Source organism: Grampus griseus (assembly GCF_964374135.1).
Source record: "Grampus griseus genome assembly, chromosome: 18".
Taxonomy (NCBI): domain Eukaryota; kingdom Metazoa; phylum Chordata; class Mammalia; order Artiodactyla; family Delphinidae; genus Grampus; species Grampus griseus.
The window spans coordinates 27,799,955-27,872,043 of NC_139012.1; the positions used below are offsets into that span (position 1 = coordinate 27,799,955).

At 39.4% G+C, this 72,089-nt stretch overlaps 1 protein-coding gene across 1 annotated transcript; it reads left to right on the forward strand.

Annotated features, from left to right (window-relative positions):
• The first annotated feature begins 27,909 nt into the window (after window positions 1-27,909).
• EDNRB (endothelin receptor type B) lies at window positions 27,910-53,102 on the forward strand. The gene is made up of 8 exons (XM_082675519.1): window positions 27,910-28,047; window positions 28,840-29,375; window positions 44,091-44,203; window positions 44,339-44,543; window positions 46,105-46,254; window positions 46,656-46,789; window positions 47,624-47,732; window positions 50,560-53,102. The coding sequence occupies exons 2-8, from the start codon at window positions 28,890-28,892 to the stop codon at window positions 50,692-50,694; spliced, it is 1,332 nt and encodes a 443-aa protein (XP_082531645.1). The 5' UTR covers window positions 27,910-28,047; window positions 28,840-28,889; the 3' UTR covers window positions 50,695-53,102.
• Window positions 53,103-72,089: the final 18,987 nt, after the last annotated feature.

The window sequence follows — 72,089 nt, forward strand, 5'->3', positions numbered from 1 at the left end:
TATATATATGTTAATTCCAATCTCCCACTTCATCCCACCCCACCCCACCCCACCCTTGGTATCCATACGTTTGTTCTCTACATCTGTGTCTCTATTTCTGCTTTGTAAATAAAATCGTCTATACCAATTTTTTCAGATTCCACATATATGCATTAATAAATGATATTTGTTTTTCTCTTTCTGACTTACTTCACTCTGTATGACAGTCTCTAGGTCCACCCATGTCTCTACAAATGACCCAATTTCGTTCGTTTTTATAGCTGAGTAATATTCCATTGTATATATGTACCACATCTTCTTTATCATTCCTCTGTTGATGGACATTTAGGTTGCTTCCATGTCCTGGCTATTGTAAATAGTGCTGCAGTGAATATTGGGATACATGTGTCTTTTTGAATTATGGTTTTCTCTGGGTATATGCCCAAGAGTGGGATTGCTGGGTCATATGGTAGTTCTATTTTTACTTTTTTGAGGAATCTCTGTACTGTTCTCCATAGGGGCTGTATCAATTTACATTCCCACCAACAATGCATGAGGGTTCCCTTTTCTCCACACCGTCTCCAGGATTTATTATTTGTAGATTTGTACATATGTATAATCTAGTGGCTAATGAGTAGGCACTGGACTCGGGTTTCTTCGGTTTTTGAAACCAGCTTTATCTCTGTCCAGCCTTGGGCAAGTTATTTAACCTCCTTTCCCCTGAACTTTCTCGTCTGGAATAAGCTATCTCTCAGAGTTGTTGTGAGGATTAAATGAGATAATACAGAACAACAGAAACAGGGCTTGGTTCATTATAAACACAGTAAACATAAGCTAGTATTATTATAGGCTTTTCCTGTTAATATTACCACACAGTAATGAAGCCCCTTTTACAGTAATCTTAAAATTGTGTCAAATTGTATCATAACATTGACAAAGTCTTTTATTTTTCAGTCTCTTTTCACAGATGTTCATGAAACCACAACTTAATACTTACCTGACCTTATAACTCTATACTCAAAATGGTATTGTACACAATGATGTTGTATTCCCAGCAAGGATTTTTGCTTTATTTGAGCATTAGTTCAACAAATATTGATTGAGCATTTACCATGTGCCAAATGGATTCCAGGGTGTAACACAATTGTCCCTGTCCCTACTGTACATACTTAGAAGGCTTCCAATAACCAACAACTCTTATCCCTTTAAAAAATTTTTAAACCATGATTCTTGTTGTGCACTGAATGTTTGTGCCCTCTCACCCCCAAAATTCATATTGAAGTCCCAACCCTCAGTGTGATGGCATTTGGAGATGGAGTCTTTGGTAGGTAATTAGGTTCAGATAAAGTCGTGAGGGTGAAGCCCCCATGATGGTATTAGTGCCCTTATAAGAAGAGGAGGAGACACCAGATCTCTCCCTCTCTCTCTCTCTCTCCTCTCTCCCCCCACCATGTGAGGATTTGGTAAGAAACTAGCCCTCTGCAAGCCAAAAAGAAAGCTCTTCTCTGAACCCAACCATGCTGGCACCCTGATCTCAGACTTCTAGGCTCTGAACTCTGAAAAACAAATGTCTGTGTTTAAGCCACCTGGCCTATGATATTTTGTTATAGCAGCCTGACCTGACTAAGACATTTCTGTTCCAGCTTTCCTAACCCAATTCTGGTAACTTTTGCACCCTCATTTAACCTGCTTAAGAGAAACATCCTCATCTATAAAATAGAAATGAGGTTGCTAGGAGAAAAATGAACTAGCAAATGTGAAAGAATCTTGTGAACATCATGCAAGTATTAGTTATTTGATATAACACTAAAAGAATTTTGACATTATATGAATTAAACATCAACCAATTAAGATAGTGCAATTCAAACAGTTGTGTCTCCTCATGAATGCTGGTCGTTTCTAAATATTTATTTTCCTCAGAGAGAATAGACAAACCCACCATGGCACCTCTCTCTCCTAAGAAGTTTTTCTTCCAGAAATAGTGAGTGTCTATAGAGGCTGAAAACAAACAAAATTTTCTCCAATGGACTTTTCAATTACCATTACACTGTGCCTCGGGGCTGCTTCTTCAATGTCTTCCTTCCCTGGTCTTCTCTGACTACTCTCCTTCCTCTTGGGCCATCCCTTCTCAGTCTTTTTGTGGGCTGGCTTCAGCACTCACTTCTCATAGCCACCCTGGATGAGAGCATCCAAATTAAATGCTGATAAGTCTCAAACATTTATCTGCACCTAAGATGTGAGCTCCAGACTCACACCTCCAATTTTCACCCAGACATCACACCTGGGTATCTCCCAGACAGCTTAAATTAAACTAGTCCAAACCTGAACTTACCATCTTTCCCCCCAAAATTCCTGGGCTTCGTCTCTTAATGAATAATACTAAACATGCACCCAAGCCAGAATTACCTCCAGACTCCTCATTCCCTTCAACTCACATACAGAGACCACATCTTGTGAATTCTGAGTCATAAATGACTTCCTCAATTTCCATCAATCTCCTCTCCAAATATTTGAAGACAGTCTCTTCATCTTGCTCAGGGACTGTGATAATTTTAGCCGAAGTGCTTTCTGTGCATCCTCACTTACCCCCTCACATACACACATCCAGTCCATCCTTTACTTGGCTTGGAATGAGATTTTCTGATACTAATATGCTCATGACACTAACTGTGAGTTCACATGCTCCCCAAGTCTAAAAGGTAAACCATAGTCTTCTTAGGTTGGTGTATTGGAGCCTCCATGATCCTTCAAATCTCACCCTTACTGCCCTGAATGCCCCTCTTCCATTCTCTATTCCAGCCATACTGACATTGAAGCTCCCCAGGTACCTTTGGAAATTTTATATCTCTGAGAATTTTATCAAGAGTCTCCATTTTTCTGAAATTTCCTATCTTTCTTTTCTGCCTGGAACTCAGCTCCATTATGATCGTCCCTATTAAGAAAATTCTTAAACTTCTTTCTGTTAGAATTAACCATTCTCCCTTTTCTGCCTTCTCTCTGACGTTTCACACCTTTATCACATGCCTACCATGAATCTTTTTTATGGCAATAATAACATCTGATCCCCCTCTGTATGTTCAACCTCTGGTGCCTAGCGTAGTACCCAGAACCTAGAGGTTAATCACTAAATGTTTGCTTATTCATTGCTGGAGTAAGTTAATGATGAGATAGCTGTAGTAATGGTGAATATCAACATGAAGTGCATTACATAAGAACATGAGTCTGTACACAATTTTAAGTCCAACGTGTTACCGTAATTTAAAAGAATGCCTAACAAAGAGAATCATGTATGTTTGCTGAGTGCTCACATTGTGCAAATCCTTTACCATCATCATCTCATTTAATTTGCACAGCAATCCTTTTTTTTTTTGCGATACGCGGACCTCTCACTGTTGTGGCCTCTCCCGTTGCGGAGCACAGGCTCCGGACGCGCAGGCTCAGCGGCCATGGCTTATGGGCCCAGCCGCTCTGCGGCATGTGGGATCTTCCCAGACCGGGGCACGAACCCGTGTCCCCTGCATCGGCAGGCGGACTCTCAACCACTGCACCACCAGGGAAGCCCTGCACAGCAATTCTTTAAGATAGACATTTTGGAGCACCTAAAATATACAAAGCATTTTTTCTCATTCATGACTTCATTTAATCCTCCCAACAAAGTTGTGAAGAAGGTATTATTTTGACAAATATACAAACGATAACATTAAAGCTCAGAGAAATTAGAAAATTTGCTGAAGGTCATAGAAGTTAAAAGTCCCCAATACAGTATTCCATCCTACTTTTCTACCCACCAAAATAAATGTTCCACAAATTAAATTTTGAAGTTTATCTATCCACGATATCCACGGGTGTTTTGAAATGGGCACAGGAGCTGTTAGCATCTTAAGATCACCGCAGAAAAAATATTTCCATGAAAGGACATTTGCAGAACATTTAAAACAGCCCTGTCACCAACACTTCTTAAATATATATAATGCCACTCAAGGGAAATTTGCATGTTTTAATACGTGGCAAAACGTCAAAGTTTGCTTCTTTAATGTGATGTGTTCTTTAGTTGGTCATGACAGATTTATTACAACTGGATGTTTTCCAGAAGTCATTATGCCTCCTGACTTATTCATTTGCTTTAATCTTGGAGAGATTTGAACTCTAAATTTGTGTTACTAAAACATTAAAGTTGAGTTCCACCTACAAAGGGATTAAAAGAAAAACTGCTTTGACCAACACCAATCATTGGAATGATTCGCTTAGTATTTTTGGTTTTGATTGTATATATTGTCTTTTTCTATAAGTATGTCCGTGGAATCTGTGAATAGACCTTAACATGCACTGTCAATATGAGCATGATCAAAACCTTTGGAGAAGAGTGTGGGATTGGAGTCAGATGGACTTAGTGTCAGATTCTCCATCCATCACTTACTTGCTCTATGTCCGTAGGCCCAGACTTACTTTCTCTTTGCATTAGTTTCCTCATTTTGAATGCTGGGAAATACCTACTTCACAAGGTTTTTAAATAAGATTTTAATAAAGTCATACACATAGAGAAATTAAGTAACTGATATGTCATTGAGATTTCACTCAATAAATGAAAACTATTGCTACTAGTATTGTTTTAAATAATAAACCTTGTTAAATAAGTAATAGAGATTGATGTTTCTCCTATCTTTTTCACATGTCACTATGTAGATATGTTCTGATAAATTAGATCCAAGGAGAGACACTGAAAAGATTAGGAAATAGCTGAAACTGTCTGTGATGTGCACTTTACTTCAGAGACTTTGAGCATCTTCAATCCTCGGAATCCTTGTTTCATCTGTTCATGTTTGTACTTTCTTCAGCCTTCCTTGCTGAGACAGTGTCAAAAATTCAGGACTTCTGTCTCCACCCTTGGGTCTATTCCTTCCCTGTTCTTAACTGACTCTTTCTTCACATTTTTCTGATAATCTACTTTGCCAAGATACTTATGTCTGTGTTATAACATTGGCATCTGATATTATTTTGTCTTGTTTTTATCTATACAAACAGAATTGAGTCTTTCAGGAAACAGTTGTATAAAAATTAGTCTGTGAGCTAATGCTTCTTATTAAAGAGAACTTTTATTGTATGATTTGACCTACTCTAGCCAATGTATTTAACCAGAGATAACTATTATTAGATGAAAGGATATTTAACTCCTATGTAATAATAACACAGAGACTACTTCACTTCAAGTAGACATAACTAATCATCTTATATTTTCAGAACAGACAAGCCCCATGTGGTCGATTCATTTTTTTCCTTCAGCTCTTAGGAGAGGAATGGGCAGATAAGATACTGAGAAAGTAGTACAGATTTCCTAAAGATCAGAAACCTGGAAGTGCAAACAGATATCATCCATTTAAATAACTCAGACAGTCCAAGAAGGAAAATAAGCTGCTTAGAGTAGCTAAGGGAAGTAGTCTGAAAGTTTGATGCTAACTTGCTCCAGAGACTTGGCAGCTAAATTCTAATCATGACAGAGTTGGCTCAAAGACATGTTTCAGGGTGAGTTAATAAACAAACATCCTGATGGACAGAAAAAACTAAGATTATGGTTAAGTCTTATTACTAAGCTAGGAATTAGTGACCAAGTTCTAAATATTGCCTACATACTTACTACTTTAAATATTTGTTTTATAAGATGGTATTCTATGCTCTTTATTATTTTCTCTGTTCAGATTTTTAAATAAGTTTATTTTTCAATTTTATAAGCAGAAGACAATTTACATTTGTATTTTGTATCTGGGAAAAATATCACACACCTTGTATTGTGGGTCACAGAACCTGTACAGTGTGTGTACTGAGAATTCAGAATAAAATTCTAAAATGATAAGGAAAATTTCCACCTGAAAATTACTTAATATAACCCTTTGTAGGAATTTTCGCAAGAGCTCCCTGACAGTGGAATTCTCAACATCTCCCACGCAGACCAGAATTTTCCAAATGTCATTTATATGTTAAAATTTTGTGACAGGTCAGGTCTCTGAACCCTCATCACACCCTAAGTATAGCTACCCACTCTTCAAGGTGGGCCCTGATCAAAGGCACCAAATTTGTGATTGGACAGAGTTTTCCACCACAAGTGAAAAGGAAAGATACAGATAGAACCTTCAAAATCAAAAAATCCAAAGGAAAATTTTCAAATATAGGACCTAACAAAGAAGCTCTCAAACACGAGGATATCTGGCATCACGTAAACTGATTACCTTGGAGATGAACTGACATTTTTCATCAGCATAGTTTAGTGAGTAATCAGAGAACACACAGAATTCAGGCCTGGAAGAAATTCTCATTTAACTCAACATGTACCCAAATTCCATAGCCAGCAGTAAGAGATAACTTGCAAGCTAGGTTTTCCCAGATAAGAAATGTTTACTCCAAATGACATGGCATATACTCTAACCTAGAGTAGGTAGAGAGAAAAAGATGTGAAAGGAAACAGGAAGTAGCGTTCAAAGAAGTACTATTCAATGAAGAACACTTGCATAAATATTTACAGTCTGAAAAGACATTCAGAATGTTGTGGGTTTTTTTATATATATATAAATGAATGGATGAGTGAAATGAATGCATGAATTGTATTCAATTCAACAAGAATTTTATTAGGAATTTAAGCATCAAGGAAAAGAATTATTGTATGGAGGAAAAGTTATGAATAAAAAGTGTAGCAAACCATTCCTCCCTCAGATATTAGATGTATTTTAAAAACTAGTAACCAAGCACCATCGCTACTGCACTGCCTGCTGGCCCCGGCCCCAATCAGGGCAACCCAGCATCAAAACAAAAAATAAAAACATCTTAAGAAAATCTTTTCCCAAATAACAAAGTAACCTGAGCATTCGTTTCTAAAGAGCAAAGTCAGTGTCTCATGACAGAAGTTTCCCTAAATCCTTGTAAAGCAAATTCTTTTCTGGTAATAGATATATTGCTGTTGTTTACTAAATGTCTCTTCCCCTTCACCCACGTCAGCATCACTGGCCAGTTAACGTGGTCCTGTAAGCCGGCTGAAGAAGTTTACCCAAAGTACCCTGGTTTTCTATGTATCCAATAAGCACTTAGCTGTAAATAGGTGGATTTTTCTGAATGTAACCACGTACCTCCTTAAGGAGAAAAACATTAATATATAATGTATTTTCACTGTTTACTATACTTTGGACTTCAGTTTACATTTGATTGTGAACAATCTAATTTCTATTAGCATGTCAATTATGTGTATGTCTATGTTTGTTACACACACATATAGATATGCATATGAGTATATATGTTATAAATATTTATATATGACTATGTAAAAAATAACTCACTTTACAAAAAGGGGTTGCTTTTCTTTGACTCTAAATCAGAATCACTTCAATTTTATAAACAATAGTCTACAACAGTATTTCTAACCCTTTCAAATATGATATTAATACTTACAATGTTAATATATGTCTTAAGCACTTCCTCCATATGACAGCAATTTTGCTTCTCATATCTGTGGATTGAGACCACACATAATGACATAGAACTGCCATGGATTCAATGGTTTTTAAAAGTGCTCTCTCATCCTTTGAATACAATTATATATTTTTTGAAATCAAAGTTAATTCAGGTATTCATTCAGTAAGTACTTACTAACTGTATTAATTATCTATTTCTATGTAACAAATCACCCCAAAGTTTAATAGCTTAAAATATCAAACATTTATTATAGCAAATAGTCTCTGAGACCAAGAATCTAGGAGTAGTACAGCTAGACAGTTATGGCCCAGGGATTTCATCAGCCTGCAGTCAAGCTGTTGACTGGGAAGTTAGTCATCTGAAGCTTGACTAAGTTTGTGAGATCCACTCCCAAGCTCTGGCTCATGGCTGCTAATAGACCTCAGCTTCTCATTAGCTATTGGCCAGAGCCTTCAGTTCTTCTATAAGAAGAGCATCTTTACATGAACGCTTGTAACATGACAACTGGCTTTCCTCAGATCAAGTGAGGAGTGAGACAAGAATATGTATGTCTGTGTGTGTGTGTGTGTGTGTGTGTGTGTGCGTGCGTGTGTGTGTGAACACAGAGAGAGTGAAAGAGACATAGAAGAGAGAGAAGAGAGAAGATGCAGGGTCTTTTATAACCTAAACTTGGAAGTCACATACTATGACTTCTGTCACATTCTATTGAGAACACAGATCAACACATCAACCCTGGTACAATGTAGGAAAGGACTGCACACAGATTTAATACCAGGAAGCAGAGATCATGGTGGACCATCTTGGAGACTGGCTGCCACAGTAACTAACTGCGTACTAATTAAAATATATTCTAAACAGCACATACTTCCCAAACAAAAAATAGGAAAGGACTGCACACAGATTTAATACCAGGAAGCAGAGATCATGGTGGACCATCTTGGAGACTGGCTGCCACAGTAACTAACTGCGTACTAATTAAAATATATTCTAAACAGCACATACTTCCCAAACAAAAAATAGGAAAGGACTGCACACAGATTTAATACCAGGAAGCAGAGATCATGGTGGACCATCTTGGAGACTGGCTGCCACAGTAACTAACTGCGTACTAATTAAAATATATTCTAAACAGCACATACTTCCCAAACAAAAAATAGGAAAGGACTGCACACAGATTTAATACCAGGAAGCAGAGATCATGGTGGACCATCTTGGAGACTGGCTGCCACAGTAACTAACTGCGTACTAATTAAAATATATTCTAAACAGCACATACTTCCCAAACAAAAAATAGGAAAGGACTGCACACAGATTTAATACCAGGAAGCAGAGATCATGGTGGACCATCTTGGAGACTGGCTGCCACAGTAACTAACTGCGTACTAATTAAAATATATTCTAAACAGCACATACTTCCCAAACAAAAAATAGGAAAGGACTGCACACAGATTTAATACCAGGAAGCAGAGATCATGGTGGACCATCTTGGAGACTGGCTGCCACAGTAACTAACTGCGTACTAATTAAAATATATTCTAAACAGCACATACTTCCCAAACAAAAAATAGGAAAGGACTGCACACAGATTTAATACCAGGAAGCAGAGATCATGGTGGACCATCTTGGAGACTGGCTGCCACAGTAACTAACTGCGTACTAATTAAAATATATTCTAAACAGCACATACTTCCCAAACAAAAAATAGGAAAGGACTGCACACAGATTTAATACCAGGAAGCAGAGATCATGGTGGACCATCTTGGAGACTGGCTGCCACAGTAACTAACTGCGTACTAATTAAAATATATTCTAAACAGCACATACTTCCCAAACAAAAAATAAGAGTCCTTCATAAGCTTTCTATACACTTCACACCCCCAATATAAATATTATAAATGATTTGTTGTCTACAGTTTTAAATTTTTCTTTATGTTTTTACATATATGCATGTATGTGCATGTGTGCATGCACATGTGTGTACATAATTCATAAAAATATTCAGGAGCTATACATTCTGTTCTGAAGCAGACTCTTCCATACAGCAATCTATTGTGAACATCTTTCCATATAGATCTATTGATACTTTATTCAATCATCAATGACTAAACAGTATTTCCTACTATGGATGTAATAAAATTATGTTGTAACCAATTTTTTAATGGTTGCATGTAAGTTGCTTCTAATTTTTTCTCCACTGCAGTTTACTTCAATAAATTTTTGCATTACATTAATCACAATAGCATTCACATACATTTAAAATAGAAAATCAGAAAATTCAAGTAATATTTTTTCCAAAAGAAAGAAAGCCTAGCATTCCATGAAGTGTTTTTTTCAGTTAAGTTTTAGAGACATTAGCCATATATTTCTATATTTCCAACCTCTGATACACACCTAAGCATATTTGTTCAGAACCTCCCCTGTTTGTATGTATGCACATGGCCCCTGATCTCAAAGGACCTACAATCTTTGGTGGTGGTAGTGATGGTGGTGGTGATGACTTAGTGGTGTTGGTGATGGTGGTGGTGATAAGGGTGTGGTGATGGTGATTATGGTGGTAGCAGTATTAGAAGTAGAGAAAATTGTTGGATACATTGAGGCAAACAAGCAATCTCAATATAGTGTAATAATTGTGATAAGAAAGCCCTTAGGAGGCCTAATCTATTGCAGCTTTGGAAAGTCTTCCTCATTAAAAAATTTCGTATTAACAAAGACATGAAGGAGGTAGGTTAGCCAGGTCATCTGAGTCAGCCATCATTCACTGAAAAACTAATTTCTGTTTCCAATCCTCCTACTATCAGTTCACACACACAAATTCATTCTTCAATTCCCTAATATTTGACAGAGATAAGCACCTCCTCTCTGCCACCAGGAAAGAGATATGCTGATGGCTAACCATCTTTAAATTTTGGTAATGTATTCACTTAGCAATATTCACTGAAAACCTACCATGTGTCTGTCACTGTTTAGGCACAGTGAACGTGGTAATGAATAAGAAAGAAAAAGTTCTTGTCTTTGTAGGCTTATATTCTAGGGGAGTGAGATAGACAACTGTCAAACAGAAATGTGTACAATCTGTCAGAATAAGAGGGGGCAAATCATGGAATAGAATTTACTTTTGTATCAGTCATAACTATTTTTGACTACTATGCTTCCTGAAAGATGCTCTACTGAACATAATTTGGCAAAAAGAGGAGTTTTTTCATGTTCCACTATTTTAACCCTAAGGAAAGGGAAGGTTATGGCTAGAACTCAAAAAAACAAACAAACAAACAAACAAACAAAAAACTAGATGGAGGGATTCAAAGTCAGTAGAGCTCTTCTCCACCCTTTTTGGGTAGCTGGTGAAATTCTCCTAACTGTGCACTGACCCCTGCCATTTGAGAGACACCACTAACATCTGCTGTGAAAAAATGTTTCCCTGACACACTGTAAAACAAAAACAAAAAAACTATGAGAAGGATATTGATAGGACAGTAGGACAGCTTGGGTCTGGTACCTCCCCACCGATCGGCTTTGGCCAGCAAGGCTGTCATATGGTACAAACATTTGTCTCATTGCGGGTACAACGCTGCATAATTAAGACAGAGGAAGAAACCTCTATGGGTCAGGAGGCTTCTCCAAGAGTATCATTTATAAGCAGATTGATTAAAAGTTGTTGTTGTTTAATATAACTTCTTATATAAAATTTGAAAAATTCCTCATCAATATAAGGAAAGGAAGATGTGGGGGCATGACTTTAAACATAAACTCTAATAAAACTGAGCCACTTCACCAATGGCCTTACAATACTTGAAGTTTCATTTGATTTTAGTGTCAATTATCCATGTAAGTATTTTAGATGTTGTATTAAAAAACAGAAATCTGGCTTTACATAATGGCTTTAGGAAAACAAGCTGGAATTATCTTAGTCAACAACAACATCATGACATTGGGCAGCAACTATTTAGATGCTGCTTTTCAAAAATAGCATCTGGAGACTGAATTTCTGTTTCTCTTTGGCTTGCAAAAATCAGTATTTTGCTGCTAAATATAGGCCTATGTATAATACACATTTAGAGTTTGGGTCTTTACCTTATAAGGTAAAAATAGGTGTAGAAATGTCGTAAAATAGACAGTGCTCCAAATTCCACTGGCATCAATAACAAGACCCAGCTGTGCATGTTAAACTCCTCAAAGACTGCACTTTAAGCACTGCATGCGTTTAGCCAAGTCTCATTATTTCTGAGAACATCTCAGAACTGCTAAAATTTCTATTTTGACACATAACAGATGTATCAATAAATGCTGGATTTTTCTGAATAGCGTCCTGCATATACTTATGAAAAGTTAGTATGTTACAAACTATCAAAATTTCTGATACGATTTTGGTCTCAGATCTGCACTGATGGATAGTACATGTCCACCAACATGGAAATTTCTACCCGAAACCATTTCTCCATCACAATGCTACTGTCTTCCAGAGAACAGACAGCCAAAGAAAGTAGAAATCATTTATGCTAACCTGTGGTGCCATGTTACAGATGTTTAATAATATTAAATATAAAACGTTAAAGTATTCTGAAGTAAAAATTAGAACTGACAGCCCAATGAACCAGTTATTTTTACACTCCTCTCCAAAAGTAGCCTACTGGAGCACACTTCTTTTTTTTTTTGGAGCACACTTCTTATATGAAAGTACATATTAAGAACTTACTGGAATAAACAAGGCAACTGAATCTATGTAGCTCTAACTCTGTAAGTGATGCAAAATCAGTATCTATATAACTAATTTTCACAGTCTTCAGTCTTCTTGGCCGGTTTTCAAGTGGTTATCATTGAATTGGTCATAAAGACAATGGCCATGTCTTTGAAGACCAGTTAAACAGTCACTGAGATGGTCAGTCTTGCTCACTTCTGGTCATCATATAGTTGATCATCAAAAGAAAGCAATTCAGCACAACAACCAGGGATTGCATAAACTCAGCTGTCAATCAGTCATACATGCGTCAATTCTGATAGAAGCAAGCCTCGCCACCATCATACAGTGTCCCCACCTTAATACTTACCTTCAAGCAACCAGAAAATGTATTAATAATAAAAATGATCTCTGATATTTCTAGATGGTCAGTTTATCCCAAGCACTATTCTAAATGCTTTACAAACTGTAGAATTTAAATTTTACAATGGAGTCACTATGCTTATTCTCCCTTTTACCCAGGAGATACATCGAGGTAAAATGATTCACGTAAAGCTTTTCAGCTAGGTAAATAACCAGGATTCAGAGTTGCCAAGGTCCATGCTCTTTTATCTTTTCCAGGCTACCTCCCTTGTAAGGGGACATGAGTCTCTGCTTTTTCTAATCCAGAGGTTTAAAAAGAAGATTGTTATCAGGAAGGTATTGGAAAATTTGCCTGCCATGTGCAAATATGTCTTCAGGTCATTAAGAAACATCTAGCCCATATAAGAATTAAGAGAGTTGATATCTCATGGTTCTAAGATAGATAGGTCAATCTCAGCCAAAAAAATAATAGCAAATAAACCAAAGAAGGGGAAGTCTTCTAATGTACTTTTTAAAAAATAAAGGCCACCTAAAGAGAACAGGAGCTGTGTTATTAGACCAAGCTGAAGCCAATATAACATCACTAAGTATCAAAGAATATTCACGCATATGTATAGATGAAAGGCACACCTACCACGACCAGATCTTAGATATTTATCTTACCCTTTTCCCCTACATCATATTAGTGACTGTTTAGGGAGATCGAGTCCTGTATATTTTGGTCATCTCACTCATATGCTCTGAGGATTTCTAGTAATCAAAACAATTCATGGTACTAGGGCCACATTTCATTTGCTCATACAAAACAAACAATCCCTTTGCATGATTATTTCCATTGTCAGTCACTTCCAGAAATCTGTTGTAACAAGCAGCATAATGACAAGTACAGGAAATGAGTCACTCACTTTTTGACCTTCATGAGTGTCTGCACCTAAAATTTCAGCCTGATACATGTTTGAATACAACTGAAAATGCTTCGATCATTATTGCTTTGAATCTTCTGCTAATGGCCTGGGCTCGAAGTAAATTTGATACTTACAGAAATTAATTTAACAGTTGGGGATTGGAAGATGAATATTGTTAAATTAAGCATTAGAAATATTTTAGTTCTTCTTAAATAATTTGGTGAAAATGTTACCAAGACAATGACATTTTTGCCTTTGCTTCTTATCCCTCGAGCAAATTCAGCTTATCCTTAGAGTAAAGGTAAGGATCGCATTGTTCTCAGACTTGATCTTCTCTTGACTTCCCAGAAGCTGTATTATGTCTGGAATTCCAAGGGAAGGGGCCATTTTTGTTTTTCAGGCAAATCCATTTGCATTTATATCTTTCAGATTGAATAACTTAAATATGTGTTTTTAGAGGTAGTTTTAAGCCAAACACGTTGTTGATGGCTTCAGTGGTAAACCTTTTCAGGAAAAGACATTCCTTTTGGAAACAAAGCTCCTTAAAATATCATGTACTTTAGCTAATTTTACACCAGAAAACACTGTCATGAAAAAAATATATAAAATATTTGGTAACAATACCACCCTGTGGTAAAGAAAAGGGATGAAATATTTCCCCAGAATATTTCTTGGTGGTAAAAAAGGACCACCAAAGATCAGGTCATTTGGTTCTTGACATAAGACAGTGGTTAACATCACAGCTTTGAAAATATGATGAGATATTATAGTCATATATAATATTAAATCCACACATATATAATAAAAGTGGTATTTTATTTACCCCCCAAATTTTATAAGACAAAAGATTAATTTAACTGTTGTCTTCTTGCTTGCATATAAAAGATTAAGTATACCTGAGTAACAATAACCTTTTTCTACAAATATTTGACTCCCTCACAAGGTATGGATTATTCATTGTGACTATCTAGATGGATGGATGGATGGATAGGGGGATGAATGGTTGGATAGATGGATAAAGTTAGAAGAAGAGAAATTGTGAAAGTCTAAAGATGTTATAGCTCTTACTCAGGATAAATTTTATCCAAAGCACCCCAGTGATAATCATATACCTATTTTTTCAGCTACCTTGGAATTGGAAAAATATCATGAAAACATTTCTATGAAGTTCCTGATTGTCTATTTCACCTAAATTCCATGGCTAGTCTCTTACCAAATGGTCAAAAAGGGGAAATTTGTATGAAATTTGTCTTGAGAACTCCCACCCTTGTTAACCCTTGACCTAGTTTCTAGACACAGACTTCCCCAATCCTCACATCCCCCCAGATGGGTCTGTTAATACCCTTCTTGTGCAATTTCAGGCCTGCCCAGTTTCTACAGGAATCCAGAACAAGTTCTAAGTCCAACCCTCAACCTACCTCAACTTGAAAATCTCTGAACTTACTCAAGCTCCCAGATCAAGGACCTGAGGGCTCAGTGCTCCCAAAGTGATCATTGAACCTCTGACTTCTACCACCAGGAATAGAGAACTAGGCAATTAAGAACATTTCTTATGAATGAAATAATGCCATTAGCAGCAACATGGATGGACCTAGAGATGATCACACTAAGCGAAGTAAGTCAGAAAGAGAAAGACGTATACCATGTGATATCGTTTATATGTGGAATCTAAAATACGACACAAATGAACATATCTACAAAGCAAAAACAGACTCACAGATTTAGAGAACAGACTTGTGGTTGCCAGAGGGGAGAGGGTGTGGGGGAGGGAAGGACGGGGAGTTTGGGATTAGAAGATGCAAACTATTACATATAGGATGGATAAACAACAAGGTCCTACTGTATAGCATAGGGAACTATATTCAATATCTTGTGATAAACCATAATGGATGATTGGTTCAAGATGGCGGAGTAGAGGGATGTGTGCTTGCTCCCTCCTGTGAGAGCATTGGAATCACAACTAACTGCTGAACAATCATTGACAGAAAGACACTGGAACTCACCAAAAAAGATACGCCACATCCAAAGACAAAGGAGAAACCCCTATGAGATGGTAGGAGGGGCACAATCGAAATAAAATCAAATCCCAAAACCGCTGGGTGGGTGACTCACAAACTGGAGAACAGTTATATCACAGAAGTCCACCCACTGGAGTAAAGGTTCTGAGCCCCATGTCTTCCTTCCTAACCTGGGGGTCTGGCAACGGGGGGAGGAATTCCCAGAGAATCAGACTTTGAAAGCCAGAGGGATTTGATTGCAGGACTTCGACAGGACTGGGGGAAACAGAGACTCCACTCTTGGAAGGCATACACAAGCTGGTGTGCTCATCAGGACCCAGGGGTAAAGAGCAGTGACCCCATAGGAGACTGAAGCAGACCTACCTGCTAGTGTTGGAGGGTCTCCTACAGAGGCGGGGGGTGGCTGTGGATCACACGGGGACAAGGACACTGGCAGCAAAAGTTCTGGGAAGTACTCCTTGGCATGAGCCCTCCTGGAGCCCACAATTAGCCCCTCCAAAGAGCCTATAGCCTCCAGTGCTGGGTCACCTCAGGCCAAACAACCAGCAGGGAGGGAACAAAGCCACACCCATCAGCAGACAAGTGGACTAAAGTTTTACTGAGTTCTGCCCACCAGAGCAACACCAAGCTCTACCCACCACCAGTCCCTCCCATCAGGAAACTTGCAAAAGCCTCTTAGATAGCCTCATCCACCAGAGGGCAGACAGCAGAAGCAAGAACTACAATCCTGCAGCCTGTGGAATGAAAACCACATTCACAGAAAGATAGAAAAAATGAAAAGGCAGAGGGCTACATACCAGATGAAGGAACAAGATAAAACCCCAGAAAAACAATTAAATCAAGTGGAGATAGGCAACCTTCTAGAGAAAGATTTCAGAATAATGATAGTGAGGATGATCCAGGACCTCAGAAAAAGAATGGAGGCAAAGATTGAGAAGATGAGAGAAATGTTTAACAAGACCTAGAAGAATTAAAGAACAAACAAACAGAGATGAACAATAAAATAACTGAAATGAAAACTACACTAGGAGGAATCAACAGCAGAATAACTGGGGCAGAAGAACAGATAAGTGAGCTGGAAGACAGAATGGTAGAATTAACTGCCATGGAACAGAATAAAGAAAAAAGAATGAAAAGAAATGAAGACAGTCTAAGGGACCTCTGGGACAACATTAAATGCACCAACATTTGCATTATAGGGGTACCAGAAGGAGAAGATAGAGAGAAAGGACCCAAGAAAATATTTGAAGAGACTATAGTCGAAAACTTACCTAACATGGGAAAAGAAATAGCCACCAAAGTCCAGGAAGCGCAGAGAGTCCCAGGAGGATAAACCCAAGGATAAACACACCAAGACACATAGTAATCAAATTGACACAAATTAAAGATAAAGAAAAATTATTAAAAGTAAAAGGGGAAAAATGAGAAATAGCATACAAGGGAACTCCCATAAGGTTAACAGCTGATTTCTCAGCAGAAATTTTACAAACCAGAAGGGAATGGCACAATATCTTTAAAGTGATGAAAGGGAAGAACCTACAACCAAGATTACTCTACTGGGCAAGGATCTCATTCAGATTCGACGGAGAAATCAAAAGCTTTACAGACAAACAAAAGCTAAGAAAATTCAGCATCACCAAACCAGCTCTACAACAAATGCTACAGGAACTTCTCTAAGTGGGAAACACAGGAGAAGAAAATAACCTACAAAAGCAAACCCATAACAATTAAGAAAATGGCAATAGGAACATACATATCAATAATTACCTTAAACGTGAATGGATTAAATGCTCCAACCGAAACACACAGGCTTGCTGAATGGATACAAAAACAAGACCCATATATATGCTGTCTACAAGAGACCCACTTCAGACCTAGGGACACATTCAGACTGAAAGTGAGAGGATGGAAAAAGAGATTCCATGCAAATGGAAATCAAAAGAAAGCTAGAGTACCAATACTCATATCAGATAAAATAGACTTTAAGATAAAGAATGTTACAAGAGACAAGTTAGGACACTACATAATGATCAAGGGATCAATCCAGGAAGAAGATATAACAATTATAAATGTACATGCACCCAACATAGGAGCACCTCAATACATAAGGCAAATGCTAACAGCTATAAAAGAGGAAGTTGACAGTAACACAGTAATAGTGGGGGACTTTAACACCTCACTTACACCAATGGACAGATCATCCAGACAAGAAATTAATATGGAAACACAAGCTTTAAATGACACAATAGACCAGATAGATTTAATTGATATTTATAGGGCATTCCATCCAAAAACAGCAGACTACACTTTCTTCTCAAGTGCACAGGGAACATTCTCCAGAATTGATCGCATCTTGCGTCACAAATCAAGCCTTGGTAAATTTAAGAAAATTAAAATCATATCAAGCATCTTTTCCAACCACAACGCTTTGAGATTAGAAATCAATTACAGGGGAAAAAAACGTTAAAAACATAAACACATGGAGGCTAAACAATACGTTATTAAATAACCAAGAGATCACTGAAGAAATCAAAGAGGAAATCAAAAAATACCTAGAGACAAATGACAATGAACACACGATGATCCAAAACCTATGGGATGCAGCAAAAGCAGTTCTAAGAGGGAAGTTTATAGCAATACAAGCCTACCTCAAGAAACAAGAAAAATCTCAAATAAACAATCTAACCTTACACCTAAAGGAACTAGAGAAAGAATAATCAAAAGTCAGAGTTAGTAGAAGGAAAGAAATCATAAAGATCAGAGCATAAATGAAATAGAAAGAAAATAATAGCAAAGACCAATAAAACTAAAAGCTGGTTCTTTGAGAAGATAAACAAAATTGATAAACCCTTAGCCAGACTCATCAAAAAAAAGAGGGAGAGGACAAATCAATAAAATTAGAAACAAAAAAGGAGAACTTACAACAAACACCACAGAATTACAAAGCATCATAAGAGACTACTACAAGCAACTCTATGCCAATAAAATGGACAACCTGGAAGAAATGGACAAATTCTTAGAAAAGTACAACCTTCCAAGACTGAACCAAGAAGAAATAGAAAATATGAACAGACCAATCACAAGTAATGAAATTGAAACTGTGATTAAAAATCTTCCAACAAACAAAAGTACAGGACCAGATGGCTTCACGGGTGAATTCTATCAAACATTTAGAGAAGAGCTAACACCCATTCTTCTCAAACTCTTCCCAAAAATTGCAGACGAAGGAGCACTCCCAAACTCATTCTATGAGGCCACCATCACCCTGATACCAAAACCAAAGATACTACAAAAAAAGAAAATGACACACCAATATCACTGATGAATGTACATGCAAAAATCCTCAACAAAATACGAGCAAACAGAATCCAATAACACATTAAAAGGATCATACACCATGATCAAGTGGGATTTATCCCAGGGATGCAAGGATTCTTCAATATATGCATATCAACAAATGTGATACACCATATTAACAAACTGAAGAATAAAAACCATATGATCATCTCAATAGATGCAGAAAAAGCTTTTGACAAAGTTCAGCACCCATTTATGATAAAAACTCTCCAGAAAGTGAACATATAGGGGACCTACCTCAACATAATAAATGCTGTATACAACAAACCCACAGCAAACATCATTCTCGATGAAAAACTGAAAGCATTTCCTCTAAGATCAGTAACAAGACAAGAATATCCACTCTCACCACTATTATTCAACATAGTTTTGGAAGTCCTAGCCACGGCAATGAGAGAAGAAAAAGAAATAAAAGGAATACAAATTGGAAAAGAGGAAGTAAAATTGTCACTGTTTGCAGATGACATGATACTATACATAGATAATCCTAAAGATGCCACCAGAAAACTACTAGAGCTAATCAATGAATTTGGTAAAGTTGCAGGATACAAAATTAATGCACAGAAACCTCTTGCATTCCTATACACTAACAATGAAAGATCAGAAAGAGAAATTAAGGAAACACTCCCATTCACCATTTCAACAAAAAGAATAAAATATCTAGGAATAAACCTACTTAAGGAGGTAAAAGACCTGTACTCAGAAAACTATAAGACACTGATGAAAGAAATTAAAGTTGACACAAACAGATGGAGAGGTATACCATGTTCTTGGATTGGAAGAATCAATATCTTGAAAACAACTATACTACCCAAAGCAATCTACAGATTCAAGGCAATCCCTATCAAATTACCAATGGCATTTTTTACAGAACTAGAACAAAAAATCTTTAACTTTGTATGGAGAAACAAAAGACCCCAAATAGCCAAAGCAATCTTGAGAAAGAAAAACGGAGCTGGAGGAATCAAACTCCCTGACTTCAGACCATACTATAAAGCTACAGTAATCAAGACAATATGGTACTGGCACAAAAACAGAAATATAGATCAATGGAACAGGATAGAAATCCCAGAGATAAATGCACACACATATGGTCACCTTATTTTTGATAAAGGGGGCAAGAATATACAATGGAGAAAAGACAGCCTCTTCAATAAGTGGTGCTGGGAAAACAGGACAGCTACATGTAAAAGAATGAAATTAGAACGCTCCCTACACCATACACAAAAATAAACTCAAAATGGAATAGAGACCTAAACATAAGACTGGACACTATAAAACTCTTAGAGGAAAACATAGGCAGAACATTCTTTGACATAAATCACAGCAAAATCTTTTTTGACCCACCTCCTAGAGTAATGTAAATAAAAACAAACAAATGGGAGCTAATGAAACTTCAAAGCTTTTGCACAGCAAAGCCAACTGTAAACAAGATGAAAAGACAACCCTCAGGATGGGAGAAAATATTTGCAAACGAATCACCAGACAAAGGATTAATCTCTAAAATATATAAACAGCTCATACAGCTCAATATTAAAAAAACAACCCAATCCAAAAATGGGCGGAAGACCTAAATAGACATTTCTCCAAAGAAGACATACAGATGGCAAAGAGGCACATGAAAAGCTGCTCAACATCACTAATTATTAGATAAATGCAAATCAAAACCACAATGAGGTATCACCTCACACCGGTTAGAGTGGGCATCATCAGAAAATCTACAAACAACAAATGCTGGAGAGAGTGTGGAGAAAAGGGAACCCTCTTGCACTGTTGGTGGGAATGTAAATTGATACAGCCACTATGGAGAACAGTATAGAGGTTCCTTAAAAAACTAAAAATAGAACTACCATACAACCCAGCAATCCCACTACTGGGCATATACCCTGAGAAAACCATAATTCAAAAAGACACATGCACCCCAATGTTCATTGCAACACTATTTACAATAGCCAGGTCATGGAAGCAACCTAAATGCCCATTGACAGATGAATGGATAAAGAAGATGTGGTACATATATACAATGGAATATTACTCAGCCATAAAAAGGAATGAAATTGGGTCATTTGTTGAGACGTGGATGGATCTAGAGACTGTCATACAGAGTGAAGTAATTCAGAAAGAGAAAAACAAATATCGTATATTAACGCATATACGTGGAATCTAGAAAAATGGTACAGATGAACCAGTTTGCAAGGCAGAAATCGAGACACATATGTAGAGAACAAATGTATGGACACCAAGGGGAAAAGCGGTGTGGGTGGTGGTGGTGGGATGAATTGGGATTGACATACACACATTAATATGTATAAAACAGATAACTAATAAGAACCTGCTGTATAAAAAATAAAATTAAATTAAAAAAATGGAAAAAAAAAGAACAACCTTTCTTTTGAAGATGAGAAATGGATATATATCTTATAGTGTATGTGTGTGTGTGTGTGTGTGTGCATTTTAACTAGCTTGAAGACATCAAAGATTTAACAAGGTAATGATTATTGGGCCAAGTTCCCAGAGAAATGGGAAACCCAGAGAAGTAAGCCTGTCATTTGAGCCTGCTTTTGCTGCCCCCAGGCATTGACCAATCCAGCTGTGGGAAGAGGCAGCTTCTTTCCAGCCTTGCAGAGGTAGGAAGACAACAGTTTGAGTCCAGGACACCATGAGTGTGGGCCCTCGTAAATGTCCCCCATTCGGGGTTGCAACTCAAAGGTGTTGCCTGTTTTTCAAATTTATTTATTTATTTTTGGCTGCATTCAGTCTTTGTTGCTGTGCGCGTGCTTTCTCTAGTTGCGGTGAGTGGGGGCTGTTAGGCACGTGGGCTTCAGTAGTTGTGGCACGTGGGCTCAGTAGTTGTGGCTCACGGGCTCTAGAGCACAGGCTCAGTTGTTGTGGTGCACGGGCTTAGTTGCTCCATGGCATGTGGTATCTTCCAGGACCGGGGCTCGAACCCGTGTCCCCTGCATTGGCAGGCGGATTCTTAACCACTGCGCCACCAGGGAAGCCCAAAGGTATTGCCTCATAAGGGTAAAGGTGGAAGCTTTCACATGGACTGAAACTCAGCTTCAAGTTGTGTGCCCAGCAGCATGTGTGCAGAACACCAGGGGCTCCCACCCTCAGGAAAGTTTTGCTAAAACCCCAGCATATGGTTCCTGCTCACCAGTTTTGGCCCAAGGCTTTCTGCTCATCAGTCCCAGCCTGTGTTTTCCCACTTGCCATCACACTGAGGATTAGGTTTCTACATACGAATTTCGGAGGCACACATTCAGTCCACAGCACATATTCATTGCAACGTTATTCACAATAGCCAAGAGGTAGAAGCAACCCAATGTCCATGGACAGAAGAAGGGATATGCAAAATGTGGTGTATATATATATATATATATATATATGCCTCCCTGCCTATATATATACAGTGGAACATTATTATTATTATTATTCAGCCTGATAAGGAGAGGATATCTTGCCACCTGCTACAACATGGATGAACCTTGAGGACATTATGCTAAGGGAAATGAGTCAGTCACAAAAAGGCAATTACTGTGTGGCATCTAAAGTAGTCAAATTCACAGAAACATTAGAATGGTGGCTACCAGGGCCTGGGAGGAGAGGGAAAAGGTACAGAGTTTCAATTTTGCAAGATGAAAACTGGAGATCTGTAACAAGGCCTAACACCAGTGAACTGTACACTTACAAATGATTAAGATGGTAAATTTTATGTTATGTGTTTTTTATCACAATAAAAAATAAACTATGTAGATTTTCAAAGGATGAACCACTTTGGGTTTTTTTTTTTTTTTTTTTTTTTGCGGTATGCGGGCCTCTCACTGCTGTGGCCTCTCCCGTTGCGGAGCACACGCTCCAGACGCGCAGGCTCGGCGGCCATGGCTCACGGGCCCAGCCGCTCCGCGGCATGTGGGATCTTCGCGGATCGGGGCACGAACCCATGTCCCTTGCATCGGTAGGCGGACTCTCAACCACTGTGCCACCAGGGAAGCCCAAAGAAAGAACAGCTTTGGATTCCTTATTGCTCTATCCTGCCTGCCTCCCTGCCTATTACTTGGTATCCACTGCCTCTGCAGTGGCCCCTCGAATGCCAGCCTTGCATCTGGACCAGCAGCCCCTGAAGGAATGTCTTTTGTGCATTTCCTATGAAAGCATGTGAGCAATTTCAATAATCCATAGCTGATAAAACCATTTCAGAATCCCTATTTCCACAGGTAGAAATAACTGTTCTTCCTCAAAGGCCTGAAAGAGAAGAGGCAACTCTCTGCACATCCAGCTCTAAGGGAGATGACCAAAAACAGCCTTGTGAAATCGGGCACCGCTCTGAAAGCCCCTGATGATCCCTCACCTTAACAAAGATGCCATAATTCTGAGGTATTTATTTTAGTTTGTACTGGAGATAAAATTATTCATCTTATGTAAGGTAAATGAACTTTCAGGAAATTCACTGTTTCCCTTTACATTTTAGTTCAAGCAGTTCTATTCTACTACTAGATCTCAACGGATAGGAAACTTTTTAAAGATGTCAACAGAATTTGATTGACAAGATTTTCATTAAAATCCAGACCTTAATTATTAACAGAAGTGAAATAAAAGTATCTCATTGATGAAATACAATTTTTTTAAAAAGCCTGCTGTGGAAATTTTTTCTCATCTCCTAACACACTCTATTCTCTACTGCAAAGAACTTTTCCTTTCTTTAAGAAAATAGCAATTCTCCTTTATTCAACAGAGTATTGTTAAATCCCCAAGTTTCTCTCTCTCCTTTCTTTCTAACTTCCTTTGACTATTTCACATCCTTTTGGACACACCATTAGGATATTAAAAGAATGGAAATCAGGAAAGGTGAAAATTAAAGAGAATAGAGGAAATGATCCGTAAATTCATCATAAATTTTATATCATTGAAATAACAGCCCCCAAAGGAGTTCCTTACACATGATGGGATTATTCTAATATCAAAGAATGGGAGTGTTTTGTCCATGATTGAATGGCCTAAGAATAATTTCCATAAATGTCAAGTGTGCACTGGCAAACTGAGTGAGCCAGGTTGGACTGCCTACTTAAAAGGAATTTCTAATACATTTTTAAGTTGTGCTAAATAGTTCTGGTGAACAGTTTTAAGGATTTTGTAGACCAGGTTATACTCATTTTTTCTTTTACTGACACTGGCGTTGAAAAAAAATACATCAAAGAAAGGAATATAAAAATTACTTAAGCCATAAGCAGGAGAGTAAATCCTTTACTTAAATCCTTTAATTAAAGTAGACTGTAGCCTAATGTAGCTGAACTTCACTGCTTTTCTCAAACAGAAAAAAAAAGGAAGTGTGGCATTGCTATTTCTCATATTTTCTATAAGCAGAAAAGAACTAATTATGTCTTATTTCTAGTTACTATAAGCCTATCAAATTTTTATTATTTTAGGGGCATTATTAAGCAATCATCACTAAAGTTTCAAATCTTAGATTCTTTCAATTACAAGCACACCTCTAATTTATGAATCACGTTTCAGTTACAGAAACTGATAATATGTATAAAATAAGCTAATAGAGCAGAAATAATGTCTAAATAAAAATTTTAATAGAATAGTATCCAAATCCAAAATATTCACATGTTGCTACTTTAGAAGAATAAATGCATTTTCAAAAATCCCTGTTAAGTCTGGGTAATAGGGAGGCATTCATTTGTCAAAACTCTTCCAAAAGTGCAAACCGTGCAGTTAAGCCCTGTCCATTTAGCTATGTACGAATTATACCTTAACTTTAAAAGACTTAAAAAAGCATCCTTAGCCAGAAGGCCCAAATAGCTACAGTCACTTAATATATGAGAAAAATCCCAAAATAGAAAGGCTCAGGCTGTTTGCTGTTGATTTGTACAGTCACTTTAAATCTCTATCTGCTCTTCCTTCAACCACTATTTGATCATCATTTGTGGAGAAGCAATTGAACCAATGCTTTCTGTTTTTCACACACCGTGTTCCCCAGCATTCATGATTTAGAGACTGCCAGGTAGATTTTGAAAGGTACATTCATATTAAGGGGATCACGTGAAAGTATTAGTTCTTTTTTTATGACTAAAAGAGCTTTTCTTTGTTCTCTTACCCGGGGAAAAGGTTTGCTTTGGGCAAGCTCCCCATGGCAAACTTCTCTGAGAAATGAATTCTGAAGTGCATCGTTGAATGTGCATGCCCTCAAGACCTTCTAGTTAGAGCATTTAAAAGGATTGTGGGACATTGTTCTTCACCACCCTTTCTGTCTTTGATGGGTGATCTTAGCCAATCTAGGATTTTTTTTTTTTTACATCTTTATTGGAGTATAATTGCTTTACAATGGTGTGTTAGTTTCTGCTTTATAACAAAGTGAATCAGTTGTACATATACCTATGTTCCCATATCTCTTCCCTCTTGCGTCTCCCGCCCTCCCACCCTCCCTATCCCACCCCTCTATCTAGGATTTTGATATACTTCCTAGGACACTTCAAAACGTGTCTTCGTAAAAACAACTTTGTAAAAGTTTCCACGTTTACGAAGTCAAAAAAAATATCCTTCATCAGTGCTAACAGCAAAATGAGTTCAAACCCAAAAGTGTTCAGGAAAGGGTTATTAAAACTTGATCCAACTTTTTACTCCTATTTACAAATGCCATTTACACACACTTTAACTACTGGTGAATTTACACATAAAGTTTATCAATAAAGGCTTTTAAGTCATCAGGTGAAAAAAACCTCTTGTATCTGTAGTAGTAACGCTCAAAGTATGAGTAGAGAAAGTACAAAGAAGAAAACTAAGGGCTGGCATGAGATCTCGCCTTGCTTTTTTGCTTTTCAGGCCACTTTTACAGGATCAGTTAGCTTATCTGTTAAACGGATGTATTAGAGTGAGACAGCTTTAAAGATCATCTAATCCTTTCCCTCCACTTTACAAAAGGGGAAATTGAGACTCAATTTCTTGTGACTCGATTAAGGTCATTCATAAGGATCAAATAATAAATCTTTCACATGGTTACTTTTACGTTTTCACTCAATTTAAGGTTAAACTTCAGTTAAATATTCTGATGTCTAAAATACTGCCTTCTCAAGTTAGGGGAAAAAAAATCTGTTTAGACTCTATGTAATTAATCAAAAGCACAGTCTATGTAACCAGATAGGCTCGGATTCAAATCCTAGCTCCAAATCATAGTCCCACAACTAACCAGCTATGTGACCTTACATGCATTTCTAAAGCTCCATTTCACTATCTATAAAGTCATGAAAAACAATTCCTAACCTAAAGACTACTGTGAGAGAGTAAATGAGATCCTGTGGATGAGGTGCTTAGTATGTCCTGTAATAGGTAGCCAATACTGTATTTAAATTCCAGTTGAGGAATGTGTATGTTTACCTTAAAATTATTTGCCTTCGACCCTGAGACTTATGACTAGAGTTACCAAAATATAATTCAATTGAGTAACCTAAATGTAATTATCACATCTATAAAAATTATTCCTTGAGCTCAACTTGTGGCAGGTACATTGTGGTGGTCCAGAAAGAACCTATCGTTCTGTCCCTGTCCTGGAAAAGAAGTGAATACACATGAAATCAGTATTGAGCCAAAAAAGCCTCCATGTGATCAAGTGCTCAGTTGTATTTAACAGTCTTAAAGTGCTAAGAGAAAAGAGGAGAGTGAGATCTCAGTGAGGCTTAGAATAGACATCCAGGACTGGATGGGAGAAATATGAATGGAGGTAGTAGTGAAGATGGGAGAGCACCTGGGAGGGAAGAGAAAATGGCCCTATCTTTAGGGCTGTATGGGAAGAAGGGCAGGTTCAAAACAGGGCAGAATATTCATACTCCAAATGCATGCATGTAATTCCTCATTCACATAACACTCTATATTGTTACTCGGCTCAGCTTTGAAGCGACTGAATGTTGACCTTGTTTTTACCAAGACAAGGAGGATGAGTACTGGGTTCAAAATAGCCAGCACTGGAATTAGCACTGGAACTAACACTCATAACCCTAAACCATATTTCTCATTCCTTTAGCATTATTCCTTAATCATATACTTTAGATCACATTTCAAACTTAAAGTTCACCTTTTTAAAATAGAAATTGATTTTCTACTTCGACTTTCCCAGAAAGCATTGCATAGAACACAAAAAATCCAAGATGCTTGTCCCACCTACGCCTTTAACCAGCTGTGAAGCCAAGAATGAGCCACCTGGACTCTACTGTGAATTGCTACAATGAGTGGCTCCTCCTGGCTCTGAAATTTCACAGATCCAACAGGGACTTAGCAGACTGGGGGACAGCAGAGTAATTTCCAGTGTACATGGCGCAGCCTGGATTTCTGACTTCTGTTTTATACAATCTCTGGCCAAAACTGTCAGTCATTATTATTCTTTCTACCCCTTAAAAATTGAGTTCAAGTATGCATAGGAGGAGTTTATGGCTCTGCCTCATAAATAAATATTCTAAATTTGAATGGCAGCTCTCTGATGATTTTCATGCCCCCTATAGGTATCGGGTCCTTCGACAGTAATAAAATCCAGAGATAGGCTGACAATAACACTTCAAGAGATGGCAGGAAGAGAGAAGAGCCTCTGCTAGAGAAAATGAAGGAGGAATTTTAGTTCTCTCCTAGGGCAGTGACAGGGCTTGAAAAGAAAGGATCGTGCTCTTCCGTGTGGGTGGGGACCCATGCGGACTTGAAACTGAAGGGCAAAACAAAAGCAGCCTCTCCCCCACCCTTCCAACGACTAATCAAGGTTTAGGTCTCACGGCGGGATACTTAACTTTTCTCTGAAAAGTCCTAGCGGGCTTGAAACACGTTTAATTCAGAGCCCGGTTCTAGTCTGAAGCCTCGAGCGTCGCGGGGTGTGTGAAAACCTGCCCTTGGTTTAGGCTCATCATCTGAAGAACTGAGAACCATGACAACTCCACAGCCTCCCAGGACGCGTCGCGGGCCGAGGACTGCCCTCTGCGGCCGCGGGCAGGTCCTGCTGATGCAGTGCAGGCGTCGCTCAAGGGGAAAGGTTGCCGCGCGGTCGCAAGAGGCGGGAGGAGTCTGGCGGTGATTGATGGGGAAGGGACGAATGAATAAAGGTACTTGTCTAGGGACAGCAAGGATCCCGAGCAAGCTGCGGAGGCTACACGGTCAGGCATTCCCTCAGCGTTTCGTCAGAGCCAGATCCGCCCGCAGCTGAAGGGAGGCGCGCTCTGCTCCAGGGTAGCCTGGAACCCAGCTGCGAGCCAAGTGCGTCCCGGGAAGGAGGTCCCCGCTGGTCCCTCTGCGCCTGGCGCGTCCGGTCCGCGAGGTAAAAGTTCTGGCTTGGTGTTGAATTAAAATCAGTGATTGAACCTTATCCTGGGGCTTCAGCTTGGATTACTTGTTTGGGGATTTTTTTTTTTTTTTAATGTATGGATACAGCGAATTTCAATGGGGTTGGAGCGAAGGAGAGCGCGTGAGTGTTTGAAGCCACTTGGAGGGCACAGAAGCTTCCGCGTTAATGCAGATACTCCCCCAATCAGAACTTAGATGTCCCAGAGATTTTCCGAGTCAGCCGGCACACTCGTGGGGGGTCCGGGGGAGCCCGAGCGCAGGCAGCCGGGAAGTAGCTGCTTTCACCCGCGGGGAGGAAGGAGTCTTGGCGTCCACACACAGGGTATCCGGGTTCCTGAGGAGTCAAATGCAGAGACTGGCACATCCCTTGGCCTCTAGGTGCCTTGATTTCCCCCGTCCCCACGCGCCCTTAGCCAGAACGAACACACACGTCTCCCTCTGGGCACAACAGGAGCTCAAAGCTTTGCTCTAGACACCCATCCTTTCCTCCCTGTCACACCCCTTCCAGAATACCCCACCCCACTGCGAGTCATTTACCCCTCGGGAAACGCAGGGGAGAAAAACCAGCGAAAGCTGGCTCTGGAAGGGCAGGAGACGGGCTCGGGCGGGTCACACGCGCCAGAGTCCCCCCACTGACGCGCAAACTTGAGTTACTTTTGCGCGCGGATACTGCGGGCGCGGCTGCGCTCTGCGCTAGCCGCTTGCAGGGGCGTGGCTGGGGTAGCTGACCCGGGTGTCCCGTCTTCCTTCCCTTGCTGATCTCCAGACTGAAAGCTGAAGAGTGGCCACCCGACTCCCCCTGGAGCAGGCAGCAGCATGCAGCCGCTGCCCAGCCTGTGCGGACGCGCCCTGCTGGCGCTGATCCTTGCCTGCGGCGTGGTGGGGGTCCAGGCTGAAGAGAGGGGATTCCCGCCGGCCGGGGCCACTCCGCCACTTCTGGGGGCCGGAGAGATAATGGCGCCCCCAACTAAGACCTCCTGGCCCAGGGGCTCCAACGCCAGCGTGCAGCGGTCGTCCGCATCTCCGCAGATGCCGAAAGGAGCGAGAATGGCGGGAATCCCACCGCGCACCCTTCCCCCGCCCCCGTGCGAAAGACCCATCGAGATCAAGGAGACTTTCAAGTACATCAACACGGTGGTGTCCTGCCTAGTGTTCGTGCTGGGCATCATCGGAAACTCCACACTGCTGAGAATCATTTACAAGAACAAGTGCATGCGAAACGGCCCTAATATCTTGATAGCCAGCCTGGCCCTGGGAGACCTGCTGCACATCGTCATTGATATCCCCATCAATGTCTACAAGGTAAAGGGTGCCTGCTAATATCGCAATGGGAGGGCACACCGTTAGGAAGGGGGAGATGCCAGAGCCTTTGCAGGAAGCTTAGTCACGAAGATCCGTCCCTTCCTAGAAGTCAGTAATCATTGGAACCAAATAGCCTTCTGGTTTCAGTAGCCCACTGCTAAGCCTGGAAAAAGCATAGTCCCCAGACCAGCAGCATAAACATAACTTGGAAACTTGTTAGAAATGACATCTTATAGCCCCACCTCAAACCCTACTAATCCAGAAACTCTGGGTGAAACACAGTAGTTTGTATTTTAACAAGCCCTGCACGTAAGGTTTGAGAACCACTGGTCCTGAAGGACCTTGTCCCTAAATCCAGCTCACAAGGTACATTCTCTCTACTCAGAAACTGATGATTCATGGACTGGCAGGATTGTTATCACCTGAGAACTTGTTAGAACTGCAAGTCCAACCCAGACTTATTAAATCAGAATCTGCATCTTAAAATACCTAGGTGATTCAAATGCATACTAACCTTGGGAAGCATTTTCTTAAAGGACCCTAACAGTAGAAGGGCTCGAATAGGTTTTTAGGAGACAAACGGTCTAGAAGAAAGAGACCCAGACAGGAGAGTAGGAAAACACCTGCTGTGTTAGTTCACCTGCTGTGAATGACCATACTTACCTACCCTTTACTGAATGCCTACGATGGGCCAAGCGCTGAGATAGATGTGTTACTTTCCTTTACTCCTTCTGACAACCCATGAGTAGACATTACTCCATTTGACAGATGACAGGATGTTCAAGGTCTCACAGTGAGTAAGTGATGGAGGTGAGGAGGATCAGGCTCAATCTGTCAGGTTCCAAAGTGCAAACTGCACCCCATCAATGACTTTGTGGACAAGACCAAGGACACTGAACACAAAGTCTCTAACAGTTTCAGTAGCTAACATCATTATGTGATTACTGCAGGCATCAGAGGGAATGGGCTTGAAGAGCTAGGGCAGGACGCAAACCCCTACACTCTGACTCCCGCTTTGAAGCTCTGGACACTTCCCAACATCTCTGGGCCTCAGCGTCCTCAACTCTACAATAAAGTTTCTAGTGCCCACCGACTGGGGTTTTGTGGTGTTAAGAAAAATAGCCTAAGTGAAAGAGCTGGAAAATTTTAAAGGGCGATGCAAATTTGTAAAACTCTGTTTCCCCATCGTAACCAGCAATAGGAAGTCATGCATAAAAACAGAATCAAAAGTGTAAGGGACCGGGAATGTACTTTGGGGATTTGCCTAAAGCTAGTCCTGGGCTCAGTACAAGGGAAAGAAAAGGCATGTTGGTTTAGGAAAGGATTGTGGGAGATACTTTGATCTTTGTGGCAGGAGAAGTCACCAGATGGCATGCCTTTAAATTGCCTTTTATGAATCTCTGGAAATCCTAATCCAATAAGGCATACATTAAGGAATTCTAGAGATTTCTGAGGTTTAGAGACAGGATTTGGATTAGGATCCAGGTCCTAGAAGGCAACACTCCCAGAAATGAGGGATTAATAGATGAAATCTTAAATTCCTGCATGGGTACCAGCCCTTGTGAACTCTGAGGGTTTCCTGGGAGAAGCACAGGCTGAAATGGGTCCCTTAAATGCAGTCACAGCTCCATTAGGGCCAGAAGGAACCCATTTTAGGAGTCCTACAGACTAAGTCTTACCATTCCAATGTGGCAGGAGAATTTCAATTCAATTCCTCAAAACTGACTTGAGAAATTTTAGAGTACAAGGTGTTGTGAGAAGTTTTAAATAAGTAATAAGATCCTTCTGAAAAGGGAGATTACATCTAGTTTTGCTAGGCTTGCACAGAGTTTTGTGAAAGATTGTTTAGGAAGGTCCCAGGAAACCCCACATGGTCAGCCCATTTAGAAACCCTCCTAAGTCAGCCAGCAGACGAAGTGCTGTATGGAAGGCTGGATTGAGGGCATTTTGCCTCCAGATCAGATGTAAATCACAGCTCTTCCAGGACCATCTTTCTCTGTCTGGCTAAATTATTGCATTCGATAAGCCAGAGACTATCCTACTCCCAAAGGACACACAGCTTTTCCTTTCCTTTCAAATTCCTTTATGATTTCCCTAGGAAGTTACAACGTTTTGCCTGAAACCATTCAGTCTGTTAAAGCTGTGTTTCTATTTCTGAAATAAACAAACTGAGTCATTACAAATCTGGCCATGTAATCATCCTTTTTGGTCATGAACAAATCCATCACATAGAATTAGGTCCCACCACTAGGTTTGCCATCAGTGAATCCTACATAGTGGCTTTTGGTTTATTTTTATATTGTGCATAAATATGTGTCACTTGAGATACAACAGTAATGGCTACCATTTATTATGTACTCAGTACTTGGTTTAGTTCATTAAATCACTGCAGCAAACCCTATGGAAGAAATATTGTTATCACCCCTGTTTTATGGGGAAACTACATTTTGGAGAGGTAAAGAAGTAAATTGTTCGATGTCACACCACTAGAAGGTCGATGTCACACCACTAGAAAGTGATGAGACTAGGGCTTGAACCCAGGCCTTCTGGCCCTAGAACCCGTGGTCCTCCTGGCCCCCTGCACAGAGTGAGATGAGCATAGATTGCCCTTCTCCAACCTGGAGTATTGTTAGGACCTCATTTCAGTGCAGTGCTGCAATTATGGGACACACTACTACATAGTAGGATACTTGGTAAGCATTTTCAGTTTTAATTTGAGTCATCTGAAGATTTCTATCTCCTGAAATCCCTTTCAGATGATCCGTAATGTATAATATTGATATCACTGTTTGTTATTCTAAAGGCTTTATTTACAAAAACACCTAATCCAGGGCTAGTTAAAAGCCATTTTCCCTTAAATAATTGTGACACCATATAAGTTACAAAAAATGCATTTATAATTTCAGAGTAGTCAAGTATTATACTTCATACAAAGCAATTGAAGTGAATTATGAGTGCCATTTAAATTTATCCTAAAGTGGGGGACTTGAATCTCTAAACTAGCAATTTCTAATTTTGTTTTTGTGGGATGTTATTATTCTCTTGAGAATCCAGTTAATTATCCATCTTATATGTTATATATAATTAACATATAAATAGATAATTTATATATACATTATAATTAATAGATACTATAATGTACATTCACAATTTCTGAGGGTTCATAGAATCCCGCACCTCCTCTGTTGGTTTACCCACAGGCCCAGAAACATCAGCGTGAACCTATTACATTAATCTGGACTTCAGTAAATCTAGAGTTCAGTAAAGTTGACAAACCACAAAATGTCATAGATCTGGCTGGAAGCCATGTTCCTTGATGCAGCTGTAGAACGGGATGGGACTTCACAGGGAGAGGCTGCTGTGAGGGCTGACAAAGCCCAGGAAATGTGTCTACTCTGCTCTGACTCCCTCAGGGAACTGTTTCTCGGGAAACTTCTAGACAGTCTTTTCACCAGGGCTCCTGTGTCAAGGAGGCAATCCTGATAGATCGATGTTGTGGGAGACTCAGCAAATCGAAGCTCTAAAAGAGCTTCAGATAATCATGAGAACCTGCTGGAAATAAAAGCCTCGTTTCTCCTTCTCAGCAGCGCACACTAGGGCTGTCACTGCATTACGTAAGAGCATCCAGATGAAAAATGAAAAAGCAAGCGTCCAAAAAGGATGTTTAAAAGTATAGATGTATACATATGTAAATATATTAAATGTTATAAAGAATGTACAGATGCATAAGTACACAGGTGAATATCATTGGTCGCAGTGCCTGGCACAAAGTAAGCCAGTAATAAATGTTATTAGGATGCGTGTGAGTGTGTGTGTGTGAATAAGAATGGAAACTTGGGGTTTCTTTTTTCAGCTTTTGCCATTATGAACATGACTACAAATAACATCTTTGCCCATATGGCTCTGCACACATGTGTGACTATATCTGAAGGGTAAATTTCTAGAATTAGAATGATTGAATCAAAGGATATGTACATTTGTAATTTTGATAGATATTGCCATACTGTACCCCAAAATTATTGTTGTACTCTTAGTTTGAATCACTATTTTATGTAACATCTCCATATACATATATAGGTATCAATGTCTATCTTTAATACATACATGGGTCACTATGCCAGTATTTACATGGTCCATGTATGTACCTGACCCCAAAACCAGTGTTTAAGCATCTGATGTGAGGATGAATATCTCCTTATTCACAAGCTACTTATTGTGCCATTCCTGTGTAGACTAAAATGAATGGAATAATCTAGACATTTGTTGCCTATAGGAGCCTAGAGTAAGTTGGAGTAGCACCAATGTCAAAGCTGTATAGGAAGAGCTGGGTATACTTGTAGATGCTGTGAAGTTGTTTATGTTGTTGGTGGTGGTTGGTTGGTTAGTTGGTTTAGTTTAGCTGTGATTTTTAACAAGCCTTGATTGCAGGTTGAAGTTAAAATTTCTTTAACTTCTCTTAACATCTTAAGAAGTTAAAAATGCTTGCGCAAACAGTGAGTTTTTAAATTATAACAAGTTCATTCTCTTTGTACTATATTTGCATGGAATAACTGACTCAATATATATATAGTTAACATAAATATAATGTAATATAAATATAATAAATAGCATAAATATAGCTTCCTTTATGTGTAAGCAAATTGAGTTTGAAAACAAATCTCCTTGGAAACTGATGACAGATATCTATGTGGGCAGACTTTGACAAGGATCCAAGTATAATCAGATGTCTAGTGGTGATGGAGAGCTTTCTAAAAATTGAGCTGGTGACCCGTTGGAGTGCCTCTAGATGGTTTTCTTGTTAAGACTTCGTAGGCTACTATTGGAGTCAGAGAGGCTGCCTTCATAGCTCTGAGCAGCATAGCTACTGACCTTTAACGTTTAACTACTTAAGGTGGGGTACGTGTAACATTAAAGTGCTGGTATGTCAAAATGGGAATTGCTTCACTGAACCCTCAAGTGAGTTTCGAGCGAAGTGACCTTGTCACGTAGTCAGACATTCCTGCTTGTAACACAATCAAAGCTGTCTTTCTGAACAAAATCACCTTTCTCACTATCCAGTCTTAGACTACTTCTAGTACTTAATAAGTCTGCATATAATTAACTAATTTCATAGTTAGAAGTAAAAGTGAATGAAGGACCAGCAAACTTAACTTTCAAAGTTATACTTTTCTGATTAGTAAATGCAGTTTATGCATATAGAGCAATAGAAGTAAAGGTATCATTGGGGAGGGGAGTCTAATTTTGCCCAAGATAATAACACTGTGCATATTTCCAGTTAAGTAACTGAGATATTTTAGTGACATTTTTGTGATGTCTAGAGACATCTTAGTAGCAGAAGCATTTTGTACCCAAAACAGAACCTAGATACCTTTGAGGTTCATTTATTTAAAGCAACAAAATTTTTAAGGAGTGTTAATTAAGCACATTTGAAGGATTAACATTTTAAAAGTGTTAATAAAGAGTAAGACTATTAGCTTTGCATGACCTTGGGTCAATTAATAAATAAAGCTAACCCCCCAACACCCACGTAGCATAGCGCCTGCAACAATCAATTCCAGACAAACGCTTGTTGACCAAAGATGTTATACTCATATTTTTATAACTGTCCAAAAAAAGGGGGGGGAGATTTTGTTCTTTTTTCTATGTGTATGAGGATATTGGCCATAACAGAAAAATAGGTCAATAGCAGATGTCAAATAGCCCAGACACTCAAGACTTCCTATTTCTGATTCACCGCTTCACATGTTGGCTGTGAATGCCTGTGACAAAATGGTGGGCAAACTCTTGGCCTTGGGCAATGAAATGTTCCCCAGGTTAACTCGAGGGTGCTTCCTGTATTTGCCTTTGATCTGCCACTCAGTCATTCCATAAATCCAAGGCTCTTGAAATGTCAAGGCAATGTTTCTTTCAATGTGGTAAGGCTTATCTATCAAAGGCTTTACATTTTTTTCTTTGCTCATTTTTAAATGATCGTTCAAGATTGAAGGCATTTCCATAGTTGTACAAGAGGATGACACAGCCGAGACCATGTTGTTTCAAGGCCAGGGAGCCAGGGTCTTCATTTTCCAAAGAAAACCATATAAGGTATGGCTAATACGCTATAGTTGATGATTTTTAGAGAAACATGCCAAATGCTAATCAATGATTAAGTGCTCTCAGGGGTGTTGACAGATAAAGCCTGAGCTGAAATAAGATTCTAGAGGTAATTTATGATGTGAAACATTCTCTTCCAGGACTTTGCAAAGTTAAGAAGAGGTTGGTTATGTTTGGGAGATAGCTGAGCACGGTGTATGGATACACCTTAGCTGGCAACTGCTCTAATTTCAGACTTTTTTCCTTTCCAGTGCTTTTACTTTAGAGATTGATTATTTCTCTTTCCCTATAGATTCTCTGGTGAAAATGTAAAGGAACAAGAAAACGGCCAAACTGGGATGGTAGAAGAGAGAGAGAAAGAGGATTGTTCTTGAGTCAGAAGTTTATTAGCAAAGTTGACAGAAGCATTTATCAAGCAGTGTTCTGTCCCTGAGTCTCCCAGCCATATTCTCACCACCTAACTCGCATCCCCTCTCTATTTCTCTCCTCCTTAGCTTCATCATGGTTTCCAGAAAGGAGGAAGCCTATTCTCTGGATGTTTACTTTGTACATATCTTCTTCCCCCTCACACAGTGTTTTCAAATTATATTAACGGGCTTTTGAATTCCATGGTAATCAAACGCTTTCTCACCATAGCTTATCCCATAAGCCATTTTCTGGATATAATTAGGTTTAAGTAAGACATGAAAATACTTAATAAGATTTGTTGAATTCTTTAAGTTTGAGAGTCACTTTCTGAGCCATGAGGCCATCAGGTTATAATTCTTTAGTTTCTTCAGGTGTCACAGCGATCTTAGAAGATCCAGCTCAGCTAAGTGAATCTGACCATAAAGCTAGGTTTGTGAATAGCATGTCTTAATGCTCTTGGTTGAATCTTTTCAAAACATGTGACATGTCAATGAAAGGTTTTAAGCACAAACTGTGGATAAGTTTTTAAGTTCAGGTAATAGGAGAGTAGCAATCCATTTATTTATTGGCCTGTTACAGACTTGGAAATAAATTTCACTGTAACAAAGGTAGGGATATATATTTAAGGTGAACTTAAGTTTCTCTAAGACATATTTATTTTTTATCTTTTTTCTATCTCTTTGCTTCTCTTAAAGATTTTGTTTCCAGAAACTTAATTCATTTTAATGGAGTCATTCTTCTATTTCAGCAAGTGATAGGAATCTTTCCAGAGCAGTGGAAAGCCCTCCCTTTGCCAGTGTGCACACAACAGATTCCTAGGACGGGGCCTCTGCCTTGAACAACTCCAGGGGGCACTGTTCATATTGTGGTATTTAAATGGTACCCCTGGGGGATAAGCTGACATTATTCCTCACCCACATATTCTAACCCACATGGCCTAATCTTTAAGTGATTAAGTGCATTTTAATGGACCCAGGATGGAACCGGTAAGGTAACTGATATTCGTCCCCAAGGGCACGGGTGCAATGTATGTCAAGAAAATATTGTCTATGCACTTGACCAGCAGCTTAAATTCTCACTGTATGTTTGAATAAGGAAAAAGAAAGGGAGATCCGACATGGGAAATCCTTGAATGAGGGTGTACTATCTTATTAAGACGCCAGTTCAATCGCAGAAAAACTCTTATCTGCTACAGGAAACAGAGATAAAAGCAGCAGAATACACCCTTCCCCAAACTTGTGAAACACAACCACTCCATTATTTCCTTCTTTTGACTCTGACTGTAAAAACATTTCTATAATGCCAGTCATTTGAAAGAAATGTTCACAGTTCATCACCAGATGGAAGAGACAGCAATCCGGCAAAGCAACCTTAGTTGTCATTTTTAATGTGTTGCTCACCTACCTTCTTAAATGACCGTCTCTTATAGCATCTCTATGCTTCCAGAGTCCATCTCCACCAAATTTACAACTAAAGCACCTCACTGAATCCCATCAGATAGTGAGAAACAGTAGGTTCTGTTTTTTTAAAAGTCATTTCCCTGATAGGTTTGAGTAGGGGAGAGAGGGGAGGGGAGGAATTTTGCTTTCCACCTTTTCCGGCCTGCTTGGAAGGCAGAAGTCCAAGAGAAGAGCTAACGCCTCAATCCCAGAGGCCCTGGCTCTATGTGTCAAGAAGACCTGATCATCTGGAAAGGAGGAGGGCATGCACTAGACAATACAAAAATCAATCAATATATAAAATGCATAGTCATCCCAATTCTCTAAAGAAATTGTTTCAAATATGAGAACTGAAAAGTTCATGACAAAAGTTTTATCACAAGATTTTTGCCTTATGATCAAATTCATTTATTTGTCCATGAACTCATTCATTCACTGTTGTTCAACAACATTTAATGAGCAGTCACTGTGTGCCAGGCACTGTGCTAGGCACTAAAAATGTTGTAGAATATTCTGAAACAAAGAAACAGTTAAAGTTCAGTGTATACTGTTAATTTAAAAAAAAATAGGAAAGGAAAATGGTATATACGGTTAATGAGGCTATTGAACATTTGTTAGTGCAAAATGGTTAACTTTGGCATTTCCCGACTCTACGGGGCTAGATGCCTTTGGGCATTAAGAGTGGTGTGTATTAATAGGATTTTCTCCATTTAATTTCTCTAGAATGTAATTTTTAATTACAAAAAGAATTGAAAAATATAAATCCCCAGTTGAAGAGATTTTGTAGGACTCACTTAATCATACTTGTACAGAAAGGATATTTATTTTCTGTTCATGTTATTTATCCTTTTAGAAGTTTTTAAAAAATTATATAATATATATTTAATATAAAATAATTTTAAAATATGATATAAAATAATTTTTTGGATTCTCTTGACTTTTTCCTTTCTCAAACAGCTGTTTCAACATAAAGTTATGAAATCATGGCCATCCTTGTGTAGAAACCTTGTAGTCAGTATGATCAAGTCTTTTTTCAACCTAGTGTTTATTTATTTATTTGTGTTTACTCATACAAAAGAAACGTGCTAGGGAAGCAGTAGAAGCCTTAGGTGAAAGGGGCCAGCATGAGGACAGGCTACCATTTGTCAAATGGACACCACATTGCTCCCAGGACCAACACTAACAAAAGCTCTTCCTCGGATGAACCATCACCATGTGAAAACCAGTGTCAGCTATGGGAGTATTTTCTGACTGGCTCACATTTGATAAATGGTAGGTAATATATATTCAAACTTAGTTTTAAACAGGACCTAAAAATTTAATTCACGTGGCAGGGACCTAGAAACAATATGGACCTCTAACATTCTTTTTGCAATCAGAGAGATTTGATTACATGCATGATTTGTCTTCAGTATTCAGATCGTGCCCTTACATTATCTAATTGAATGGGGAAAACCGCAAATAAGGAATAAGAATGTATTATTGCTGGGTTTAAAGTTAGAGTTGCCTCCTCTTGCAATAAAGGAGAATCAAATTTCCTCTACCAAGAAGAAAGCTGTATTTTCGGACTTCAAATGATAGATGTTGGATGTCATAATTTTTGTCAAGAAACAGTGAAATAGTTAATTCCCAGGAATTATAAAAATCTCTAAGAACATTCTTTCACCAAATTTTAAAGATGGCATCTTGGTTGAGAGTGATTTTTTTTTTTTTTAAGTTCACAGCTTTTCCCCTACCCAGGGCTTTGTTTATTATTAAACAAGAGGTTGACATCTTTTGCATTTTAAATAAGCTCCAAGCCCTAAATTGCCCAAGGCATTGAGGCTGGAGGCCATTCAGACAGAGGTGAGCATCAGCAGTGGGTGTGGTCTCTGTCACAAGGTGTCAGGCTTCTTGGTGTCCCCACAAAGCCTTCTGATCAGAGAAGCAGAGGTTGCCAAAGTCATCCTTCTGACTGACTACAAAATAATAGAAGTGGGCACTCCGTCCCCCCACCTTCTGTGGCCTCTCAGGACTGGCAGCATTCAGGTCTGAGCTGAAATGATGAAGAGGTTTTTTTTCAGTCTCTTTCCCTTCGGAAGGGTAGATTAGAAAACCGTAATCTCTCAGCTGTGATTAGGTTTCTGACTATCTCTGTGTTGAACTTGAAGAGAATTGCTACAATTTTCAGTTTGTGTTTCCCTGTCCTCTGTGATAACTTGGGTCAGAGGTTGGGCTGCAGGCCTCCCACTGGTATGAAGAGCAATCATCCAATTTCTAGGCTGAGCCAAAAACAATAGTAACCTCAAAACAGGGCCTGGATTCAGTGCAGAGCTCATTTTCATTGGCCAGACTTCTCTCCCTTCAGTGACCGGACACTTATTCATCTTGATCCATCTGATGGCTGTACCTAAGTGATACTAATATTTGCATATTTGGAAATCATTGAAGACAAGAAAACACTTGACACTATCTGAATTTTTGGACAGTAAATGAAAAATAGCAGGGGGGTTAGAAGAAAGTTTGACTCTACATCTAGATACTTTACCGTTGTTTGACACATAGTTATGGGTTTTAAAATACTAATATTGATTTAATTCTAAACACTTTTCATCTAAGATCAGCTTCTTCAAAACATTACAGAATCTAGAATCAGACCACGTGGGTTCAAATGTGGATCTATTACTTACTTGAGTGACCAAGGACAAATATGTTAGTTATCTAATGCCGAGAAGCGAATTACCCCCAAACTTAGCAACTTGAAGAATAGCATTTATTACCTGACACTCTCTCTGTGGGTCAGGAATTCAGGAGCTGCTTAGCTGGTGGTTCTGGCTCAGGGTCTCTTATGAGGGTCAAGATGTTGGCAGGGCAGCAGTCATCAGAAGGTTTGCCTGAGGCTGGAGGATCTTTTCATTCACACACTTGGCAAATTAGTGCCAGCCGTTTTTAGGTGACCTCAGTTCCTTGTCACCTGTTGGAGTCTTCATAGGGGTGCTTGAGTCTTCTCCTGACACGGCAGCTCCCCCAGAATGAGTGATCCAAGAGAGAGCAACGAGGAAGCCATAATGCCTTCTATGAACTAGTCTCAGATGTCACACATCATCACACCCACCACGTTCTATTCACTAAAAGCAAATCATTAGGTCCAACCCGTGTTCAAGGTCAGGAAAATGAGGCTTCACCTTTTGTTTTGTTTTTGGTTTTTTTTGCGGTACACGGGCCTCTCACTGTTGTGGCCTCTCCCGTTGCGGAGCACAGGCTCCGGACGCGCAGGCTCAACGGCCATGGCTCGCGGGCCCAGCCACTCCAGGGCATGTGGGATCCTCCCGGACCGGGGCACGAACCCGTGTCCCCTGCATCAGCAGGCGGACTCTCAACCACTGCGCCACCAGGGAAGCCCCGAGGCTTCACCTTTTGAAGGGAGGAGTATCAAAGAATTTGTGGGCATATTTAAAATCAACACAGCAAGTTAATAAACTTCTAAGTGCCCCTAAGTTTTTTTACCTATAAAATGGGGGTAATAGTAACACTATCTCATAGGATTGCTTTGGGAATTCAATGATATATCATGTGTAAAGGGCTTAGAATAGTGCCTAGTCCCTTGTAAGTACCATATATGTGTTAGTTTTGCTTCCCACCCCCCACCCCAATACATATAAAGGCAATCAGAATGATTAGACAGAATATTACCTGGATAGTTTGTACCAAACTGGGTCTGGCAGGGTTCTTTTAACTGTTTGGAATCTTTTTATTATGTTTCCAAGGGTAATTGGCAAGTCTTTTAAAGCACCTTGAGTTCATAGCTGGTTCAGACTTGCAGGACCCTGGCTCTTTCTCATTTCAGCCAGTGTCTCCACCATTCACATGATCAACCTCCTTGAGTTTCCTGAGTCCTCATATCTTATATCCAACCCATCAACAAGTCCTGCTAGCTCTGCTTTCAATACATATCCAGTCTATATAACCCATTCTTTTCAGCCCCAGGGCATCACAAGTTTCAGCCCACAATCTCTCATCAAAGCTTCCTTTCTTGACTCTACCTTCTAGTCTACATTGAGCTTCCAGAGTGATCTTTTTCTATTTTTTAATTAATTAATTATTTGTTTATTTGGCTGCGCAGGTCTTAGTTGCAGCATGCTGGTTTCCCTAGTTGTGGTATGCAGGCTCCAAAGCACGCAAGCTCTGTAGATGCAGCGTGCCGGGCTTAGTTGCCCCACGGCACGTGGGATCTTAGCCCCCCAACCAGGGATTGAACCTGCGTCCTCTGCATTGGAAGGCTGATTCCCTGGACCACCAGGGAAGTCCCCAGAGTGATGTTTTCAAAAACATAAATAAGATGATGCCATTTTCCATTTCCCTGTTCAAAATCTTGCAATGGATTTCCTAAAATAAAAACAAAAACAAAAAAAACCATCAGACTCCTCCCTGTGCAACTACATCTCCTAGACACTTGGCCTGGACCACTCGACCCCAGCCTTGAGAGCCTTCTTGCTGTCCCTTCCTCTCACTAAGCTTCTTTTGACGTCAGGGCCTTTGCATTTGCTCTTTCTTCTGCCTAGAATGCTCTTTGCATGGCTTACATTTTTTAGTCAGGTCCCTACTGCAGGTTGCCTCTTCAGAGAGACCTTGCTGACAAGCCTATCAAGAAAGCCCCCTAAATTCCACCATAATCTTTCAATATGGTGACACAGCCTGTGTGACACCATATTAAGTATTTATGTGTTTTGTGTTTGCCTCCCTCACTAGACTGTAAGCTCCATGAGAGCAGGGAGTTTGCCTTGTTCACTGATAGGCACTCTGTACTCCGAATGGTGTATGGCACATAGTGGGTACTCAATAAATGTTTGTTGAATGAATGAATGAATGAACAAGCAGAGTTATAAGTCAGCTTATTAATCCAGAGGTCCCAAGTTAGAGGCCGGTCTGACACATAAAAATATTTTGTTAATACAATGTTATCTGACAGTGGTTTTTTTTTTAAATATGAATTAGTTGACAATTTTTATAAATTGTGAGATTTCATATAGAAATTCCAATTTGGGGCTAAAAATCAAGATACTTTTGTATTGGGGATCTCTTGGCAAAAATCACATCAAGTTTATTAGCAGCAGCTCCATTTAGACAGGATTTACCCCAGACCCCTCTGTTCCCTATTATTCCTGACACCAATGACTTTCTTACACCTGGCTTCCTCCACTCTTCTGTTGCCTGCCTGGCCTTGCAGGCTTTCAGACCCTAGAAAAAGCGTATTTGCTGTAAGTATGCCAACATTTGTTCTACATGTCGGTGTAACTTTTCATGTCTACCTTAGAAATGAAATTGGTTCCACGTTGGAGCTCCGAGTCATGTTCGTACTGAAACACACATTTCAGCTTTGGGTGCCACTCTAGTTACAGAACAATCACCCAGCATGACGAACTCCACAAAGAACCTTCATGAGTGAAAGAACGGAAAGACTCAATTGTGTTTCAAAATAGTTTTCACTTTTGGAAGGTTATTTTTTAAAACATTAAAACACACACAGAGACACGTAGATTTGAAATACTTCTCTTTATTTTCAAAACCTCATGAACGTTCGACCCAGATGTTTACCTAAAGTGATTCATTTACCAGGGTGGGGCACACCCAGTTGTCCTAAAAAAGAAAATCACTGAGTTTAACAATAGATGGTTGCATAGTCTGAAGTCAGATAAACGGAAATATATATACAGTACCAAGAACTAGGTCTTTTGCTCGCTGGATAGCCACTGCCTATATATTTTAGGGGGCTGAATATTTAAGCATCTGCTGTGTGTCAGGAACTGTACTAGGCAATTGCAGAAGTTCTTTTCTGTTTGATGGGCTAGGGGTTCCAGACAGCAAAAACTTAACCAAACAAACAAGTATGGTATAATATATACAATAGGATAAGTGCTCTGGATGAAACGGGCAGTGGGGTAGGATGAGGGAGATGGGGAGGCCTGACCAGTTCTTATACTTAATAGTGTGGTCAGGGTAGGTCATGTTGAAAAGATGAGATCTGAGTAAGACCTGAAGGAGGTCAAGGAGTTAGCCAAGTGGATCTGTGGGAGAAAAGCCTTCCAGGATAAGGAAGAACCTCAAGTGAAGCCCTAAGGAAGGAGTGTGCCTGCTGGATTCAAGGAGCTGTGTGCCGAGTTACAGACCAGTCAAGTTGACTAGAGTGAAGAATAAGTACACGAACACACACACTGTTCTCCATAGGAGTCGTCTAGTCTCTCTGGCTAAGAAACATTTGTCTTTTTTTGTTGGTTTTTTTTTTGGCCGTGCCACATGGCATGTGAGATCTTAGTTCCCCGACCAGGGATGGAACCCTGCATTGGAAGCATGGAGTCGTAACCACTGGACCACCAGGGAAGTCCCACGTCACCTATTTTTAGTTAACCTTATTTTGATTTGGCCACCAGCTGAGTATTTGAGACTCTATAACAGTATGAGAGGCATTTTCAGCACTGCAGGCCCAATCTTGTAAGGGGAACTTAAGCAACTGGCCCCAGTTGGCCCTGCAGTGGAGGAGACCTTGACCCTAAGCTACTGTCCGTGTATAGCTAATTCTCCTGGACTGGCTGCCCTTTCATTATTCCCAATCCACTTCCTTGTTCCAGATATCAAACACAAGTGCTTTTCAGAGGAGTAGTCTATGAGAAAAAGAATAAGAACTGGAATTTGTTATTTTAACTCTACATGTTCATTTGTCTCCACTAAGTGAAACATACAGTTCAGAGGGCGCCCTGTGAAAATCTCCCTAACAGAGCTTCGTGTCTCCTCAACGCAGCTACTTGCCGAGGACTGGCCCTTTGGAGTTGAGATGTGTAAGCTGGTGCCTTTCATACAGAAGGCCTCTGTGGGAATCACTGTGCTGAGCCTATGTGCTCTAAGTATTGACAGGTAAGAGCATATATCTAAGCCAGGTATATCCTGACTGCTATCCTAGTGATTGCTATGCTACTTAGAAAATAAACTGTTTAATTCAATAAAACTAGGCTCTGCCAGCTTGGCAAATGATTGTGTTTTACTCCTCAGATATCGAGCTGTTGCTTCTTGGAGTCGAATTAAAGGAATCGGGGTTCCAAAATGGACAGCAGTAGAAATTGTTTTAATTTGGGTGGTCTCCGTGGTCCTGGCTGTCCCTGAAGCCGTGGGTTTTGATATGATTACTACTGACTACAAAGGCAGTTATCTGAGAATCTGTTTGCTCCATCCCACTCAGAAAACAGCCTTCATGCAGGTAAATTCTACTCTTTTGTCCCCCTTTCTGTTGTTGCCTTATAAATATTTAGCTGTTTTTCCCCTGATCTCCTCTTCTTGGGAAGCTACTGATTTATGACTGTCCTTGGCATGAATTAGGAGTGTAGGTCCTAGGGCTGTGGGGTTAACGGTGACTAATGACCCAGGCTGCAAGAAGCTGGGTCACTACTTCTCCAAGAATCTCCTGGTGCTCAGGAATACAGATAAACCAAGTTTACATGAGAGAATCGGTTTGAATTTATAGCTTTTCTACTCAAATTCCCATAAGGACTGGCGGCTACTACATATTCTGTATGAAGCAGCACAGCAGTCATCAGAGCGAGTGTGTGGCTCAGGGAACGATCAAGTAGAAGTCGCCCTGGTAGGGATGGATTGATCCGTGAAGCTCGGTATGAATAACAAGCTTGCCCTCTCTCTAAAGGGAAAGCTGCCGTTGCAAAGAACTTCATCTTGGCCATTTATTCAAGAGCTTTTAATCAGGAAATAGGAAAAGAATGGTAATACTGGTCATCAGAAGATAGATCCTAAGTGTAAAAGGCTCTTCCCAACAGAATGGGTTAAGAGGAGTTGATGCAAAGGGGGCTGGTCCAAATGTCACCAATGATTATTTTCTATTTTACACATAAGACGAGATAAAGCTTTATGAATATATGTATAGATCGTGGTAAACAAAAGAATAAAGAGGGGCATTAATGTGAAATTGAGAATGAGACTGCTGTTTTCTTGTTTCTTTTTTTTTTTTTTTTTTTTTTCGGTACGCTGGCCTCTCCTATTGCGGAGCGCAGGCTCAGTGGCCATGGCTCACGGGCCCAGCCGCTCCGCGGCATGTGGGATCTTCCCGGACCAGGGCACGAACCCATGTCCCCTGCATCAGGCGGACTCAACCACTGCGCCACCAGGGAAGCCCTCTTGTTTCTTATTAGTTAAAATGGGAAAAGTACTGCACAGATTATGTAAATTCTACTCCAACACAGACATATCTGGAACAACAATTTTAAGAAAAAAGAAAAAAAAGCAGAAAAAGAATAAGAGAAAAAGCATGCTACAAGCAGCTTTGATTTTTAGTTGATAGGTTAGATGTATACATCCATTAGGTAAATGATTAATATAGACCTCTTCCTACCTGCTTTTCCCATAAACAAACTTGTTAAAAAGTGAAAAACTCCCATAAACACTAGGATATCTTTACCCATTCAGATGTGGTATTTCACACAAAGAATTCCTTAAGGATAACTTGCCTATGTGAAGACAAAAATATTTGAATTATCAAATATTTAAAATTTTGCCCAATTACTTACATTTTTATGTGTAATGATAGCACACTTCCTTAGAGAATTGAAATGCTTTTTAGGAAAAGTTTGTTTCATTTAATTTAATTATTTGTTCAGCAGATGTGGCCTGAAAGATTCTACATAGTATTTATAAAATGGATCGACTTTAGAAGATAATTTCTCCTTGATGAGTATTTTTTAGTTTAACGTTTGATATGTAAGATTTTCTTACAGAGGAATATTAAGTATAACACTCTCTCTTCCCCATAGTATTACAAGACAGCTAAAGATTGGTGGCTATTCAGTTTCTATTTCTGCTTGCCATTGGCCATCACTGCATTGTTTTATACCCTGATGACCTGTGAAATGTTGAGAAAGAAGAGTGGCATGCAAATTGCTTTAAATGATCACTTAAAGCAGGTAAGAAAATAGAAATATTTGCTGACTCATGATTACAATCCTGATTATGAATATGAAAATTATCATGGTGATAAGAAACTAAAATTATCATACACCACAGCATACTTCCTTTTTCTTGTGCTGGTGTTTTTTAATATACAAAGAATATTTTTTATATTAGCTATCTGGAGATATTCTACATAGTCTAAAAAGATGTAAAAAGAGCCATTAATTTTAAAGATGAATCTCTAATCATTTTCTGTCTAATTCACATTAGCTATTCAGTTTAAAGCTCAGTGTCCTGAATTTTTACAAATGCCACTGATTTTTTGTAAACGATATTAAATATTTTGTTTGGAAAGCGAGAACGCTGTGATTATAATGAGGCGTCTATTCAGTGTCTGACTGTGGTTTTATTTCAGAGACGGGAAGTGGCCAAAACAGTATTTTGCCTGGTCCTTGTCTTTGCCCTGTGTTGGCTTCCTCTTCACCTCAGCAGGATTTTGAAGCGCACTCTTTATGATCGGAATGATCCCAATAGATGTGAACTATTGAGGTAAGAAAGGTAAAATAGAAATAATTGTGTAAATAAATGCCATTCAGAAGTTTGTCCATTGATTCCTTTCATTGGCAAGAGAGAGAGTACCATTTTTCTAATCCTTAGGGAGCAAATAAGATGGCCATTTTTTTACCTTTACTCCTATTTCCAAGGGAGAAGTAAAGGGACTTAGGAGAACACTGGGAATGGAGAGCCAGGGTTGTCCAAATGAGCGAGTGGCACAATTGAAAACGTTAGGTCTGATTCTCCTTTGCACTTTGTAAATCCTTTCTTTTCATCCAGCCTCAGCGCTTCCAAAAGAGATTTCATTTTTTTAAATTATTATTAATTAATTAATTTATTTATTTTTGGCTGCATTGGATCTTCATTGCTGCACGCGGGCTTTCTCTAATTGTGGCGAGCGGGGGCTACTCTTTGTTGCAGTGCACGGGCTTCTCATTGCAGTGGCTTTTCTTGTTGCAGAGCACAGGCTCTAGGTGCACAGGCTCGGTAGTTGTGGTGCATGGGCTTAGCTGCTCTGCGGTATATGGGATCTTCCCGGACCAGGGCTCGAACCTGTGTCCCCTGCCTTGACAGATGGATTCTTAACCACTGCACCACCAGGGAAGTCCTGAGATTTCATTTTAAATGAGAGAATTGGGCATGGGGGGTGAGGCGATGACAGGGACAGAGAATGAGAGAGAGAGATCATAATTGGCAAAGACTAGTGATAAAGTCAAAACCATTGTAAATGGCTAATTTTTTTGTTCACAAAAACACAAAAGTCTGTAAAGAATATATGTTCATAGCAGCATATTTTTTTACAGACATGTCTTGTATTATTTTTTGCAGCTTTTTGTTGGTATTGGACTACATTGGCATCAACATGGCCTCCCTGAATTCCTGTATTAACCCAATAGCTCTGTATTTGGTGAGCAAAAGATTCAAAAACTGCTTTAAGGTAAGAGAGTATTTGAAAATCAAAAGCCCTTTTTAATCTGGCATCAAATATAACCCTTCCAAACTATTAATATTTCTATCCAAAGAGATCTAGTCAATTGTTTTGCAGTTTCCCCTAGTATTACATGATAGACATTTCTTTCTTCTTTATTTATTTATTTTATTTTTGGTTGCGTTGGGTCTTCGTTGCTGAGCACGGGCTTTCTATAGTTGCGGTGAGCGGGGACTGCTCTTCGTTGCGGTGCGCGAGCTTCTCATTGTAGTGGCTTCTCTTGTTGCGGAGCACCGGCGCTAGGCACACGGGCTTCAGTAGTTGTGGCTCGGGGGCTCTAGAGCACAGGCTCAGTAGTTGTGGTGCACGGGCTTAGTTGCTCTGCGGCATGTGGGATCTTCCCGGACCAGGGCTCAAACCTGTGTCCCCGGCCTTGACAGGCGGATTCTTAACCACTGCGCCACCAGGGAAGCCCTAGACGTTTCTTTTTAAATGTGAATTTTGCTCATAAATCACTATAATTGATTTCTGCCTACAAATCCCAGTCAACCATTCCCTACTGCCTCAACCAATCAATTTTACTCATAGAGTTACACAGAAAATGAATAACAATTGCATGCATTGATGTCTGACAAATATCACATGATAAAATAAGAGCTACACATGATTAAAGGCACTGTTCCCATTTTTGGAAGATTTTGGACCATGCAGCACACTGTAGATTATAACTAAGTTAGTTTCTTTTTCATACAGAGGTGACAATAACGAGTCAAACAAAGCAGTTTAATTCAGGTTTTACCTCCACTTTTCTGCCTTCATTCTATAGCAGAGAAGTGCTCCTTGATGTGGAATATGTGAAATTATTCCTCATTTGCCTGCTTGCATTTGTGTGTAACATCTATCCATCCATTCATTCACTCCTTCAACAATCTAGCATAAATAAAATATTCCCTTCCCTTATGTGGGAATGATTCACTTGTCCCTGGTGTAACAGAACTCAGATTCAGCTGCTCACCACTCATGTGCCAATAATTCGTGAGGCAAGTGTCAGTAGAAAAGAAAGGTGCTTTAATCAGAAAAGCCAGCAGGCTGGGGAGATGGTGGACTCGTGTCCAGAGACCAACACCAACGATTCTGCTCAGCCATGAGTTTTTAAAGGGAAAAGTGGAGGGGGAAGAATCTCAATGAATCATCAAGGCAGGAGGTTGGGTTCTGCCTCTCCCCTGCGGACAGACTGGCTGGCTCTCTCTTCAGATGTTATCTTGCCTGAGTGGTCTGCATGCAGGATTGCTTAGGGGGGGGGCTACTGTGGGTAGAGAGCTAGTCTTACTTGTTTTTATCTAGGAAGAGAATCGACAGGTTAGGCAAGGCATGGTGTGCATTCAAGAGAGCATAAGTCAGGAATTAGTTTCAATTGCTTAGTGATCACATTCCTATAATTAGGTTCTTTCAAGGTTAGAGGGGAACAGAAATGGGCAAACAAGAAAGGGGCAAAAGAGCTGCCTTCAGTTCCCCACTGTCAAACACCATTCCATTTCTCTGGGATTAGGGGCAAAGGTCTATCTTCTGTAACTTCTTCATGCTGACATGGGGCACCATATTCTCAGAGCGGAAGATGTCAACATGGGTCTGTAACATCTCTTTGCCGACAATTCTATTGTAGTTGTGTGCTTACATATACGGGCAGAACAAGCTACAATTATTCTGCTGCCCACCAAGATACAGATTATTATGAGCAATAATGTTAATCCCATTCTCCTGAGGCTCGTTCTTGGACTTGTGCTGGCCACAGATTCAGTACTGCTCAGTATGATGCAGCTTATGTCATGGTTACAGTCTGGTCATCATGGAGTTAGCTTTTTCCCTCTGGTGGCAGTTACCGTACCTGTACAACAACTGAGGAATGTGCATCAGACACTGAGTCTGTGGCTCTATTGTCCTAATTATTAACTGCTGGGTTTTGTATGGAGGGCGTGGTGCCTTGGTTCTGCTTGGTTCCACTGGAAGTTCATTATTGGAAAACCGAGAACTTAGCTTCCTTGTAAGATCAAAGGCAGTCTATAAAATTCTTCACTTACTCATAAACTCATAGATTTTAGAGCTAGAAGAGAACGTCACCAGATCATGTCCCTCATTTTACACAACAGAAAGCAATGGAACTCACATTTTCTTATACATATAAATTCTCAGAAAACAAACAGAATTAACAGGATTTTTTAAAATCCAAGAAAAAATCTGGATGACTAAAACTGAGACACATATACTTTATAACCTTATTGTGTAACAGTATTGAAAAGTCACATGAGATTAAACACGTGGCTGAAAAAAATGGTGATGTAATATTAAGTTTATTGACATGGAAAGATGTTTATGTCACTGTCAAGGCCATGGAGTAGTATGTATAGTCCAGTTTTATTAACATAATTACACACACACTTCCACAAACATGCACAAATACAGTCATGTTGTAGATATGTGTGGTAATATTTCCATTTGCATAGGAAAAAGTCTTGAGTTATGTATTTATCAAATATTAAAAGTATTTCTCAAGTAATCAAGAGTAAGTATCAAGAATTAAGAGTGGCTTTCTCTTTCAATTTGAATTAAAAGATGAGGAAGTTTAATTATGTACATTTTTCTTCTCTGTATTTTCTAGTTTAAAAGAATTATCGTATACTACTCATGTAGTTATATGTTTTTAAGGGGAAAAATAAGAGGGCATGGAGAGAAATTGGCAGAATTGCATATCATGCAAAGAAAGCCAGAATTCTGGAGAGTAGGAAGGGTTGTGATAGTGTAACTGATGTGAACTTATGAGTTACTTTGTTTTGTACAGTCATGCTTATGCTGCTGGTGCCAGTCATTTGAAGAAAAGCAGTCCTTGGAGGAAAAGCAGTCGTGCTTAAAGTTCAAAGCTAATGATCACGGATATGACAACTTCCGTTCCAGTAATAAATACAGCTCATCTTGAAAGAAGGAATATTCATTTTCTTTACTTTGGACAGAAATCATTAAAACAATGAGGCATCCGCCAAACAAAACAAAACAACTGTGTATTTGCACAAAACGATGTAAAAATGTAAGAGTGATTATTTTCTTAACACTCAGAGTTACTCATGACATTTTATGAGCTGTTTACAGCATGAGAAGAAAAGCGATGAGAATTAAGAAAGCCTCATTGTGAAAGCACTTAATCCTTTACAGTCAGCACTTCAATGTGGCTCTTCCGAACTTCTGGTATATTCATACACCACTTACGTTTAAATTGAGCTCACTCAGAATTCCTATTAAAGATGTTTATTTTTTATATTAAGGTGAATCGGATGCAAAGGATAAGTGTGTTGCTGCGAAACAGAATTTTTAAATGAAATTTAAATTGCTCAATTTAAAATTTTAAAAATCTTTTAAAGGACTTTTTCTATTAATAGTCTCACACCATTGGTTGGACTGTAATTGGAGACAAAATATGAAAGCAGTTCAGCTGGTGTATTTTTTTGATGTTAGAGACATATTTAAATGATCAGGAGGGAGTATCAGAGAGATTGAGGTTTTTGAAAATATTCAACTTTACATTCAGATAAGATCAAATGTCACAAAGGGACACAGAGAGAAGGTTTGGAATGCCATCCCAAAACACTGCTTTGAAATCTCCTATTCGTGTACTCTGCAAAGAAAATACTACCTACAGTTTTTTTGAGGATTATTAAAACATTCTTCTTCTTTCACTATTGTAGTTTAAATGCTATTTGTTCAGTTTTGTCATCTGTAAATACTTAGCTACAATACACAACGTGTAGATGATTAAACGAAGGGCAGGCCCCAGTGTTCATACCTTTACAATGGAGAGATGCCAGGAACCCCATAATGGACAGAATGTGAGTTGCCTGGAGCAGTGTCCACATGGCAAAGGAGAAAGCAGCATCTTCTCTCACCCCTGCTGCAGTTAAGATCGTCTCTGGCAATGCATCATACGATAGTTAAAACACTATTTTTAAGATCATAGATATTAGAGTCAATGTAACAGTTACCTGTAAAGCTTATTACTAATTTTTATATTATTTGTGTAAATAACTAATAGAAAAGAATTCTGGATGTGGTGCTTTCCTACCACTTACAGGCAAAACTGCTTTTTGAGACTGTTAAGAACCTCTTACTTTGTGCATTCTTGCCTAATTCTTTCATCTCCCCAGCAAAGTGCCTCAGGTTAACTTGGAAGAGATGTGTGTGAAAGTATGTACAAGAGAAAACGGAAGACAGAGGAAATGAGATGGGGCGGGAGGAAACCCATGGGGACAGATTCCGTTTCTTAGCCTGATGTTCGTCACTGCCCGTCATATCAATGCAAAAGGTCCTGATTCTGTTCCAGCAAAACAGTGCAATGTTCTCACAGTGGCTTCAGGAACAAATTGGGCCCAAGAGCTTTAACTCTGTCTTAAAATATAACAGAGTTTCTACCCTTGTTTTTTGTGTTTTTTTGTGTGTGTGTGGTTTTTTTTTTTTTTTTTTTGGTAACCCAGGGCCACAGCCACATGTTGAGAATAAGCGAGCAATGTTGTTTTCTGCCAGCATCTAAGGTGATGCTACCAAAACCCCAATAATGGGACCAGAATGAAAGGACAGTAATTAATTCACATGCCACATGGAATCTATTTACAAATCCCAGGCTTATTTATTAATTTCTTCCCAATCACTTTTTCAGATGCTTGTCATCAAGAAAGACATTTCAAACTTCGGATTTTAAATTAACTTTGGGTTACTACTGTTTTCAGTTTGTTAATATATTTTTTATTCCTATTTAAATTTGAGCTCATTTTATTACCATTCATTTTGTTTCTCATCTGCATCATAATGCCCCTTCCTTCTCCCTGTCAGAGTTGTGGTCTGTGATCATCTTGCCAAATTTTAAACTGCACACAAATAGCATATACATGCATTATTTATAATGAAATTCTGTTCAGTAGCTTTTCTAAAAATGTTTGATTCAAAATTTTAACATACTGACAAAGGTTGGTAAGAAACAAGCATGATTTCTTAGCATGAATAAAATCAATATGGGAAAAGGTGCTACTGTTTAACTTTAAAACGTATTTTCTAGTATTAAGGACTGTATAATATAACAATGGACAAAAATAATGTTAACATGGACGTAAAACTTAAAAGATTTATAAGCGATTTTAGACTGTTTTCTCCTTTATATTTGCTAACATGGGTGCGTGTTAGTATTGACAGCTTACAACATATGGCCAAAGGAATACAGTTTATAACAAAGCATGGGTATGCTGTAGCTAACTTTATAAAATTGTAATATAACCAGGTAAAATAATTATATATTTTGTTTTTCTGAGGTCACTTAAAGTGGCAACTAATGTAGTTGCTAATTCTATGTTATGTAAACAAAATCAATAAAAATTTAAATTGCTTTAAAAAAAGACCAGCTTGTTTTTCACTGTGCAGGCAATAACTAATACTAATTTATTAGTAAGTGTTTAAAGGAAATATAAATGTTACAAATGGACATTATTTACGTTAAACACACAATTATCAAGGAAATATGAAAGCTGTTACATTAAAATGCCAAATTTCTGTTCTGTTTTATTGAGGTGAGTAACCAGATATATACACATTCAGTTTTCTGAGGTTGGTTATCTGACTGATTGTTTCCAATGGCACCTTGTGTCTTTCCATCTCTGGTTTCCTGCCTTTGGAGCATTTCATTGTTTAATCATTATTGTACCATAGGTGAAAGTTGAAAGGCTGAAATGAGATTTTGGAATCACTCATTTCAGTTCATAAGCTCTGAGTGCAAGATGGGATGAAATTAATAAGAAGAAAGGTTCCTACTTGACAGGAGATAGAAACGATAACAAAATTTAATACAAGGCAAAATGAAGTGACCACTAAATAACCGTGTACTGACTGCTCTTGAGGTTCACGTGTCTGTATCTCTTAGCACATAACCCCTTTCTTTCCCTGACAAAAATCATCTAGAATTAGCATTTACTCTTTTCCCATATCATTATCTTAAACTCAGCCTAGTGTTTCAGAGGTTTCTATGAGTCATCCCTCACCTTTGCTGGATTTCACCTGCCTCATCTGAGCTGGGTATTTTGAGATATAGGTGTTGTGAATTCAGGAGCTATATGAGAAGTACAAGAGAGCAAAACCCAGGCAGAACCCTCTCTCTTGAACTGTTAGTTGTCAAGTTACAATAATAATAATAATGCCCACATAATTCATTATAGTAAATGCAGGCAGAATAAATACAATGTAGATTCTGGGAAGAAAACCAAAAGATGTGGCAGCTCTAAGATGGAAATGTCCCGAAATCCAAAGAGTGCAGAGGCCAAGCTTGTGAAGAACAATGGATCTGGCTGGACTGACTTGCTTTCAGTCGTTAGTCAGCCTCAGAAGTGACAACGTTAAATCATCAACTGGGCTTCCCTGGTGGCGCAGTGGTTAAGAGTCCGACTGCCGATGCAGGGGACACGGGTTCGTGCCCCGTTCCGGGAGGATCCCACATGCCGCGGAGCGGCTGGGTCCGTGAGCCATGGCCGCTGAGCCTGCGCGTCCGGAGCCTGTGCTCCGCAACGGGAGAGGCCACAACAGTGAGAGGCCCGCGTACTGCAAATAATAATAATAATAATAATAATAATAATCAACTGATCGAATGTGTATACCCAAATCAGAAAATCTCACTGAACACTTTCAAGATTCAAGGCTCGCTTAAGCACAGGGAATAACTCCATCATGGTAGGAAGGCAGCACGCGTAATGGAAAAAGCATAAAAGTCAAAAAACAATATGATATCCTTGATTGTTTCATCAATATGGTTGACCTCAAACAAGTCAGTTAACATCTTAGAGTTCCAATTGAATTATCTATAAAATATAGATATTAATATTCCCAACCTAATTCTTACATGGAATCAACAAATTTTTGGCGTACTTACTATATAATTTTATTTTCCCCTCTAAAACATAGGTATACTCAAATGCAGAAGACATAGTTCCTGCCCTCCAGCAACTCACAATCACAAGAGACAAATAAATTAAAGCAATTAATTTGTTATAGTTACTAGAATACAGATACAAACAGTAAGAATCAAGAGTTCAGGTAAACTCATCAGAGGGATTGGGCCTTAAAGGAAGTTTTTTTTGTTTTGTTTTGCGGTACGTGGGCCTCTCACTGTTGCGGCCTCTCCCGTTGCAGAGCACAGGCTCCGGGCGCGCAGGCTCAGCGGCCATGGCTCACGGGCCCAGCCGCTCCGCGGCACGTGGGACCCTCTCCGACCGGGGCGCAAACCTGCGTCCCCTACCATCGGCAGGCAGACTCTCAACCACTGCACCACCAGGGAAGCCCCTTAAAGGAAGTTTTGAATTGAGCTTTAAAGGAAGTTTTCCCAGCAGACCAGGAGTTACTGACATTACTGGCAAAATGACCATCTAATAGGGAAACTGAAGGGGTGAACCAGCACGGCCAGTTCGGGAAAAGGGCTGACCCACAACACGTTAAAGGAGGGGCTGTGAGAGGTGGGGCTGGAGAGGTCACAGGGCCTGTGTTCCACACAGAAGGGTTTGCCCTTTTCCATGGCCAGTGTTTCTCAAGTGTCTGAGGACTGCATGCTGCAGACTCATCTGGATGTTTGTTTAAAATGCAGATTCCTGACCTTCAACTCTGATTCACATCATCAGAACCTCTGGGTGGGACCCAGAAGTCTTTAACAAAGACTTCAAGTAGCTCTTATACATCTAAAATTGGGGAAGCCCTGCAGTGTAGAGATTTGAAGAACACTGAGTATTTTAAACGAGACGTAACAGGATAAATTCTGTTCTCATAAGACACTGCCTTGGAAGCAACGTGTAGCACGACTACGAGATGGGAAGTAAGGGGATGGGTTAGACAGCTACTGCGGCTGACAGGTGAGAGAGATGAGGGTCTGAGGGAGGAAAGCATGTGGAGATGGTGAAGGGCAGATCTGGGAAGACACAGCCACCGTCACCCACGGAGCAGATAGATGTGTAAGGTAAAGTTCTTATGAGGTTTCTGGCTGGATGGCCATTAACCTGGATCAGGGATCAGCATACTATAGGCCAAGCCAAAGCCAGCCTACTGGCCAACTTTGTAAATAAAGTCTTGGGAAGACAGCCACATTGACTTGTTTACATGTTGACTATAGCTGCCCTTCACTACAGCAGCACAATTGTGACAGAAACTGCATGGCCCGCAAAGCCTGAAGGGTTTACTATCTGGCCTTTGCAGAAAACATTTGCCAGCCCCTGACTTAGATAAACAGCATTAAGGGAAAAAAGAGGTAGCAATTGAATTGGAGGAGAAAAAAAGAATTGTGGCGATGATATGAAGTCTGTTTGGGGTAGGATGAGCTTATGGTACCATTATGGAGCAACCGCGGAGAAACGTAGGAGCTCTATCGGAATGCAAGACGAAAATGTGTGTATCGTGGTTTAGAGATGCTAATTAAAGGGAGGAAATGTTCAAGGAGAATCAGAAAAAGTAGAAAAAAAGAATAAAATAATGGGAGTCACAAATGCATGAGGAGTGAACAGAGAAGAGAAATTCAGAAGACACTGTAAGAAACAAGGAAGCCTGGTGTCCCCAGAGTCATGGGAAGGTAATGCAAAAACAAAGAAGTAGGCTGTCAAACAGAGTAAAATGAGAATGTTCAAAGCAACCTTTGAAATTGGCAATTTGCGAAACATCGGAGAACTCATCTGGAGCAGTGTGTGTGTGTGTGTGTGTGTGTGTGTGTGTGTGTGTGTGTGTGTGTGTGTGTGTGTGTGTGTGTGTGAGAGAGAGAGAGAGAGACAGAAAGAGAGAGAGATGATGATGATAACGTGTCTCTATTTTCTCATCTCCTATTAACTCATTATTACACATTTTATATATATATATATCATATAGCATGTCACCTTAGCAACAGAGAAGGATTAAGCATTTGGTTAAAGATAGCGTATTAAAAATATATGCTTTTTTCCTCATGCTCCTTCCAAAACTCCTCTAAAATGACAGGAAAAAAATGTTTAAAGGTATATTAACGATATTGTGTAAGATGGAAACCAGAGAGATGAGGGACAACAGAGTCAGATTTGGACTTTTTCTCTACACAGTGGCTGCCAGGGAGGCAAGCCGACCTGTTTCACAGCCCAGAAGAGGCTCAGGAGTTGGAAGAACAGGTGTCTTTGAAGACAAGGGACGGAAGTGAAGTGAAAAACAAAAGATTCTATTAAAGTTCTAAGAGATCAGACTCAAGCATCCATCTCTAGCCCGTACGACGTGTGATTGCCCCGCGTCAGCTGAAAACATGTAGCTTATCTTCCAGAGAGGTTGTGCCTGTTATCCGTGGACTCGGTCACACAATGAGGACAGCTGAAGGTGGGAAGGGACGGAGGCCCCTTACTGGAGTCAGAAGGATTAAGTAAAGACCTGCCTTATAGACAGTGAGAGCTTCAGCCCTTATCCCCCACTAGACACACCAGAAGAGTGATGACAGCCTTCTACATCCCGGCAAGAGACTGAAGATTCTGTTCTGGGGAAATAACCAGCTCAACTCAAGGAAAATACCTACAGATATCAATATTGAGGGTGAGGAAGGTTCTCACTGAAATGGGTTTTCTGCCCCACCACACACATAGAATTTCCAATCTGCCCCTTGGTGCCACAGTTTGAAATATGAACAAGCAGGCAAAGACCAGCAGACATTTTAGGAAAATGTCTGAAATGAAAGACTCTGAAACAAAGAGAAAAAAAAAAACTGGAGAGACTGAGGAAACAAAAGTGCAGGGAGCACAAGAAAAAAATACAACAAAATTGTAATTGATTTTCCCAGAGCAATAAACAACAAACAGCAAAACCTGGATGCTGTATAAATAAAAGGGACATTCAAAGATGGAAAAAAATGCTCCTGGAAAATGAAAATATGATGGGAGAAATAAAATAAAATTAAAGGATTTCAGAGATGAAGTTGAGGGAAAGTAGAATGTAAAGCTAGTCTTCCAAAATGTGCTTAAGCTCAACTGAGGAAGGAAATTAAGGAATCCAGGAAACAGGTGAATCCAACACAGGAAAGACTCAAAAACTATTCCCAAGATGACTGAGGGGGAAAAAGTACTGTTTAACCTGTCTACAGTGCAATTAATCTAGTTAGGAGCTGAAGAGTAGAGGAAGTATCTCTCCAAGAAAAAGTAGAACAGAGAGATTGCCTTTTATGTTTGACTATATTTACAAGAGTTTATAAGTCTATGAAAGCATCTAAGGATAAATGGATAATAGTTACATAGAATGTAAGCAAACAAAAAAATTAATTATATAATTATACATCTCCAAACTTTTTTCTTGCAGAGAAAAATAATCATAATAGGTACATGACTTGGATATAAGTTCATTTATGTTGTCAATATGAACACCGAAGACTGTTTTAAATAGTCTTGTGACACAGATAAAATTGTGATATGAATAAACTGGAAGAAAAGGGGAAGAAAAGTTTGGATGATGGTTATGGTGCAACAAAGGTAAATCTTAATTTTCTATGGTAAAAACCTAACACCCAACTTGGGAAAACAATTGCAGACTAACTAGAAAAGTTGAAGATATGCTTATCCTATGACCAAAATTTCTACTTGTAGAGAAACTGCTTATGTGACCAGGATACAGATATCAGAATGTTCGTAGAAGTTTTGTTTGTTTAGGCCTAAAATGGAAAAACTCTAACTCCATCTATGATAATTTCTATGATAATTTTCTGTGGCTAGAGTTTTTGGTATAGCCATACAATGAAATACTCTACTACAGTTTTCTCAACCTCAGCACTATTTATATTGTACATGTGTTATACATTATATTATATATTATACAAGTACTATATAAAATTACATATATATTATTTATTGTATACATATTATATAAAATATGATACACTTTATATACTACTAAATTTGTATAAGTATTTCTTTAAGTATACATGTCTTATGCCCTTTTCTACAGTTGTGTTATAGTTTATAATTTAAGAAGTAAAAAAAAAAAAACAGGGAAAATATAGATAACACCTAATTGAAAAATCAAGAAATAGCAATAAAAGTATGTTATTTAGGAATATGAAAGGAAAAGCCTGAAAAGGCTAGTAAAAAAAGAAAGTTATTATTTAAGGGTACAGAATTCACAAAAGCAAAGGATACGGGGAAGGGGCAGGAAGCAGCTATTACTCATTATAAACCTTCTTACAGTAAACTAGGTGCATATGTTAGTTTAATAAATATAAAAATTAATTTTGAAAAATGGAATAGTGGTAGAGAGAGGCATGTGAATGCATTTCCTGGGTTGTAAGCTCTATAATCATTCTGGCTAGATTTTTTTATGCTGCTTATTAATCACACTGGTGTTTATTATTTGCAGAGTGTCTGTATTCCTTGGGGTTGGCAGAAGTAGGACAAGGTTATTTTACTAAACAGGTAATATAGAAGCATTTTGTAATGTTGACTAAAGATTAAGTGAATAAATTCCAAAGGGGATTTTAAAACTATAATGCATTCAATATAATAAGCAGGTAAATTCGAATGCCTTACTAAAATAATTCTTGAAAGTTTAAGCTTTTTGGCAAATCAAAGGAAACAGGGGAAAAAGAAAACAATGGCTGAAAGTGAAGTTCATTTTAATATGTTGTAGGTGATGCTAGAAAAATTATCTTTTCCAAGAGGTTGAAACATAGTATAATCAACAAGACACAAATAAGCATTATCCTAGTCACTTTTAGACTAGGAAAGTTTTTACGATTTCAATTGTTTAAATTCACATTGTAGTCATTTGGAAACTCACTGTTCAGTACATTTTAAAAAGAGTGTGGAGAAAGCCAAGTTATAAATCTGAGATAAGCAACACTGTTTATTTATTCCTATCAGCAGCCCCCAAATTAATCACACAACATGGAGCTCAGTAAGAACTCTGACAGGAAAAGCGTAGAGGAGCCCAGACTCTACGGCACTTAGGGAAGGCTTCCTAGGGCAGGTGACATTTAGGCTGAAGTCTGAGCATGAGTGGGAGTTAGCTAGACAGAGGTCATAAACAAAGAAATTCTCCCAGGAGAGAAGACAGCACCACATAGCCTAGAGATGAGCGAGAACATGATCTCTGAAGATGTGTGTGTGTGTCTGTATGTACGCACATGCACGTGAATGGGTGTGTATGTCTCTGTGCATGTGTACGTGCATGTGTATCTGAACTGTATGTCTCTGTGTGTACGTGTGTTTGCGTATGTGTGTGTAGCATCAGAGCAAGAGAACAGTGACAGGCAAGTGAACAAATCTAGTTCAGAAAGGCTCTTCAAAGATAAGAGGTTCAGATTTGACCTGGGTAGCGATGGGGAGACACTAAATACTTTTAATCCAGGGATGTGCACTTAGAAAGATCACCATGGATGCACTGTAGACAGTTAAAGAGAGCAAAACTGGAATTCCAGAAACCGGTTAAAAGGTCATAGGTGATTTAGGTGACAGATATGGTGCCCTAGACTAGGGTAATAGTCCTGGAAAGATGTAGCTGGACTCAAGAGATATTTAGAAGGTATGTCAACAGGACCTCACCTAGTGATGAATGAAAAGTGACGGTCAGGTAGTTAAAGAGTCAACGACACATCCCAGGTGTCTGGCTTGGGTGATGTCATTCACGGAGAGGGGGAATCACAAGGGAAAGGAAGCCTGAAATTAGTTTGAAGGGTGTGTGTGTTTGTGTGTGTGTGTGTGTGTGTGTGTGTGTGTGTGTGCATGCCAGGAGTGAGGGGAGAACATGTATTTGAGTTGGCATCTCTTAAACTTGAGGAGCTTGTAAATCATTTGTCTTTTTTTATACATGAGAATCTTGAGAATTTACATAACGATGGGGGTAAACTGCTAGAGAGGGAGAGGTAAAAGATACAGAAGATTTGGGGGATATTGTAAAGAAGAAAACCCTGAGAAAGTGTGAGGAGATGGGATTGGAGTTCTACAAGGACAGGTTGGGTTTAGACTGGAAGAGAGAGAGAGAGAAACAACTTTTTTTAAGAAAATTGAGATGTAATTGGCATATAACATTATACTAGAAACAACTCTTCTGATTAATCTTGGTTTGAGTCTCTGTTTTCTCCTCGGCTTCTAAAAAGTTGTTATTGAGACACACATAATCGTATATCTACAAAATACATTCTGGAATACTGAAATAGATGATATTTAATTTGTGAATTGTACAGAAAATCTTCCTTATTCATAATAAACCATGGTGGGGACAACAGGACTTTGTTGAGATTATTATGAGAGAAAGTTGCTTAATTGTTTTCTATAAATATTGGGCCACAGCTTGAGTTGAAATTGTAAGTTCCTTGGAACTTTGTGATTACGTCTCTGCCTCTTTTGTAACCCCCCCAGGTGCTTTACATTATACTTTCTTCACTGTGGATATTCAGAAATGCTGACCACCAGATAACACAATAAATATTGGTAGCTAGGCTACCATTAAGCATTCTGGATATATCAAGAACTGTGGAGCTCTAAAATGCTTTCAAAGAAGGAGAGAGTCTACGTTTCTCTCTCAAAATTGAGGAAATCAATTTTGACTGTCATAAAATTATTCCTAAATCACCAGTGTTGGATGCATGGTTGAGTCTTAAGCACGTAGGACAGAAGGTTACCTTTCATGTCCTTCTTTCGAGTTTTAGTTTTTCAACCTAATGCATATGGTCTTCCAGCCTTACCATCCAAGGAAATGCCTAGATCAAGATCACCCAAAACTTCATGTTGTCAAACTCAACAGGCATTAGTTACTCTGTCCTCAGACGTCTGAGAAGCAATTGGCACAACTGACTGCTCTCCCCTCCTTTAAACACTCTCTTCATGACTCCCATGCCCCGTGTGCTGGTTTTCTTTCTGCTTCATCGACCGTCTCTCCTTAGATTCCTCTGTCTCCTGACCCAGCCTCTATCACGCTCATGGAGGCTGGGTTCCTCGCCTGTTCTTTTCTCTCCCTCTATTCTCTTCATAGCTGATTGCATCCATTCCCACAGCCTTGAATTAGCTGTTGACTTCCACATTGGTATCATTAACCCAGGCCTCTTCTGAAGCTCCATACTTCTCTTTAAAACATCCTTTTGGCTTCTCCACTTGGGGGTCCCATGAACATAGGAAACATGACATATCTCAAACAAAATTCTTGATTTTCTCCTCAAATCTCTTTTCCACCTCACCACTCTCAGTATGCCTCTGTTAAGTCAAGTGTACTACCAGCCACCGCCCCACCCCCCAAAAATAGAAATGTCGATTCCTTCCTTTTCCGTACTTGTCATGTCCAATGCAATAGAAAGTTCTGCCTCTGGGTTCTATTCCAAGATGTCTCTCAAATTCACGCACTTTTCTCTTTCTCTGCCTCTGCAAGGCAGATAAAGCTATCATCATCTGGGTATTGTAATTGCCTAATGATTGGTCTCTCCACTTCCATATTTGTAAAATTATAATACTTAAAAATGTTTATTGGATCATGTCACTACCTCAGTTTAACCCCTCAATAAACTCTCCTGGTGCTTGGAATAAAATCCAAAGTCTTTAACATGACCTATGAAGCCTACATGATGTTGACTTCTCCTATCTCTCCAACCACATCTTGAGTCGCTCTCTTTTTCTTCCCATCACCTAAGCATAATGGTCTTCCAGGGGATCCTCAAAGCCAACCACTTTTCTGCCTCAGGGCCTTTGCACATACAAAATTGTTAGAACACTCTTCCTCCTCCCCACTGTTTGCCATGCATGGCTAGCTCCTTTTTTATTCTTTCAGATCTCAGCTTAAATGCCAACTCCCCTAAATGTGATGCCTCCTCTAAAGGGAATATTTAAGCTGAGATGGGAAAGAAAAGACTTTCCTATCTAAAGTAGATTCTTTTTTAATTTTTTGTCTGAGCCCTTTGTATGCTTCCTTCACAGCCCTTATCACAATCTGTGATTCCTTTATCTTCTGTTCACTTACTTGATTTGTGGGAGGGGCTCTCTCCCAGGCAAAACTCCTTAAGGGCAGGGTCTTACCCTCATTGGTGAGTAAGGGTCTTACCTTACTCACCATTGTACACTTGGCACAAGTGCCCAAGAGCTATTTATTAAATGAGTAAAACACCCTCTATAAAAAATACTCTCTGAAATAATTTTAAGATAATTGTTTACTCAGCCTTAAACTTTCTCTTGTTCTGGACAAATAATTCAACTACATGAAACCTTTCAAAGATTTTTTTGTCCTCTAATAAATTGCTTGGTTTTATAATTATTTCCTGAATTGAGTTAATTCTTTTCTTCTGTTCATTGACTCTGGTCGGGGAGAGAGCGATAAGAAGAGCTATCTTAGTAGAGTACTTTTCTCATCTTTCCTCAAGCCAGGAGCCTATTCTGATCCCAGTGTTCTGGGGAAACACCACATCTTACCTGTCATCAATAGAGCGACTCGACTCTAACTCAGACCACCTGCACAGACAAACGGCCTTTCTTTCATGGAATAGGAGGAGATTGATAGTACAGTGAAGTTAGATTGATTTTTCAATTCTCTTCTGTAAAACAATTATTTTTCCACTTACCCAGCCAGACATCTTAACAAACATGTACTCTGTCTAACAAAACATTTTAAGTTTGCCTTTACCAAGAAAATATGAACCAAGAAATCACCTTAGAGAAAAGCAGCACATCATTTGTTTCCAGGACTATTGCTCGAGAAATTATTTTTTGAAGGTCAGCTTTAAGTTTTCAATCTGTTGTAAACCAATGTCAGTGGGTCAAAGCACAACAAATAGAATAATAAATTCAGATAAACCCCAATACATCCAAAAAGACTATAGGCTATTCAGCTTACAACAGCAATTGGGAACCAATAAGTGAGGCTAGTGTCAATCCAAAAAACCCACCACTGTGTGTCATGATGAGTTCCCTGTAATACAATCCACCACTTAGGGACAATAAGAGGAATGCCCTACTTTTCTTGTCTCTAATGATCATCCCAAACGGTAAAATCTCTTTAAAAGCACTTCCACACAATTATCTGGCTTCAACCTTCAGCTATATTACTTAGGAGAGGAGTTATGAATCACTCAAAAGGATTTCTAGTGTATCCTTTTCCAAATATTGTGGTTCCTAAGAAATCAATTGTGTCCAAAGAAAGGGTAAGGAGTAAGACCACATGTAGTATGAAACCAAAAGGAAAATACAAAATCAGGATGCTGCATGTTGTTTTTCTCGTTCAGGGATTGGTAATAAATACGTGATATGCAAAGGGAGCTGATAAATAGTGAATGTGAAGAGACATGTCCCTTCCATCCTATGAGCATGTGATAGCTGGCCTTATGCAGCTATTAACTATCACTTACAGCCAGGATCTGCACATATTCATGCCTTTAAATTTTAGTACTTGCAAGTTGAGCCAGAGAGCAATCTTCCTAACCGCTTACCTCACCCTGCTTTTACCTCACCCCATACACACACATACACACACACACACGAGCATTCACAGAGAGACTCCCCACCTCCAACTCCACAAAGCATTTTTAAAACCCAGCCCTGGATGAGAAAATAAAACCCTTTCCTCTCCCTCAGTAGCAGCCTCCTTTATCAGTTCTGGAGGCCAGGAAGTCCCAGATCAGGGCCAGCAGATTTGATATGTGGTGAGAGCCCTCTTCCTGGTTCACAGATGGCTGTCTTCTCCCTGTGTCCTTACATGACAGAAGGGGCAAGGGAGCTCTCTGGGGCTCCTTTTTTTTTTTTTGGCTGCATTGGGCCTTCATTGCTGCACGTGGGCTTTCTCTATTTGTGGCGAGAGGAGGCTACTCTTCGTTGCGGTGCGTGGGCTTCTCATTGCAGTGGCTTCTCTTGTTGTGGAGCATGGGCTCTAGGTGCGTGGCTTCAGTAGTTGTGGCTCGTGGACTCAGTAGTTGTGGCTCACAGGCTCTAGAGCACAGGCTCGGTAGTTGTGGTGCACAGGCTTAGTTACTCCGCGCCATGTGGGATCTTCCTGGACCAGAGCTCGAACCCGTGTCCCCTGCATTGGCAGGCAGATTTTTAACCACTGCACCACCAGGGAAGCCCTCTGGGGCTCTTTTAGAAGGATATTACCCCATTCATGAGAGCTCCATTCTCATGACCTAATCACCTCCCAAAGACCCCACCTCCAAATAATATCACATTGATGATTAAGTTTCAACATATGAATTTTGAGGGGACACAAACATTCAATCTACGGCACCCTCTTTCTCTGCTTTACTTGTCCCCAAAGCAATGCTTATCAGATCTGCCACCCTATAAATTTACTTGTTTTGCTGTCTATCTTTCTCAACTACAATCACAGCTCCACAAGGGCAGGGAATCTTGGTTTACTCTTCTAACCCTAGCACATACAGCAGTGCGTGGAACATGACAGACACACAACAAATATTGGCTGAGTTAATCCATTCATTCACCAAGTATTTATGATGAACCTGTTTGGTTCCAGGCCAGTGATTGTTGACTGTTGTTGCCAGGATCACATAGCTAGTTGGACACAGAGCCAGAATAAGTGCTCATGTCTCCTGACTCCCTGTCCTGTGCTCTTGCCAGTAGATTATACTGTCTTCTACTTAGGAACTACTGTTTCCAATAACTGCTTAGACAAATGGACAGATTTTCTATAACATGTGTATCTAAAAAGACATGAGGTGATGCCTACGTGGTATGTCATATTCTTCTAGATTCTTTAAATTAAAAATCAAAAAGACAACAACTATATACTTAAAAAAACATTCTGCATTTTAAAGTGCATCAAAGAAGGGCAAAATGATGAAAGTGAACCTTCCTATTTCTTTGCATTTTAGACATTAGATTATGGATAATTGACCTGGTCTGTTTGAAAGTAATAAGATAGCAACAACTCAGGAACAGGAAACAAGTCATTTTTTTTCCTGGCAATGTTTTTCAATTGAACAAGTAAACATGAGTATATCTACCTCCTGAACATTGCATAATGCCAACTTTAAAACTGCCTACTGAAAACAAATGTGCATCCTTTTATTACTATTCTAAGCCACTGGATAACTTCGGATACAATAAGTGAGTTTTTTCAGAAATGAACAATGCAATTTAGAAACAATAATAACAAGCTCTACTTTAATCAGTCTTTTCTGTAATTCAAATAACTACGAAAAGTGTATTATTCCAATTTTATAAAGGTAGAAACAGTGATACACATTTTATATACATTTTATTAAACAAAATATACATTTTACTAAATCCACAAAATGCCATTTGAATTCCCTGCTCCTTCTAGGTACCTGACAAGGTCCAAGACTCAGGAGATGAGAGTGGGATTATAAGAGACAGTAAAAATATTTGGATCCCTGCTTCAGAATTTAGCGAAGTCTCCCTTTCTCTTAAAAAGAAAATAGAGGGGCTTCCGTGGTGGCTCAGTAGTTAATAATCCACCTGCCAATGCAAGGGACAAGGGTTCGAGCCCCAGTCCAGGAAGATCCCACATGCCATGGAGCAACTACGCCCGGGCACCACAACGACTGAGCCTGTGCTCTAGAGTCCACGAGCCACAGCTACTGAGCCCACGTGCCACAACTACTGAAGCCTGCACACCTAGACCCTGTGCTCTGCAACAAGAGAAGCCACTGCAATGAGAAGCCCACGCAATGCAGAGAAGAGTAGCCCCTACTCGTCGCAACTAGAGAAAGCCTGCGTGCAGCAATGAAGACCCAACGCAGCCAAAAATAAATAAATAAATGAAAAAGAAAATAGAAACGTTAGAAGTTTAGGGTAAAAATGCCATTCTACTATTTCTTGCAATTTAACCAGTGTTCCACGGATAATCAAACTGAACTAATGGCAAGAAAGGTTAAATTCTAACTTTTGAGACTACAAAATTTACTTAAAATAATTTCTGGATCAGTTTCCCAGCACACATAAAATCCTTTGTTTATTCACCTTTTTTCCTAATCTCAACATCTTAATTGTACCCATTTCCCCATAAGGAAGCACAGATCACCTCTTATTCTTATTTTAACTATGATATTATCAGGTGCTCTGGGTTCTCCAAAGGGTGTTCCCAGGGTAGCTGAGTGTCAACAGATAGAGCTGATTTCAAGCAGAAACGAAGGACAATTATCAGAGTTCTAAACATCTGACCTTAATTGTTAAAGTCTAGTCCTCTTCCAATAAATCCCACTAGAGTATTCTACTGAGACAATACTCTCTACATAAAAGAAATTGCACATCTATTAAATAGACTCCACAGTACCTGGTTCAGTGATGGGTGTGTACTAGTTGTCCAAAATAGTTTGGTGAATATATGAAAGAAGTTCACTCATTATGGGAATCATGTGTTAAGAATGACTCCTTCCGAGGGAGGGAGACGCAACAGGGAAGACATATGGGAACATATGTTTATGTATGACTGATTCACTTTGTTATAAAGCAGAAACTAACACACCATTGTAAAGCAATTATACTCCAATAAAGATGTTAAAAAAAAAAAACAAACAAAAAAAAAAAAAAAAAAAAAAAAAGTGGGGCTCCTGGCCCATTGGTAACATCCCAAAACAAGGAAAGACAAGACTCCAAGTGGATAGCATCAGAAACCTCTCCACCTGCTTTGTTTATTATATGGGTTCCCATGGAGATAGGAGGAGTGGTCTTGAAGGAGATTGGTGAAAATAATATAGAATCATGACTTAAAAAATAAATTTGTATTTAAGTGTCTCTCCCTGAGTCAGCTTAGTAACTGAATATTGCCCAGTTCCCTGGCATGGTGAACATCATTTTACTCAATAATAAAATAGCTCAAGTCAAAAAAAAAAAAAAAAAAAGAATGACTCCTTCCAAGAGATTTTATTACAAAAACTACAGGCATTTCCATCCTAACTCTTTGCGTGCAGTTGGGTAGAAAATCTCTCAACATTTTATGGCACGATTTCTCCCTTACAAAATGTTCTGGATTATTAGTAGCATTATATGCTTTGAATTTTATGTAAAACATTATGAATAAGTCGTTTGAGCTTCTTTAATGCCAATTGTTTATTCACAGAGGTAAAATCTATACAACGCATCAGAAGAAAACTTTTCCTAGAATTGAAAAGCTATATACTTATAGATTCCTAGTCGCTGAGTGGGAATTTCACAGATGATATAGTCAGTAATTTCCTTACTGCAGAGTCCCAGGGTTCTGTAATTGTGCTACCCGAGAAAGGAGTAGCCACCAAAAGAAAGCAAAACTTTAGGAACTTGGCTTCTCACCCCATTCCAAACGGAGCAAATCCTCTTATTTCTGATTAATATATTAGTCTTCTAGATGAAAGAGTTCTTCAACTAAAAAAATAGTTTTGAAATCATCTGATTATTTACCTTTCCTATTCTATGAATAAGGTAACTATGTCCCAGAACCTGCTCAAGGTCCAGTATCATCCAAACTTCACTGCATTATACCAACCTCCTTCCCCATAAACTCATCTATTTTGAAACACAGATAATCTGGGCTAGGTCTGCCATCTCTCACTACAAAGTATTTTCGCTATGTGCTGCCAATTAACCAAGGACAACAGGGCAAAAGCAATTAATTCTGAGGTATTTATCACCATAGAATCATTTACCACAGATGAAGCTTGAAATAAGCACTCACTTTTTATCTATCATATGACCTTTTCATGACTTTCTGGTCAGGGAATCAATATGGAAATGTCCCTCATATGTTCTGGGACCGTAAAAGGAAAGAACACAGTACAATCCCATTTCCTGGATCCTTGGGTCCTAATAAAAGGGAACTGAATGGTTCCTCTTAAGGTTGGGAAACAAGCTCCAAGACAGAGGTAATATCCTCATCTCACAGAATAGAAGAGACTTTTGGAGTAAAGATATATTGCAAACACACTATCAAATCAATCGTATGGCTGTTAGCATAACTGATGCCATCTTGGGCCCATTCAACTCCTCCTGTCCTTTCACTGACCCTATCTAGGGCTGTACTGTGTAGTAAATCTCTTCTCTGTCGTCAAGGGCTTTGTAGTTAGTATTGTTTAATAATCGTTAGTCCAGGTGGCCTCTATGCTCTGTTAGTCTCCAAACAATGATGAAGATCTTTGCTGATGTATTCCCAGCACCCACGAGACTAGTCACCCATTCATAAATCTTGACTTAGGAATGTATTTCCTGTTTCCAAGCACGTACCCACATGCCCTAGGTTAACTATAAAAGTGTCCCAATGGCTCCGCAGTGGGTGGAGCACAGCTGTGAATGCTTCCAGAGCATCATCCACTGGATCCCACCCCGTGAGCAAATCACCCTATAATAAACTGATGCATTGCTTATATAGAACTGCTTGCCTCATGTTTCAGGCTCAAGATACCGTCTCAGTTCAGTTGGTACTTTTTGCTCCCTCCACCCTCCAACACCAAAACCAAGAAGTAAATGTTCACACACTTCCACTAGAATGCCTATAATCAAAAGGACAAACAATAATAAGTGTTGGTGAAGATGTGGAGAAATTAGAACTCTCATACATTGTTGTTGGGAGCGTAAAATGATGCAGCCACTTTGGAAAATTCGTACATAAAAGCTGTATATAAGTGTATCATATGACCAACTGATTCTACTCCTAGGTATCTACCCAAGAGAAATGAACACATGGGTCCACATAGAAACTTGTATGCAACATTCCTGGCAGGCTTGTTCACTATATCCTCACACTGGAAACAACCCAAAAGTCCGTCAGTTGGTAAATGAATAAACAAAATGTGGTATGTCCATACAATGGAATTCTATTCATCAATAAAAGGGAACATAAAGTGCTGATATGTGCTATACGATGGATGAACCTCAAAAACATTACGCTAACTCAAAGCTAGATATAAAACCCAGATCTAAAGACCGCTTACTGTACGCTTCCATTTACTATATGAAATGTCCAGAAAAGGCAACTCTACACAGGCAAAAGGCAGATTAGTTGTTGTCTGGGGCTGGAGCGGGAACGGTGACTGATGGCAGATGGATGCAGGACTCTTTTTGGGGTAATGGGAATGTTCTAAAAATGGATTGTGGCAATGGCTACAAAATTCTGTAAATTTACTAAAAATTATTAAATTGTATACTTCAATCAGATAAATCTTATGGTATTTAAATTATACCTCAATGAAGTTTTTTTTTTTAAAAAAGAGAAGCAGACATTCACATGGAATTAGTGAAGAGGAATACAGACTACAGAAACTCACGCAGAATTTTTCCAAACCAGAATCTGAAGTAATCACAATACCTTACTTTCTCCTTATCATGCACCTTGCAGAACAATCGTGTACAAATGGGAATTTGATCTCAGGAATCATCCTCCTATTCTGGAGCTTCTTTAATAGCAGCACATCTCTTCTCATACACCTGCTATACACCCTAAGCCCCGTCAAGCCCGAGCACAATGGTGGGCATGGATGGAATATAGTTGGGTGTTTTTAAATGCTATCTTTTTTTTTTTTTTTTCGGTACGCGGGCCTCTCACTGTTGTGGCCTCTCCCAATGCGGAGCACAGGCTCAGCGGCCATGGCTCACAGGCCCAGCCGCTCCACGGCATGTGGAATCTTCCCGGACCGGGGCACGAGCCCGTGTCCCCTGCATCGGCAGGCGGCCTCTCAACCACTGTGCCACCAGCGAAGCCCTTAAATGCTATCTTGACCTGGTTTTGAGGTCCTGACTAGTTAGAGGCCAATCAGTTCTCTTTCTTGAACAGCTGATTAAGTCCCCAACCCTTTCCCTTTCAGGATCTCACACTCGAGGCTACTATAAGAAGACAGCCCTAATCACCAGGGCCAGGTACCCAACAACCAGAAACAGCCCCTCTATCCTGGACCTGAAACTATTCAAATTAGCCAATCCATAGGGAGCCCAGAAACCTAGATAATCCCACACCCCTGCCCTAATAAGCTACCCCCTACAGCTCCAGCTAGCTCTTACCCTGTCCCTGGCTACAAGCCCTTGGATAGCACTGCCCAGTTGCCTTCTCTCCTTTGGTGTTGTAGGTAACAAAGAGCTCTGCCTTTCATCCTTTCAAGTGTCAATGTGTTGTCTGCTTCCATCAAAAGAATTGTTAAATCTTATAAAACAACAGAGCAGATGCTTGATGGTTCACCAGAGGAGGAGAGATAAACAAGGAGCTATGTATCAACTGGACTTTTAAATACACTTTTCCAAAAATTTCTCATTTGCTAAGCATTTCATGAAGTCAGTCTAACTGATCTGGGAGTATCTGCCCTTGATTTTCCCTGGAAATCTCCAAGGTTAATGTATCTAACAGTTCTGTGTAAAGTATTTGATTATTTGTTTACTCTCAAACAGAAGGACAAATAATCACAGAAATGATTTTGACAAAGAGCCTAATAACGTATTGCTTTTTTTTCTCCAGTATAGTCCCAGGATTTTCCTAGGAGACCTTTAAGAGAATGAGAAACCCCTGATATTGAGACAGTTCAGCTTATCTCTTCCCCCACAAAACTGGGTAAATATAGAATTTTCATGTTTATAAAACTTAGAGTTATAGAGTTAAAAACTGACAAACATCACTGACTTCAGGATTGAATGGTGTGCATCTGCTATCTAGAGGGACTTTGGCTAATTTAAATTATTCCTCATCTTGCTTCCTTCTTTCTTCCAAAGAGCTAAATGTTATGTTTACAGGGTCCTGGTTGAGCAAGTAGCATTTAGTGGTTCCAGATTTTCTCTGGTAAACTCTTATATGCAAAAAATCAGCTGTGTGACATACTTTAATGAAGAGGAATGCATTGTTTATTCTCTTCTCAAGTTTGCCTAGGAGATAATATCACTCTCCTTTTCAGAAGACTGGCTCTTCCAAGTGCAGGAGATTAAACAGACACAGCATAGAGGCAGTCAGATGTCTATCAGAAGGTGGCCTCTTTCTCCACCCATCATTCCTTCCAGTCTCCACTAGTTGACTTGGAGCTGTTCTTAACCACTCTCATACTAGCTTTTCCAACATTCACATTGACTCCAGGAGATATGGGTTGACGTTAGATGTAAGACCTCTCAAATAGCCAAGAGGGCACAGTTAGAAGTTACAGAAAATGTTAAAACTCATTCAAATGAGAATCAGATTTACAGAGATTGTTTCCCCTAACAGACAAAATTCATTTGCGTTGCCACAAGCAAGAAACATTTGCATTGCTATGAACCTCCTTGTGACAGAGAGCAGGTCTTGTAAGAATGTGGCCCCGTCCAGCCTTGTTATCCTAAAAACTTCTTCGAGGACAGCAAACGTTAAAAGGCCTTATTGCTGTATATACTCACTTATTTGCACAAACATTACAGCCTTACTATGACTTGATCAACTGGGGTCAAAAAT

What these genes read in the sequence shown, in the direction of transcription:
- EDNRB (XM_082675519.1), top strand. Translation starts at nt 28,890, where the DNA reads ATGCAGCCGCTGCCCAGCCTGTGCGGACGCGCCCTGCTGGCGCTGATC. An exon ending in TCCCCATCAATGTCTACAAG is followed by an intron (nt 29,376 to 44,090) that starts GTAAAGGGTGCC and finishes TCCTCAACGCAG; the next exon opens with CTACTTGCCGAGGACTGGCC. An exon ending in TAAATGATCACTTAAAGCAG is followed by an intron (nt 46,255 to 46,655) that starts GTAAGAAAATAG and finishes GTTTTATTTCAG; the next exon opens with AGACGGGAAGTGGCCAAAAC.